Below are 65205 nucleotides of genomic sequence, written 5' to 3' on the forward strand. Positions count from 1 at the left end.
ACCCCCCCCCCTCCCCCCCCCTCCTTCCACGGTAAGGGAATGGATTGGAACGGTGGAAAATATAAGGCTAATGGAAGAAATCACCTTTTCTGTTTATAAAAGTTATTCTAGATATACACCGATCTTGGAACCCTGGCTTACCTTTCTCCAGAATAGGAACTTGGGTGTTTGAAAAAGAAATGATGCTTCTCGTGTTAACAATTCCCGCTGCCACGTAGACACTAGCAAGGACACACTCGAAGTCCGACTAGCTGTGGTGCAGGAATTAGCACATACCTACTCCCCTACTCCTACAGAATATAATACTAAATAACAAACACTATACACAACTCGGTTCTACTCGGATGCAGCCGCTACGCATTATGTATCAGTATTATTATTTCTTTCTGTGTTTATTTCTTCATTTATGCTTATTTATCACCCGGAACCATTGCAATATATGCCAGGTCTCGCGCAGTGTCTCTTTATGATATGTATCTCATAATGTACTGCATAATGTCACTGTAACTTGTAACAGAACATCTAATGTCAATGCTTGCAAAACCTCAATAAAAATGAAAAATAAATAAATAGTGCACTGGGTTACACTTTAGTCGTTGAAGGATTTATCGATATAAGCAAGTTTATTATTAGATGCAAGTTTCTTTCTCAGACAATTACTGAGGGCAAAGTTTCAAAATGTTTAATTCACTACGTATAGTTTTAATAGTATATTTTATTCCAAATCTAGTGATTAACCAATGAAATTAGAGCTACACAAAAAAACATCACATTATGATATTTGTTTAATCTGATTGATTGATTGATTGATTTTGTCTCTGCTTTATTTTTAATCATCATTGGATTCACATCTGGGAGTTTCAGATCGAAATGAAACCTGTGTATTCCAGAGTCCGTCTAATGACTGATATCTCCTAGAATCACAGCAACAGATTCCTTGAAAAAGAAAGAACAACAGTTTACTTAAATTAGCATTTTAGTTATATTAAACAGTTTAATTAGAACAAGTGACCTTAACTCCCTTGTGGCACTGGCATAATCAGTAATATAATATGAAGGACCACTCCAGAGAGAGGCACTTTTATATGAGAGCATTCATTGATTTATAAAAAAAAAAATCGGGGGGCGGGGCCGGGCGGCCATGCCAGGAGGCTGCATATCAACAGGGCTCCCGAGCAAACAACGGAAAACAGGGTATTTACCCACCTTACCTGGCTTATACTGACCCAGGGGTCCTTGGCACGAGGCTCTGGAGTGTCCCGGTGTAGCTGGGGCGCCCGCAGCAGGGTAGCCCTAGGTCCTGGTACGAGACTCTGGGGCTCGGAGATTGAGGCCTACACGGGAGGGGAGTGGGGCGGACGGCCGCTGCCTCGCTCTCCACCCCGACTACAATGAACCACCATCTACCTGGCAGCCTCCTGGTCCTGTTTCCCCCCCTGTGGGCCGGGGGGGTCATCCCGGTCCCCATAAGGCGGGCTACCGACTAAGCATCCCACCTAGATGGCCCGAAGCTGGAGGAGCGCGGCCTCCACGCGGTCACATCAAAATGGCCGACGGCTGCACAGCAACTGAACCGACTGAGACGGTGAGCTGAGCTGCTACCATGGGAGGTCCCTGAAGGAACATGAAACGATCCCAGACAATGCAAGCTGACAGGCGAGAACCACCACAGCCAGCACTTCCTCTACATGCCCATGCCAAAGCGGTAACCCCAGAAGCGCACTCTGGGCCACCTTGGACCGAGCAAGCTCCATTACTGACCAGGGCTGGAAGAACAAGCAGGACAATCAGCTTCTCCCACTGACCGCAAGGTGCTGCAGCCCTCGACAGCACAAGAGCCCTCGAGGACTGCGTCTGGCTACCAGTTGGGATTAGACCGGGGTGTGCCAGACACAGAGAGCTGCTGCTGGACTCTCTCACCAGGCTCCTCCATACGGGAACTGCTCCAATTACTACCTGACCGTAATGTTACAGTCTTTGGGCTGCATTTACCTCACTCCCTGCAGAGTTATTAACTGCCTACACGTATATATGTGTAGATACTCCAGCTTCATATTGTCTAGCCTAAAGCCTGCAAGATATCTAACTTAAGAACGAACCACTAGTTTAATCAACATTGTTTCGACTTACTCATGTAGTACCCACAAACGTGTTAGCTTAATCGATAAATATAAAATTTCATGCTGGTTTCCTAACTGATGCGAGTCTTAGCTCTAATAGCCCTCAAAGTAAGAATTGCATGACTATATAGTAAAGCGGTGTTACATAGGGTCATAAAAATGACTAACTCTTACCTAATGTTATGTTCTAAACGAGAAACATTAATCCATGAGCTATTATTAAATTAGCACTGTTAAGCGACGACGAGCTTAATAATACTCTATCGACCTCACTATATAGTCAAGCTTGCTAAAATCATATAATAACACTATGTTCTGAACGTAACTACCACAAAGCTTGTCTTATCTCTGTTGACCAAATGTTTATAACCTGTTCCCTTAAAAAAAAAAAATGTGCAACGTACCTCTTTTATGTCAATATAAGCTATGAATCGCCTGAGCTGTTATTGTGGTACCACAGGCTTGTCTGTTAACTCTATTGCACGAAAAATAAAGAATTTAAAAAAAAAAAAAAAAAAAAAAAAATCTGAAAAGCAATATCCCCCCTCCCCTCCGCTTGTCAATTTTGGGTATATTGAGGTCCCAATTTTATTTTATATTTTTTAAAGTTGTTTAAACTGAAACATATTGGTTCTGTTACATACACATTGGAGATATATTTATCAAATAATGAACAGAGTATGGAGAAACTATTTATTTGTACAGTCAATTGACACCTGGGTGCTATTCATCACCGGTATTCCCTCAAATACCAAAACAAATAGTAGTTAAATATAAAGAGAATGCACACCAGAAACCAAAATAAATCTCTATCCTGGTTTAATAAACCAACACATGGTTTAAACACATATATTACAACAACAAGTGATAATAAACAGACAAGAAATAGTTATCAACGGTAATAATTATTATCACTTGTTGTAATACATGTGTTTAAACCAAGTGTTGGTTTATTAAACCAGGATAGAGATTTATTTTGGCTTCTGGTGTGCATTCTCTTTCATATTTAGATATATTTATAAAAACATGGTCTTACTATCACATTTCTTAAATATTTTTTTACTACATATCTGGAGCCTTTCTACCTCAGCTCCGGAAGTTTTGTTCTTAGGTTTCTGAAGGATAATCGATGTTTGATTTCTGTATATTTATTTACTGTGTACATAAACTCTCAACAACAGAGAAATAATTAAAATGGCAGAGATACAAATTTTTTTAAAAAAAATTAAGACAATGCAAAAAAAAAAATAATAATAAAAAGGATACAGAAAATAGAAAGATAAAAAACGGAATATTGAGGGGGCGTGGCTTGCCGGTGCATGGAGTGAGACGTGTTTTTCGGAGCTCCGCGAACTCGACCCACATAGCCCCTATTATTAGCAGAACCACGCAGGCGAAATGGGGAGAACTAAGCGCCAGGGCACCCCTGGACCATCGGGCACTAGCCCATCGAGAAAACAGGCCGGCCCGATGGATGATTTTCTCTCCACGCCAGACGCTTACCGTGCCACGAGGCAGGCAGACAAAATGGCGGCTGCATCCCCTAGTACTGAGAGCGGAGCGGGCTCGGAGCCAAGCCCAGCCAGAGGGGAAACTTTGACACAAATCACGGCGGAACTGACAGCCATATCTGCTAATATGCTCACCAAGCAAGATAAGACTGCCATGGTAGCGGAACTGAGGGCGGCGATCCGTGAGGAGATTCTGGAGGTGCGCAGGGACCTCTCGGCCTTGGAAGAGCGTGTCACAGAGCTAGAGCATGAAAACTTGCAGGCGATTCAACACTCCCAGGCAGCTGACCATGCCACGGCCAGGCAGGGCTCAGTACTCCTAGACCTCCGCAGACAGGTGGAGGATCTGGACAACAGGGGCAGGCGGAATAATATCAGGATCAGGGGCATGCCCGAGGCTGAATCTGAGGACCTGGGTACTGCCCTCGCACAGCTTTTCACCCGTATACTGGGCGACGGTGCTCAAGATGACTACCACATTGAACGTGCACACAGGGCCCTGCGGCCCCCGAGAAGGGATGGCCTGCCCCGAGATGTGATCTGCTGCCTCCTCTCCTTTCAGCTCAAAGAAGCCATTATGAGGGCAGCCCGCACACAGACAGTCACCTATCTGGACGCCCCGATTTCCTTATACCAAGACCTCTCTGCCCTCACTTTAGATGCACGAAGAGCCCTACGACCCTTGACAGGCATCCTACAGGAAAAGCGCATCCCATACAAGTGGGGCTTCCCCTTTAGCCTGCAGGCTAAGAAGGGCAACACGTGGTGCTCCCTACGTTGGCCTAACGATATACCCGGCTTTCTGAGGGCCCTCGATCTACCGCCAGTCACGGTCCGCAACTGGATCTTGGACCAGCCTCCACCGCGACCAGCTCACCCCGAGGTCCCTGAGGCTCTCCGTAACCAACCTAGGAGAGATGCGCAACCCGCCCGCTGGGGGGGCCCGGAAGGCCCCGAAGAATAACACTCGGTCCCTAGATAAGCATATTGTCGTCTTGGTCCCGTGGCAGCAGGAGACGGCCTGAGGAGGCCTCCCCAGGCGACTTCACTAACAGATAAGTTGACTTGACTATTTTTACACTTGCACACTTAGCTTGTAATATGGGTGGGAACCGGGACTAACCGCCGGCAGGGCCCCCCTACACACTTGTTGCGATGTGAACAGTGGCGGTTTCCCCAAAGCCACATTTAGGCCCTTGCCGAATTTGGGTGGGGTATGGGTAAATGCCATCTCCTTCTTGTTTTTTGGGACATTTGGGACTCCATACACCCTGACACCCTATGCGGGCCGGCACAGCACGACTGATAATACTACTCCGCCTGGGGAGCGGCCAATTTACCCTATGGCAGCAGTTGCAGGACCAGTTTGAGAACCACCCCTATGCGCTGCCTACGGGGGCCGGCCAGCCTGAACTATTGGCACATATTTGGCAAAGGGGCATCCACGGGGCAGAAGAGTCTTGCTGTAAATGTACTTGGGCAATTTATGTATATTGTTGGAGGGCGGGGGGCTGGTACTGTACCATGATGTGTCACCTTATCTGACTTAGTAGCTCGTGCCGCCCCACGGCGGGCGGTAGGCCGCTAGGCCGGCGCCTGCAGTCTGGCGGTACGGAACGACAACCTGGATTGGTCTTGTGTTTATTACGGCTGGTGCGGCCCGGGGGCCGCGCTGAATCGCTCGCACCACGTGCTTTCCCCACAATTAAACTGTATGTGGTCTCCCTACCACGTCGTGGCGGGCGGTTTGGGGTGCGGCCCCGGGGTCGCTCCCCCCCCGACTCACAGGGCCCTTAGCGGTTAATGGCTGTCGACAGTTATGATGTATTCCAACAGTTATGTTTGGTTCCTTGTAGTTTTATTACGTTATAGATAACCTTGATGTAAGCAACCTGCATAGGGTTTTCGGGGTATGCTGATGACGCGAGGTGACACCGCTTTCACAACGGGTACCCAGACTCCCCACCAGGACGGTACCACACCCCCTGCCCGGTTCCCGGGTTGGCCCTGGCGCTCCGCCACGTGCTTCACACTCCCCCGACGACTAATAGCCGAGACATACGCCCCACAACGTGGGTCGAGGGAGAGCGGACACCGCTCTCTCTGAACGAACTTATCCTACCGGACTTTCTCACCCCCCTGCAACCGACCCACCTGTAGATCAGGTCACCCTTACACGACCTAGGGTCTTAGTTGCCTAACCCCCCGTAGCCCTAGACGGGCCCGAACCCACGGACAGGGACAGTACCCCTACCTTTCCCTCCCCTACTCCCTCCCTTCTCCCCACCCCGCCCCGAACAGCCATGGCGACCACTTTCACCCCCGCCTCCCTGACACTGTTCTCACATAATATTCGAGGACTTAATGCCCCCGAAAAACGGCGACAATTACTGAGAACTTTGTGGTCACATAGGGCCTCGATAGCGTTTCTGCAGGAAACGCACCTTAAAGGCAACGAGGCCCCCCAGATACGGGATAGACGGTACCCGCTGGGATTTTACGCTAACAACCCAGACGCCAAACGCGCAGGCGTGGCCATTGTTTTCGCTAATAATGTCCCGATCGAGGACACTACCTCACAAGCTGACCCCCAGGGGAGGTTTTTATTTGTGAAGGGGGCAATTGCAGCACATAGGTACACATTCGCCACGATCTATTGCCCCAATAAGGGACAGCATCGATTTCTGATGAAAACATTGGCACAACTGGAGAGGTTCCGAGAGGGAACCCTGATACTAGCCGGCGATCTTAATATTCCGCTGGACCCCCGGATGGATACGTCCGTGGGCACCAGTACCATTCCCGCACACTGCTTAAGGCAAGCCAAACAAGCTCTGGGTAAATCGGGCCTAGTCGACTGTTGGAGGGTGGCGCATCCCGACGCTAAAGATTACACATGCTACTCCGCAGTACACAATAGATATAGCCGGATAGACTATGTCTTCCTTGCCCAAGAATACCTCCCCTTCCTCCTCGCATCCGACATCGGAATACAACGAGACTCGGACCATGCCCCAGTTCTCATCACACTTAAATCCCCACTCTTCAAACCCAGGGAACGCTGTTGGAAACTCAATGAAAGTGTACTGGGAGACACTACCTTCACCACTCAAATAGCACAGACCTTGACACATTATTTTACTGACAACGACGACACCGACGTGGCCCCCCTCACGGTGTGGGAAGCACATAAATGTGTGATAAGGGGACAGCTTATCAAACTTTGCACCCAACGCAAGAAAGACCATGCCACACGGATACAGACACTGACACGAACAATAGCGGACTTGGAGACGCAACACAAACAAGACCACACGGACGATGCCTACCGCCTTCTCACCGACCAACGTAGACAACTCAGGGACTTGCTCTCACAGAATCTGTTACATACAATACGGAAGTCTAATAGACACTTTTACGAATTCTCCAACAAATGCGGGAAAATGTTGGCCCGCACCCTGACACAGAGGCATAGACAGCAGCATGTGCACCAGATAAGGGGCAGGGATGGGACGGTGAAACGGGCACCCCCGGACATCCTACAAGCATTTAGGCATTTTTACGCAGATCTGTACAATATCGACGCATCCTCACACCGCGCGGACACCTCCCTACATCAACATAGGATAGAGACGTTCCTCTCTGAGTACGTGGGGTGCAAGGTCCCGGCGGATGTAGCCGAGGACTTGGACCGCCCGATAACTGAGGAGGAACTAGCCGCAGCCCTTAAACAATCTAAGTCCAACAAAGCGCCAGGCCCTGATGGCCTACCGACCTCGTACCTACGCAAATTCAAAAATATACTGCTGCCTCATTTGCTGCAGGGTCTCAACTCCCTGATAGATGGTGGCAGGTTCCCTGTTGACACATTACACGCGACGGTGACGGTAATACCCAAGGACGGTAAGGACCCCTCTGACTGCGGGAGTTATAGACCGATATCGCTACTCAACGCGGATCTAAAATTATTTGCCAAGACCATGGCCCTGAGACTCTCCCGCATACTCCCCGCGCTGATACACCCGGACCAGGTGGGCTTTGTCCCCGGTAGGGAGGCGCGGGACAATACCATCCGAGCCCTCAATCTGATCCACTCCGCCCGGTCGACCGGCAAAAATTTGGTACTGGTCTCCACGGACGCAGAGAAGGCCTTTGACCGGGTGGATTGGAAGTACCTGGAAGCCACCCTGCGCCATATGCAGTTCGGGCCCAATATCCGCGCATGGGTCTTAGCTTTGTACACTAACCCCACGGCTCGAATCCGGATTAACGGAGCGCTCTCGGCCCCATTCAACATACGCAACGGCACCAGGCAAGGCTGTCCCCTGTCCCCCCTCCTGTTCGCCCTCACCCTGGAGCCCTTCCTGGAGGCGGTCAGACGGGACGGGGGTATTACGGGGTACAGCATGCATCGAGTGGAGCATAAGGTGGCGGCATACGCCGACGACATGCTGTTTTTCATAGACAACCCCATAGTGTCATTCCCCAACTTGCTTCGGGCCTTCAGGGAGTTTGGGGGCATCTCCAATCTCAAGCTAAACATGACTAAATCGGAGGCCCTGCCAATCTCACTCCCAGCGGCGGGGATCGCTCACCTGCACTCACAATTCCGCTTTTCATGGTGTCCCGACAAGCTCAAATACCTAGGGATCTGGCTACCTACTGATTTGACCCTATTGTACCAGTTAAACTTCCTCCCCATCCTTACGGCTTTACTGAACGACCTCCGCCGCTGGAGGGGCCTTTATGTCTCTTGGTTCGGCCGGATCAACGTGATTAAAATGAATGTGCTGCCCCGCCTGCTATTTTTGTTCCAAGCCATCCCCGTTTCGCTGCCAAGATCCTTTTTTCAAACGATCTCAGCGGCGGTGAGAGAATTTGTTTGGAACGGGAGAAAGAGTAGGGTCAGCAAGGCTATATTAGAACGCCCAAAAACGAGAGGAGGCGCAGGGCTCCCGTCATTCCTAAGATACTATCAAGCAGCCCATCTACTCAGGCTAGTGGACTGGCATGCCCGCCCAACCACCAAGCTGTGGGTCCCCATGGAACTCGAGCAGACGGGTGGCGTTCTTCCCTCACGCCTATGGTTAAGCACCCTAACTCTGGGAGCCTTGCGAACTGGCAACCCCCTGATTGACGCCACACTGCAAATCTGGTGCACATTGCGATACTCACACCAACTTACGACTACGGACAGTCCTCACACGCCCATAACGCACAACCCGGGAGTAGGTGGGGGACTAACGCCCGCAGACCTTAGCACATACACCGACACCGACTGGCTCAGCTTTCAGCATCTCACACTAGGGAACCGACTTAAACCCTTGGCTGACATTTTAGGGGACAAGGTACCCACGGGACTAGACACCTTCCATTACATGCAAATTCGAGCATATTACAAGACTTTCCCAGTCAAACAATGCCTACACAGAGCCCTCACACAATTTGAAACTCTCTGCTCAGCCAGGTCACACCCAGTTAAGGGGGTATCTAGGCTCTACGCCCATCTTCTAGCTAGCGAACACCAGTCACACCCGAGATATGTCACCAGGTGGGAAAGGGATACGGGGACCACACTCACTGACCAGGAGTGGGAAAAGATTTTCATACTGTCACATAAGTGCTCCATCAGCTCCAAATTCCAAGAGACGAACTTTAAGATCCTTACGCACTGGTACAGGACACCGGACACTCTGCACCGCATGGACGCAGAGATTTCCGGAGACTGTTGGAGGTGCGGAGCCTCAGACGGCTCCTACCTGCACATCTGGTGGAGCTGCCCCGAGATTATACCCTTTTGGTCAGCGGTCAGGGATTCCATTCAACAGATCACGGATATTACACTACCGCTCCAACCCCTCTCCATGCTCCTTCACCACACAGACATGACGCTTGCTGCCTATAAAAAATCCCTGATAAAACACTTGCTAACGGCAGCCACATCACTGATCCCCACAATGTGGAAGCAGCGGGATGCGCCTACACTCCGGCAGTGGATGGACAGGGTGGGGGATATATATACGATGGAGTCCCTTACGGCGGCCCTACAGGAGAGACAAGAAAAATGTACTCAAGTCTGGACGCCATGGCTGTGGCATTTATCGGCCGCCGGTGCGGGGAACGGGAGACAGGCATCCCGACCCTCCCTACCCTCACCCTCCCTCTCTCCATCCTCCCATCCCCTTAGCCCCGACAGTCAGACTCCTTAACTCCCCCGTAGAGACTAACCCCTTGATTGCCGCACCATATTGTACCATACTTGGTACGAACTATAAGCGCTCTCGACCGTCCCGAGGGACGGACTCACAGACACGTCAATGTGTAGACATCCTCACCCCCACAGACATGACTTACTACCACTTACTGTCATGTTTCAGCCCCCATGGACCGGATAAAGATACCATTCTGACGCTCATCTTCATGATGGCCCCATGTCACTGTGAAGCTGGCACGTAGATTGACTACAGATACACGGATAGTCCCACATGTTACTGGGGGGAACTACTGGTGTGAATTGTGACACCGAATCAAAGTGAAATAGGCTGAGAGCCGCATGCGGCTTCATAACGGTATAACATTGTATCATAAACCTTGCATAGAAACCCAGATAGCCTGAAATACTTCGCAGGGAATTCCGGCAAGAGCTCTACAAAAACCCAACCATCTTGACTGTACTAGGGGTCAGCAAGCTATGTATAAACAGCCGTGAATATATCGCGCACTCAATATCCTATGCTGTCCCCTATTAACTAAAACTTCCTACCCTTGGAATTTCCGACATACCCCTGTTCTAAGACTGGTGAAGTGTACTCATGTTCTGTTCTTGCTTGTTATAACTTTGTATCACTAACATTGCGCAGACACCCTAATAGCCTGGAATATCTCGCAGGGGACTCCGGCAAAAGCTCTACGAAAGCCCTACCACCTTGACTGTACTAGGGGTTAACAAGTTATGTATAAGCAGCAGTGCGTATATGGCACACGTAATATCTTATGAAGTCTCCCATTAACTAAATCTTCCTACCCTGGACTTTCTGATGTACACCCGTTATAAGTTTGGTGAACTGTACTCATGTCATGTTTTTACTTGCTATGGTTGTAATACCTCTTGCTATGCTATCCAAAACAAAATAAAAATAAAGATTGTCAAAAAAAAAAAAAAAAACGGAATATTGTTATTAAAATGTAATTTGAGGGCAGAAGGTTGGAATTATTTAGTTCGGACACAGTTATGTTTCTCCCCAGTGATTACTTACTTTGAAGCAGTTACTAAATAACCTGCTTAGGCCTTGATTTAATAATGTTGGATAAGCTTTTTTAAATGGTTTATTATTTTTGATAAATGTTTAAAATATATATTTTTTCCAAAATGCTAAAATATAAAAAATATATCATATATATAAAAAAATCAATATATTAAAAAAATATAAAAATATTAGAATATTTTTTCATAAAATTAAATAATTTAAAAATCGTATCCAAAAATATTAACTTGATGTCTTAAAGTATTTGGTAGTTTACTCCTTCTATAACTGAATTTGCTATAACTGACAGAAGATTTTTTCTATGCTCAGTGAATTTTTTTAGAATCTCAAATCTCTTTCAAGGATTTTCCATATTGGAGAGAGCAGAGATGCAGGTATTCTAACCCTCCCTGAATGCCACAATCAAGCGGTATACTTTGTGTATGATGCAATTAATAAGCAATCTCAGGTAGCTTCTGTAGCTATTTTGTAGAAGGGACCTACAAAGCAAAGTAGAATAGAGTTTAGCAGCTTATTTACATCTAGCAACTAAATAGTGTATGTCAGCAGAGGTGTAACTAGAGACCACTGGGCCACTGTGCAAAAATAGCACTTTGGCTCCCCCATGTGTTTCATCTTCCCCCAGCCACCCCATGTGTCTCATCCCACTCCCCCTGCAGCCCTCCATGCTTCTATATCCCCCCATGCCATTTCCTCTATTTGTCCCATTCGCCTTCAGTCCCTCCACATGTTTTATCCCCCCAGTCCCTACATGAGTCTCTCCATATGTCTCTCTGACCCCCTGCCCCTTTATGTGTCTCTCCCACTTACCCCATTCATGTGTCTCTCGCAGTCCCCACACACACACACACTCACTGACAGACACATACACTGACAGACACACACACACAGACAGACAGACAGACACACACTGACAAACACACACACAAAAAGACAAACACACACACACACTGACAAACACACACACAGGCACACACACACTTACAGACACACGCACACTGATAGACAGTCACACACACATACTATCAGACACAAACACACTCACAGGCACACTCACACATGAATTGTATTTATTTTTTAGGCCCATCTAGCCTCCCTACCTTTTGGAGAGCTGGTGTGGGTGCTCTCCCTGAAGTGTGATGTGGGTCTGTGCTGTAATCTGGCAGTTCCAGATGTAGTATGCCATCATAATCCGGCTCCCAGCATTACAGAGGGCACATGAGAGGGAGGAGAGATGAACTCCCAGATCAGCCTCCCTCGCTACTGCCGAATACCCCTGCCATCCAGGTAAGCAGGTAAGCATCCACTCTGCCTCACTGGATAAGCGCTGATTCAGGGGTGCCCTAAATTGGCCGTACCACCCTCTTAGGAACTGCAGGAACGTTGAAAGCAAAAAAATAAAAAAAGCTGTAGTACTTTGAGGAAGCCATTGCGGTGAAACGTGTCTCTGGGACCCAAATATTGGTTTTATTCATATTTCTTATATATGTTTAAATAAAGTGTACACCTTTTTATTAAGTACTACATCTTTATTGTATTTCCTTCAACGTTCCTGCAGTTCCTAAGAGGATGGTATGGTCCCCAACCATACTCTGCTGTTGCACTGAGTCAATCTATATATTGGAACATTTTCCTTTACGTTGTTACACCATCTCTATATCTCTGACCTATATTCCCAGAGCTGGGATATTGTCAGGATCGGGACAGGGATCCAACACGCAGAGTACAAAGAGTGGAAAGGTACGTATACCGGGCCTTAGAATGGCCGGACTAACGTACCGAGAGTAAAGAATAGTCAGAGGCAAGCCGAGGTCGAGGGAACGAGAAGACAGGTAAGCGAGAGACAAGCCGGGTCAAGGGATAACAGAGAAACAGGGTAGTACAACGAGCCGAGTCAAAACCAATAGAGCAAACTAGAATACCAGAGCACTGAGTGACTAGACAAGCTAGAACCACGACAGGGCAATGAGCTGAAGTAAGGAGTAAGCTTAAATACCCTGGCTCTGGATGGAAATCACGCCTCTGACAAGTACCGATTGGATATCGGACACTTGAGTGACAGATTGCTCGTGCTAGCGTCATGACGTCACGTATTGAGCGTCCTGCTAGAAAAGGACGTGGATTCCTCGCGGCCGGTGTTTAAGTGACTGGATGAACCGCGAGGAACGGAGGAAACAGCTCGCCTGGACGGATACACCACCAAGTCTCTACCTCCCTTAGAGGTAGAGGCCTCAGGTACCCTGACAGTACCCCCCCTCTCAGATACGCCCACCGGGCGGAATGAACCGGGGCGAGATGGGAAGCGAAGGTGAAATGCTCTGCGAAGGCGAGAAGCATGGACGTCCTCCTGAGGTACCCAACTCCTCTCCTCAGGACCATATCCCCTCCAGTTGACCAGATATTGCAATTTTCCCCTTGAAATTCTGGAGTCAATGATGGAGCTGACCTCGTACTCCTCCCGACCCTCCACCTGAACAGGACGAGGCGAGGAGACCTTAGAGGAGAATTTGTTGCAAATGAGGGGTTTCAACAAGGAGACATGAAAAGAGTTAGGGATGCGTAAGGCAGGTGGCAGAGCAAGGCGATACGCAACCGGATTGATACGAGTGAGAACCCTGTAAGGGCCTATGTAGCGAGGAGCAAATTTCATGGACGGAACTTTCAGGCGAATATTCTTAGTACTCAACCATACCCTATCCCCAGGAACAAAAACAGGAGCCGCTCTTCTATGTTTGTCAGCGTGTTTCTTGAACAGCGAGGAACTATGTAATAGAATTTGTCGAGTCTGATCCCATAGTTTCTTCAGGTTGGCGACATGATCATCAACCGACGGTATCCCCTGAGAAGAGGAAACCGAAGGAAAAATCGAAGGATGAAAGCCATAGTTCATGAAGAAAGGGCTAGAGCGAGTTGAATCGCAAACAAGGTTATTGTGTGCGAACTCCGCCCAAGGAATCAGACCGACCCAATCGTCCTGGTGTTCGGAAACAAAGCAACGCAGATACTGTTCGATCTTTTGATTAGTACGTTCAGCAGCTCCGTTAGACTGAGGGTGATAGGCAGAGGAAAAGTTCAATTTGATGCCCATTTGAGAACAAAAGGATCTCCAGAAACGTGAGACAAATTGAGAGCCTCTATCAGAAACAATCTCTGAAGGAATCCCATGTAGGCGAAAAACTTCTCTCGCAAAAATCTCCGCCAATTCAGGAGAAGTCGGAAGTTTAGGTAAAGGCACGAAATGGGCCATCTTAGTAAATCTATCCACCACCGTGAGGATAACAGTCTGTCTTTTGGAAGCAGGCAAATCAACGATAAAGTCAATGGACAAACAGGACCAAGGTTTCTCAGGAATGTCCAAGGGATGTAACAGGCCACATGGGGATGCATGAGATAGTTTAGTCTTGGCACAAGTCTCACAAGCTGCGACGAACTCCTCAATATCCTTACGAAGTGAAGGCCACCAGAAATCCTTGGATATCAGAGAGTACGTCTTGCGAATACCAGGATGACCAGCTATTTTACTTTCATGAAAACACTGTAAGAGCTCCAGTTGAAGTTCAGGAGGAACAAAGTTTCTTCCCTCAGGAGTGTTTCCGGGAGCTAGATGTTGTGACTTCAAGATCTGGTCAAGTAGCGGGGAATGAATCTTGAGACTGGTATTAGCAATAATATTGCATTTGGGTACAATGGAAGACAAAAGTGGTTCAACTGAAGCAGAGGGTTCATATTGGCGAGATAGCGCATCGGCTTTAGAATTCTTTGACCCAGGTCTGTAAGTCAGAACGTAATTGAAATGGGTAAGAAACAACGACCAACGAGCCTGCCTGGAGGACAGACGCTTGGCCTCTCCGATATAGGACAAGTTTTTGTGGTCTGTCAGGATGGTAACAGGATGTAATGTACCTTCCAATAAATGTCTCCATTCTTTCAAAGCCTTGATAACCGCTAGTAATTCTCTGTCACCAATGTCATACCTGCTTTCAGTACCGGTCAATTTTTTAGAGAAAAATCCACATGGATGTAATGGCTTATCAACACCCAACCTTTGAGATAGAACAGCACCTAAACCAGTCTCTGATGCGTCTACCTCGAGCAAAAATGGCAGAGAAGTGTCAGGGTGAACTAAAATTGGAGCGGAAGCGAAAAGCTCCTTGAGAGTCTTGAACGCAAGGAGAGCTTCAGTAGTCCAATTCTTAGTGTCAGCCCCCTGTTTGGTCATGTTAGTGATAGGTGCAATAATGGAAGAATAGCCCTTAATAAAGCGCCTATAATAATTGGAAAAACCAATAAATCTCTGTATGGCTTTAAGACCTGTGGGTAAAGGCCACTCTAGAATGGATTGGAGCTTATCCGGATCCATTTTAAATCCCTCCCCAGAGATCACATAGCCGAGAAAGGTTACCTGAGTTTGATCAAAGCTACATTTCTCCAACTTGCAGTACAAGCCATGCTGGAGAAGCTTGTGCAAAACCCTCCTGACTTGTTTGTGATGAATCTCAATGTCACTAGAATGAATGAGTATATCATCTAGGTATACAATGACGCACTCTTGCTGAAATTCCCTAAGAACCTCAATAATCAGATCTTGGAATACTGCTGGTGCATTGCATAACCCAAAAGGCATGACAGTATATTCATAGTGGCCATATCGAGTATTGAATGCCGTCATCCACTCATGTCCCTGCTGGATTCTCACCAAGTTATATGCCCCTCTGAGGTCTAACTTGGTGAAAATAGTAGAGCCCTTCAAACGATCGAAGAGTTCGGTGATCAAGGGAATCGGGTAGGCATTTTTAATGGTTATCTTATTCAAGCCTCGATAATCAATACAAGGTCTCAAAGAACCATCTTTCTTTTTAACAAAAAAAAATCCAGCCCCGGCAGGGGAGGAGGACCTCCTGATGAATCCCTTGTCTAAATTCTCGTGAATATATTCCTCTAGGACTGAGTTCTCCTTTATAGATAATGGGTATACATGACCTCTGGGAGGCATGGTACCAGGGAGTAGGTTAATTTTGCAATCAAAGGACCTGTGTGGGGGTAAGGTATCGGCTTTCTTTTTGTCAAATACTGCCTTTAAATCTAGATACTGAGGCGGGATTTGTGTCTCAGTAGGATTGTCAGAGGTATTCGATGTATTAGTTAATCCAAGAGGTAAGACCTTCCGCAAGCATTTCTCTTGACAATTCTCTCCCCATGAAACTATCTCCCCTGATTCCCAATTAATAATAGGGTTGTGTCTCCTCAGCCAGGAGTACCCCAGAACTATGGGAATAGACGGAGAAGAAATGAGCATCAAGGATATATCCTCTTTATGCAGGATGCCAACAGTCAAGTTAATCGGTATGGTCTCATGAAAAATAACAGGCTCAAGTAACGGTCTACCATCGATGGCCTCAACAGCCAGAGGTGTCTCTTTTAACTGGAATGGAATAGCATGCTTGGCAGCAAAACCCTGATCTATAAAGCTCTCAGCAGCTCCAGAATCGATTAGTGCCATAGTCTTAACTACTCCCTTCTCCCACTTTAAAGAAACGGGTAACACAAGCCTGAGCTCCTTGTAGTTGTGAATAGAGGACAAAGTAGAAACACCCAAGGCCTGTCCTCTAGAGGAACTTAGGTGCGAGCGTTTCCCGAACGATTGGGACAATTTAGGCGTAAATGACCCCTGACTCCACAATACATACATAAACCCTCCCTTCTCCTGTACTGTCTCTCCCTTTCAGTGAGATGAGTACTGCCTATCTGCATAGGTTCAGGAATACGTAAGTCTTCGAACTCAGAGATTTGAAAGGTAGGCGCTAGTTTAAAGGAGGGTCTACGGGTCCTATCTCGAGTGTTCTGCCTCTCTCTTAAGCGTTCATCAATACGAGATATAAAAGAAATTAAATCCTCCAAATTTTCAGGGAGTTCTCTAGTAGCGACCTCGTCAAGAATTACATCTGATAACCCATTCAGAAACACATCTATATAAGCCTGTTCGTTCCACTTAACTTCTGCCGCCAAGGATCTGAACTCTAGTGCATAATCCACAAGTGTTCGATTATCCTGTTTAAGGCGCAACATTAATCTAGCTGCATTGACCTTTCTGCCAGGAGGGTCAAAAGTTCTTCTAAACGCAGCTACAAAGGCATTATAATTATAGACGAGTGGATTATCATTCTCCCATAATGGATTGGCCCATCTCAAAGCTTTTTCAATGAGCAGAGTAATAATAAATCCAACCTTTGCTCTATCTGTAGGATAAGAGCGGGGTTGTAGTTCGAAATGGATGCTAATTTGGTTTAGAAAGCCACGACACTTCTCCGGTGACCCGCCATAACGTACTGGTGGGGTAATACGGGAAGAAGCACCTACAGTGGCTACCTCTAGACCTGAGACTGCAGGAGAGATAGAAGGAGTACGTGTCTCCTCAGGTGGATTACTAGCACGAGACAAAAGTGCCTGTAGTGCCAAAGCCATCTGATCCATCCTATGTTCCATGGCGTCAAACCTGGGATCCGAAGAACCAAGCTGACTGTTTGTACCTGCAGGATCCATTGGCCCTGTCGTAATGTCAGGATCGGGACAGGGATCCAACACGCAGAGTACAAAGAGTGGAAAGGTACGTATACCGGGCCTTAGAATGGCCGGACTAACGTACCGAGAGTAAAGAATAGTCAGAGGCAAGCCGAGGTCGAGGGAACGAGAAGACAGGTAAGCGAGAGACAAGCCGGGTCAAGGGATAACAGAGAAACAGGGTAGTACAACGAGCCGAGTCAAAACCAATAGAGCAAACTAGAATACCAGAGCACTGAGTGACTAGACAAGCTAGAACCACGACAGGGCAATGAGCTGAAGTAAGGAGTAAGCTTAAATACCCTGGCTCTGGATGGAAATCACGCCTCTGACAAGTACCTATTGGATATCGGACACTTGAGTGACAGATTGCTCGTGCTAGCGTCATGACGTCACGTATTGAGCGTCCTGCTAGAAAAGGACGTGGATTCCTCGCGGCCGGTGTTTAAGTGACTGGATGAACCGCGAGGAACGGAGGAAACAGCTCGCCTGGACGGATACACCACCAAGTCTCTACCTCCCTTAGAGGTAGAGGCCTCAGGTACCCTGACAGATATGGCTCTGGAACATGTGAGTGCCCCATTATTTTGTATATTACATTTGTATACCCAAGGGTACTACACTATTTGCTGTTTTTTATGTTTTTATGTAGAGGTTATACGTCAATGGACTATTTTGAGAAAATTTAAAGTGAATCATTTAAAAACTTTTTTTTTCTCTATTCACACTAGGTTTATAAGTTGTTTATTCTCACTATTTAAGCGCTCCACTGTATTTGGTTAAATAAACTTTTATAATGATTTAATATTCTTTCTGCGTTATTCTTTCCTACTTTCCTCCTGCAGTAATCTGCTAAAATGTATCCAACACATCTCCAGTTGCTTTTATTTGGCTGAAGAGTAGTACTTTGAGACCACAGTCCATAGTTCTTGTATCTCAGTGGTTCACGACAAATGCCCTTCTTGCAAACCTCCGCTGTCTGTTCTCGGGACCTAGAACTGTAATAACCACCATTTGCAACCACATTCCGAGGCTTTTTTTTTTTTGTATTACACCGTTATAAGTAGGTGTAGCAACACAATGCAAAATAATAAAACAAAAAATGAAATAAGATACAAATAACAGCAATACATGTATTACAGTTTATATTTTAATTAGAATACATAAAGAAAAGACTTACCTGTTCAACTACAACATATGAAGAATAATTGCTTTTCACAGGTATGTTTGGAAGTGGGATGTTCATCTGTAAATCTTTAGATAGCACAAATATAAGCAGTTTGTCAAAATATATCCACATTTATATCATTATACAGAGTCATCTTTCAATAAATCACTTTGCTACCCAGATTTGTTTAGGTAGGGCTAGATTAGTTTTTTATTAGATTGCTCTTCAGGGATACCTAAAAAAATGTACTTTATGGTAGGAGGGGGCAACAGGAAGAAAAGAACAGAAATGTGTTCTCTGAAGGATGAAAACCAGTGCTGGGTAACAAGACAAATTAAACTCGTTGTGATCTACTAAATTAGTTCAGAAACAAGAGGACAAACAAAATAAATTACCATTCATCACTGGCAATAGCTTTTCCCCTACGCATGTTTTTGTGAAAACCACCAGACTATTATACTGTAAAAAAAAAAAATAACAGGTTTAGAAACAAAATAAATGGTAACATACTAAAATAAAAAAAATATATTTTTTTTTACAAAATATTCATTGATTTAAAGATTATAAATAAAGTAATGTATATTTGCAATTATTTATAAATATAAAGGTGACATTTTGTCCAGAGATACACAATTATAAGTAATAATAATAATAATAATAATAATAATATTAATACCTAACATGCTATTCCTCTTCTATTTCTCTGTTGAAATAATCCTCAGATACGAGATATGATCAATAACATATACATAACATTATAGTAAAGAATCTATTACATAAAACTGACCAAATAATATAAAGTAGAACATTTTTGTTTCTATTTTTTGTTGTTGTCAAGACAGGAAAGGGTTAAAGATAAACTCAGAGTAAGGAACAAAGCCAAGGTCAATACCAGAATAAACAGAATAGATCAAGGAACGCACTAAAGGATACCGAAACAGAAACCATGATAGGGCAAAGTGGATAGAGCTAGGGGAGTTTAAATAGCCCAAGTCGAGTTTAATTGGCCCAAGTCATGCCTATGCCCCCAAAATGTGCATGTGTGTGGGCGCCGGCATGATATGTGCCAATGGAAGCCTGAACTAACTTGTGGCTCCCACTGGCCCTTTAAGAGTGGGCTCCTGATGCGAGCCGTGCTCGTAGTGCAAAACGGGCCGCGTGACCGCTCACTGTCACAAGTCAGTGTACGCGGAAGTAGAGGAGATCAAGATGTGTGCGGCTCGTGTGGAGGCAGGTATGCTCGAGCCACACACGTCTCAAGCTGAAGACCCCGGCCGGCCCCCGTATGAGGTAAATACTGTCACAGTAAGAATGTTTTCATTTTTTTTTGGGGGGGGGGTGGTGTTTTTTTTTTCTACATATTTATTTTAATCCATCACATCTTTTTATACTCACAAACAATGATCAAGACCAGATGTTCACAATATTATGTACACATCACTTACATCCATGTCCTCAGTTTTTCCTATGTTGCTCGACCAAGACCAAATGGCTGGGTCACTGCAAGGAAAGTTAAGTATAAATGTTAGCTTCACTTATCGCACTAATTAAATTCATCTATATCATATTCATTCCCTCTGGAGGGGTGCCATACAGCGCCACCTATAGTGCCCATATACCCGGGTCACTGCTCTTACTAAGTGAGGTTCTTACAATCCCACCCTAGTACCCAAACATGTTATTTATTTGTATGTTTTAGTTAATACTGTGAGCAATGAAACGTTCTCTGATTATTGGAGAGATGCATTGTATATGGTATGCACACATAAGTGCTTGTGGAGTTTTATTTTATTTTTATTAAAGAAACACTTACTCTGCCAGTGTCACCGTGAAGTAAAGCTTACTTCCTTTGACGTAAGATGTAGCTTCCACCTTCGTGTCCTGCAATACAATATCTTAGCAATGACATTGGAGAATCACCTTCAGCTATTCAATATATATCCCTTAGAACTTGACCAACTCTAGCCAGGAAATATAATATATATAGATACAGATACAATATCCACCATGATTTCTGGGACACTTCTCATTTTATACAAATTGATGGGCAACATAAAATAAGTGTATTTCTGTGTGATGACAATCAACATAGTAAAATTACGTGTGTCCCAGAAATCATGGTGGATATGGCATATATACAACCAAAACATATTTCTGGCTAAGAAAAGAAAAAGCAAATAAAACACAGACAGATACAATGTACAATATCTAAGTGTTTTTTTTTAAATGTTGTTAAATATATCCTAATATATATATAATTTAAAAACACAGTTTTAAATTTTATATGGCTACATGTGAATGGGTTAATAAACTAGACAGGAAGAACCTGCAGGACATTTGTAATTGAGAACAATGGAATTTAAACGAGATCGGCAGTTGGCATCCACAGACTTTGAGAAAGCCCACCCAGGGTGAAACGCGTAAGCCACGTGGTGCCGATTTCACGTCCCCAGCGTTCAGGGGAGAGGAGAAACAAGCGACAAAATTGGCGGACGGTGGACCTGCATAAAAACTGTAACTACCCCAAGAACAGTGCGCTGGTTAATTTTTTTTTTTTATATATTTTTATATTTTATTTATTTTAGAAACGGAAATAAAGCTGATAAATCTTTGAAAGATCTCCAGAGTAATCCATTTTCATATTGTGGGTTATATAAAGTGGATACAAGTGTAATTGAATAAGATAACAGTTTAACCCTTGGAGTGCTGGAAAAAAGAAAAAAGTGGTTATCGCTTGAGATTTGGACTGCTCATTTCTGGGACTCTCTGTGCTGAAAGTTGTCTAGATATAATGAAAAAGCATTTTTCTGTGTGAATACATACTCTGTGCAAATTGCATCTAGAAGGTGAATAGGTTATAATTATAATTTCTTATTTTTTTTGTACTCTCTAATTGGAGAGCTTCCAAAAAGATTGTGCGCTAATTCATTTGTAAGTGTGTGTTACACACAGGGGAAATTAGAGGATAGCAGCACATATTATAATAAAACATTAAAGGCATAATAACTTGGATATATAAAAATGAAAGGTATAATACCTTCAATATATAACATTTAAAGGAAAGCGCCTCAGATTAGCATCTATCGAGCTTAGTAAAGTTTCCCTGTCTGTTAACAGTAGATAATACTCTTTCAAATCACAGCGATCTTAAATATATCTTAACCTACATTTATACAGATACTCCTCACTTTCCGACCTACTTGAACAACAACCGTTCGGAGATACGATAGTCATACGGCACAAATTTTCAATTTCGGCGGGACGAAATTCTCATTCACATCACAACAATGATGTGAGGAACTGCAGCACAATACCCTACAGAAAAATGAATGCAAGATTCAGTCCCGGGGGGTGAAATTCAAATTTGTTTCTGTGTAGAGTATTGTGCAGCTGTCCCTCGTATAATTGTCACGATGCGAATGAGAATTTTTGGCCCAGCGAATGTAGCCATGGTCAGAGGGATCCAATATCTTTTTTTACTTACTGTGCAGGTATGGTACTGTTTACATGCCTGTACAGTAAGTAAAAAAGATTTGGTATCCCTCTGACCGCGGTGAAATTCAGTGGGGCAAAATAGCTTAATTCAGTAAAGTATACAGAAACAAATGTGAATTTCACACTGGCAAAGTTAACCCTGGCGAATGACACCCCGGTCAGACGGCGGTCCTCGGTTATTGACCAATTCGCCTAAATACCATATTGTAGGAATGGAACTAGGTCGTTAAGTGAGGAGTACCTGTAATTGTAATTTTATCTTTATCACAGTATAAATTTGTTATAAGAAAAATGACCACAAGATGGCACCAATGCAAAAAATAAGTTTTAAAATAAGCCTCGTCAAATTAATGGGTATGTAAAGTAAAATAAATAAAATATATATGATTAAAATAGGGATTAAGAAAATATCTCCAACTCCTCATACCGACTCCTGAATCAAACCAACCCCAACAACACAATGCCATGACACTGAGCCTCACACTCCCCCCTAACATGTATCTTTGCCTGGTGATCCAGTTATACAGCTGCTATTTGGAAGCTGATCTAGGTGCACTGACCCAGTGTCGGCCACCCCAGCTTGCAAGCCCTCGTGGGGCCACTCTAGCTGCACCAACGGTAGCTGTGATGCTGGCATAGCACCAGAACCTCATTATAAAACTTGCAGGTGATCTTTGAACAACTCAAAAATTCACAGTTTCCACAGAATATGGGGTATAATGGGATAACCAGTTTAAAAAAAACAACAACAATTCATCAACCATTAGAATAAAATCTGAAACAAAGCTTACAAATTCTACGTTGAAGATGGATTCATCTGCCTTGGGATAATAGCCACCAACGCTTCCTGAGATCAGCATGATGGCTACCCCACTCTCATCAGTCAGTATTGGAGACTGTTTAATGTGTATTTTCAGCTTTACAGATTCTGTTTCATTTGCCTACAGTATAAACAGTAGGGTAAAAGTTAAACAAATATGTTTCGCAATTCGTTCAGTAACACAGAAGAATGTGGCCAGTCATTGTCCTCTCAATGTATTGTCATTCATCTACTTATCAACAATGTCAAGTAAATGATCAAATACAATGGGGGTTACAGAAAATGTGTTGCATTCACATATTTTTGTACAATTGTGTCATTATCTTTTGTATAAAACTGATACTCCACTCTTTAACCCCCTGAGGACACATGACATGTGTGACATGTCATGATTCCCTTTTATTCCAGAAGTTTGGTCCTTAAGGGGTTCAACATTGGTAACTGTTTGATGACCTCTTTAATTCAGAGCAGATATGGATATACCTCAGGGGTTGGCAGGACCTATTTAATCAGAAATGTGCATAAAAAGGTATCAAGAATGCATTAGATGAAGTGGACAAATGGCATGTATTCAGAATTTTAGGTTAAAAACTATGAAGGGGGTATGTCCCAAAATCAGGTTTGTTGGGAATTGAGCAAGGAAATTACAATTTTGGACAAGAATTTCTGAGCACAAAAAGTTGCATTGGAACGTTTATCAATTTCAGTTATTTTGACCTGAAATATGAGTCGTCACAGTAAATTCTGAACCCAGCTCCTTTAGTGAATAATCCTAAATGTGGTAAATCTTAGTAAAACATTGTTCTCACATGATTATCTTCTCAGTAAATTCAGCAGAACCACCTACAGGTAATACAGGTAATTTAAGCATTTCATTAAATGCCGGGTAATAGTCAGAATAATATCTGTCATATATCAACAGCTGCAAAATCTGTGAAATAACAACTGCTATGACAACAAACACATTTCAAGTTAAATTGGAAATCGAGACACCAATACGGTATTTACGAAAACACAACTTACATCATGAATTACTAACTGAAGTTCTTCAGGTGTGAGTGTAAAGTCCTTTGAAGCCTATATACAAAAAGGAAACAGAATGAGTTTTCTTCCTGTTTGCAGTTACCACTACTGCCCCCATTTAACAAAACAAAGGAGGCAAATAAACAGAATTACAAATTTCTTCCAAAGTGTATTTAACAATTTTTTATTTGCTTCTCGATGTGTGATAGTGCAGCAAAGTATTTTTTTTCTGCCAGAAAGTGCATCACTTCTCTTTATTTCCACCACTTTTTTTAAAAAGGAATTTTTCCGCAAAAAAATGTGCAATTTAGGCATAGAAAAGTAGAAATTTTTTTAGATAACTTTTAAAACAATTTGATAAATATGAACAGATTAGAGACAAAATATAAAATACACTTTTCAGATCCCCCTTATGAGTTATCATTCCTGACATATCATTTAGAGAAGTGCATGGGAAGAATTTTTTTGTTTGTTTTGTTTCGATCAAAAAGTTTCGATTTTTGGTATGGATACATTTCAGTCAAATATCAATTTGCTTTGAATCATAAATCAACAACAATTATTGTTAATTCATTTCAGTCCCAACCATTAATCTATGGAAAATCAATACATCCAAGAGGTGGCAGTCTCAACAACATATTTAAGTTTGAAGGTTAAAATATTGTTAGTAAATATAAGAATGAGTTTCAGTAGATGTTGAATTTGGTCATTCATCAATTTATTTTTTAAATATTTGTTTTTTTGGAATAAATTAACAAAGCCCAACCTTTTCTTTACATTTTCCATTCATCTGATTGCCTCCATCCATTTTACAATCTTCTCATAGTCCGATAAGTAATCATGACCCTTTAACCTTTCTTAAAATTATTTTGTGGTATTGGCACATTGAGAATCCAAAACAGTAACAGCAACACGTTGTGTTCTTGGCTGGAATTGCCAGTAGACAAAGTAGGAATAGGAAATTACCAATAGGCCCCTGTCTACTAGGTTCACCACACCACTCTGCAAATGTGCATTTGTTTTCCTTTTCAAATACATTTTTGTACATTTTCATTTTGGTACACAGTAACCTTTTTCTTATATGTGTCGGAAGGGAGTGATGTGTACTATAGACTGTAAGGTAATTTGAGCAGGGTCCTCTTCAACCTATCGTTCCTGTAAGTTTTCTTGTAATTGTCTTATTTATAGTTACATCCCCCCTCTAATAATAATAATAATAATAATTAATAATAATACTCTTCTCAAATACTTGCACACCCTCCAAATCATGGAGAAAGTAACTGGGAATGAGGCTTTTATCGGGACCTAGGGGTGCATCAAATAAATGTAATTCCTGCCCGGATTGTGTGAAAGAGAGGAGGGATAGATTGGCCACCTCATCTAAAGTATGGCAGGTACACACATAATGCTACACTGCTCTCCATATTCAAACTGTGCACACACTCACATCCCCACTCACACTGTTATACACACGCATTATTACCCACACTGTTTTACACACTACAACATACTCAAATAAACCACACTGCTACACATACCCATGCATGTTGCTACCCACACCTGTGTCATAACACAGACTCTATATGTGTGTTTCTACAACATTTTTTATCATTTAAACAGATTTTTGTCAACGCTTTTTCTGTTTAGTTTTTAGGGGGTTTTGGAGCACTTTAGAGTTCTGTCCCAACAGCTGCGTGTGATGTAAGTCCACCCGGTCCCTTCAATAAATGTAGCAATTATCCCTTAATTCTGCAACGTGGACTGGAGCTCCATGAAAATAATGTTCTAACAGATTTTATCAAACACAGTTATTTACTAACCAAAATCTTGTTCAGCATCTCGGCATGGGCATTCACAGACAGCATATAATTAGTGTAACCTTTCAGAAGACTTATTGCATTGCCAAGCATATAACCATGTTCCCCCTCCGATATCCTCTCAACATTGTTCACCACAAGCTGTAAAAAACATAGCTTTATTAGAATTTTAGTGCATATTTGTATATCAAATATAAAGTGACCATGGGGACAGAGAACACAGAATAATTAACTAATAATAATGATAAGATAATTGTGAACAACGATTTACTTCATACTCATGATCAACATGGTAATGAAAATTTCAAGACATTTGATGTTCCAAGGCTTGACATCACTGTCATAGTGGTCTTACATCAAAGCAGAGTCTTAGAAATACACAGTCTCAAAATTACTATAGATAAGTAGAAAGAAGAATTGCACTGACTTCCTTAATGATATTAAAGGAACACTATAGTCACCAGAACTTTTACAGCTTGATGAAGTTGTTTTGGTGTCTAGAGCCTGTCCCTGCAGACTTTTCAATGTAACCGCTGCCTTTTCAGAGAAAAGGCAGTGTTTACATTACTGCACCTCTAGTGTCAGTCACTGAGACGGCCAACAGAGGTGCTTCCTGGGTCAGTGCTGCACTGTGCAGCACTGACGTTCACCAACTCCACACTCTACATGGAGATGTATATTGACACAGTGCAGAGTTTTGTCACACATGCACAATAGCCTTCCAATGCTTTCCTATTTGAAAGGATTAGATTGGCTTAGTTGATCAAATTTGATGATATCAGTATAGGAGGTGAAGTGGGGTGGAGCAACTGTATATACTATATACTGACATTATGTTCATAATAATTTCCCATTCTACAAACTTACATTTAAATCTAATTCCAGGCATATTGCGCTTGATTGTTTGATTGATTTAACTATTAGTTTGTTGAAACCCGTAGGATCGATATTCAGTATATCTGTACAAAAAAAAAAAAAAAAACGATGTAGAAATATTATTTTATGTGTAGAATAATGATACATTGCAATATACATTTGTAGTGATATCTCTCCCCTCACGTCTGATTGTTCCTGTCTACCTCACAGTAGTGTTGCGTAATAGGTGAAGTTATTACACATCAGTCACTATGATTTAATATGCTGTATTAACATAATAGATGCAATCACCCAATACGCTGTAATAATACAATTAGAGTTGATACGGTTTGGTGTCTCTTTAAAGGAACACTATAGTCACCTAAATTACTTTAGGTAAATAAAGCAGTTTTAGTGTATAGATCATTCCCCTGCAATTTCACTGCTCAATTGTTTCTGTCATTTGTTTCTGTTTATGCAGCCCTAGCCACACCTCCCCTGGCTATGATTGACAGAGCCTGCATGAAAAAAAAAACTGGTTTCACTTTCAAACAGATGTAATTTACCTTAAATAATTGTATCTCAATCTCTAAATTGAACTTTAATCACATACAGGAGGCTCTTGCAGGGTCTAGCAAGCTATTAACATAGCAGGGGATAAGAAAATCTTAATTAAACAGAACTTGCAATAAAGAAAGCCTAAATAGGGCTCTCTTTACAGGAAGTGTTTATGGAAGGCTGTGCAAGTCACATGCAGGGAGGTGTGACTAGGGTTCATAAACAAAGGGATTTAACTCCTAAATGGCAGAGGATTGAGCAGTGAGGCTGCAGGGGCATGTTCTATACACCAAAACTGCTTCATTAAGCTAAAGTTGTTCAGGTGACTATAGTGTCCCTTTAAATAAAGGCTGACTACAGTATCCTAATTTTGGAAAAGTATTGCCCACCAGAGGTTATTCTAGCATTGGCTGGACACTTAAACTCATTTACAGGTAAGACAAACTAAGTGTCATTTTTAAGTGTACTTTAAGAGTACGCATTTTTAATTCTGTACTCATTTTTCAAAGTCTTTAAATGTTAATATAGGCTTATTTGTACTCACTCATAAATAACCGGTTCATGTTATCAGCCAAAAGGGGTAAAAGGCTGCACACCTAGTAAAAACAAATATTTTTTATCATAAATATAATTAAAGCCATACAAGGAAATTATTTATTTTTTCATCGGCATATCTTATGTTTATTATTTTATTGCATTTGATATTATGATGTTATCACTGATGTAGATGTGTTGCACACAGTTTTATAAATTTGCACGTGAGTTAGATTTCCTGTTTTTGAATTAAATGTACACAATAAATTATGCTGTGTTTAGAAAGGCTTTTTTTTTTTTTTTAGTCAGAACATTTCTGTACTTCTTACAATACATCTGCCTTGGACTTTACTCCAGTGCCCAGTCCTAATTTTTTGTTCTGTTTTAATCATTTTTGTTCTAGACCCTCGTCCTCCAAACATCAAAGAGTCTTGGCAACCGCCAGTCTGTTACCTACCCATCGTCGTAAACTTTCCCTAATTATGGGCATTTTCTGCATCGATAATGCAGACCCTGTCCGATAACACCTAATTCAAAGACTATATTAATGGAAATTGTGAGATATGTTCATATTCCTACAACCTTCATTGTTCACAGGTTTGCTTTGATGGGAAAGTTTCAGCTGGATAAATGGGGTATTGATATTTCTACTGTTTTTTTTTTATTTGTAACAAACAAATGATTTTTGAGTATGGATTAATAATATTAGAGGTTACTTACAGTTTGTTTGTGAACAAAAGAAACTATAATTTAACATCGGGCAAATGACCCACCAGACATATCACCTTGAGTCTGTTAAAATTTTTCTTTTTCTTTTTAATAATGTGGCAAAAACAAAACGTCAGATCATAAAATCCACCTATCATTGATACTGGCTGAATCTGGGCATTAACCCATTAAGGACACATGACGGAAATATGCCATCATGATTCCCTTTGATTCCAGAAGTTGTGCCCTTAAGGGGTTAATCTTTCCTGGGAAGTCATTTTTTTGTTCTTTATTTAAAAAAAAAAAAAAAAAATCTACATTTTGAAAAAGTTGTATGGCAAATAAAGGAGGTAAGGTTGAAAAGTTATACAATCACGGCAGCGTCAAGGTATTATCCTTGTGGTCGTGTACCTTAAAACCCAATAAGTAGGAAGGAAAATTGCATCAGTACCACATCCTGGGGATATGTGGGGGGAGAGAGACTGCCAAGGATTTCAGAGAGGCACCACAACAAAAAGAGAAGATTCGAGGAAAGAGGCACTGGGGGATATTTATAAATGTTTTCAGAATAGTGGCTGTTGCATCTTATCGTTATTTTCATAATATTTATTAACCCCTCAAGGACCAAACTTCTGGAATAAAAGGGAATCATGACATGTCACACATGTCATGTGTCCTTAAGGGGTTAAAGTGTTCGAAAAAGTTACAGTTTTCTTCATTGTAATTTTCACAGTTTTTTGCAGAAATTTCCAATTCAGAAGACCGGCAAATGTAGTCGTTGAAAAATTCTGACATTTTACTTCTGGAAAGTGATGGAGAAAATACTAAATCTGTTTTGTCAGTAAAAAAAAAATGGTCCATATTCGGAAATGATTGTTACGGCACCAAAAAAGTTGATGTTCCTGGAGGAATAAGCCGAATGGCACATGATTTAGGTAAACTAGAAAAATGGTCAGAGCTGTGGAAGCTGACATTTAATGTGGATAAGTGCAAGATAATGCATCTTGGACGTAAAAACCCAAGGGCAGAGTACAGAATATTTGATAGAGTCCTGACCTCAACATCTGAGGAAAGGGATTTAGGGGTGATTATTTCTGATGACTTAAAGGTAGGCAGACAATGTAATAGAGCATCAGGAAATACTAGCAGAATGCTTTGTTGTATAGGGAGAGGTATTAGCAGTAGAAAGAGGGACGTGCTCATGCCATTGTACAGAACACTGGTGAGACCTCACTTGGAGTATTGTACGTAGTACTGGAGACCGTATCTCCAGAAGGATATTGATACCTTAGAGAGAGTTCAGAGAAGGGCTACTAAACTGGTTCATGGATTGCAGGATAAAACTTTCCAGGAAAGGTTAAAGGATCTTAACATGTATAGCTTGGAGGAAAGACGAGACCGGGGGGATATGATAGAAACATTTAAATACATAAAGGGAATCAACACAGTAAAGGAGGAGACCATATTTAAAAGAAGAAAAACTACCACAACAAGAGGACATAGTCTTAAACTAGAGGGGCAAAGGTTTAAAAATAATATCAGGAAGTATTACTTTACTGAGAGGGTAGTGGATGCATGGAATAGCCCTCCAGCTGAAGTGGTAGTGGTTAACACAGTGAAGGCGTTTAAGCATGTGTGGGATAGGCATAAGGCTATCCTAGACTTACAATTAGGCCAGGGACTAATGAAATTATTTAGAGAATTAGGCAGACTAGAATAGTTCTTATCTGCCGTCACATTCTATGTTTCTATGTAAAAAAAAACAAAAAACTGATGAAAATAATTTGACAGATTTATTAAATTCTGCTAAAAGTGGAGGTAACACTTTGATAAATGTCACTCCCAATGTGTATTCTTAAGTCAGTGCATGGGTCTGTGGTAGGGAGATGAAATATAGTCAAATACATTTCAAAAGTTCCATCAATCAACAACAACATGCAGTAACAAAGCTAATTCAGGAACTGAGATTCAATGATATAATGGCAATGGGATAGATTTATAAAAGTGTCCTGTTCTAGAAATTGGTCTAAAGTACTAAAAGTGGCAAGATCTCCATGGAAACCAGTGTAACCAGTAGGCTATATTTTCTTGGTGACTGCTCCACTTTTCCATGTATGTACCACTTTACTAGATGTGAAAACTTTGATTAATATACCCACAGTTAAAAAAAAAACGAGAAGGTAGGCTACAGGAAACAGGGTGATCTCTTGGACTTACTAATACATCTTATTAATTCATCTATTGTCTTTACACCCACTGTCTGGAGGTGCAAAGATAAGACAGGTAAATGAATTACCTTTCCATGTTTCAATAAGAAGGTGTATAAAACTGAAATGGAGCTGGGGACGACCTGGAGAAGCCAGACACACATTTATCATGTTTGTTGTCTGTTTGGTTTTTAAAGGTCAAATGTAGTTTGGCCCAGACTTCTTGGAACCCAGGAAAGATCATGGTTCACTGAGGACAACCACATCTTGTTGGCACAAGAATAGTTTGGAAAAGAAGATGAGTGTTTGGCAGTTTGACAAGTCTTTAGTTTGTGCTTTTTATTTTTTTTTCTTGCATGAGTTAATACTACTGTTCCGGGGGCACACAAATGGTGCTCAACCTGAGGAAAAGTGGAGTCACATGGCAAATTAGGTAATATTATTATTATTTTTTTTTTTTTTTTATAAAAAATATTTTACCAGGAAAGATACATTGAGATTTCTCTCATTTTCAAGTATGTACTGGGTCCACAAATCATTGCATTGTTACAGTTAGGGTACAATAAAATACAAAAACAATATTGATACACAATAAATACAAAATCTAGCATAGAACAGGTAGGAAATATATAATCAACCATGACAGGTGCATTCTGTTTTTGAGGTATGTATGCATCTCTTATGCTGTAGGGGTAAATCATTGTCACCATAAGTTGTGTCTTATTAAAAGGGACACTCCAGATCCCTAAAACACCTTAGCTTGCTGAAAAGCTTTATGTGTTAAGAGTGTGTTCTCTCTCTCTCTCTCTCTCTCTTTTTTTTTTTGCAAAAAGTGCAGATTTCAATAGAGAGGTTCACTGAGAAGCCATTGATTGGACAACCACAGAAAGTCTGGGCAGGGTTACAAGGGAAGACTTGCAAAGGCAGCAGAATAGAGATTTGCCATTTTTGCAAGCTGTTTTTAGATGGAACTCCAATGAAGAAATGCATAATTAGATGCATGCAAGTTTTTAGTTTGGGGTATATCTACTAAACATTTTATTCTATTTATTTTGTATTTAGGCTATGTAATGTCTCTTAAAACGTGCTTTCAGAAAAGTTCCTGTGGAACTCCCTTCACTTCTCCGTTAGACTTTCATCCAGTCTCCACTCCTTCAAAAAATCTTTGAAAATACACTTCTTCAGGAAAGCGTATCATTTAAACTGTTAGTGGGTTTTCAACTCCGCTCCTCCCCCATCCCCCATCCTCCCCATTACTCCTTCCCTGCAACTGTCAAAAATAACCTACTAACTTTTCAGTGGATATGTCTCTAGCAACCAATTTCATTGCCCCTACTTATACCCTTTGTGTCACTATACCCACTGCCTCTAGCATGTAAGCTCACTGAGCAGGGCCCTCAATCCCTCTGTTACTGTGTGACTATACCCCACCCCATCTAACATGTAAGCTCACTGAGCAGGGCCCTCAATCCCTCTGTTACTGTGTCACTATACCCCACTTCCTCTAACATGTAAGCACACTGAGCAGGGCCCTCAATCCCTCTGTTACTGTGTCACTATACCCCACCCCATCTAACATGTAAGCTCACTGAGCAGGGCCCTCAATCCCTCTGTTACTGTGTCACTATACCCCACTTCCTCTAACATATAAGCACACTGAGCAGGGCCCTCAATCCCTCTGTTACTGTGTCACTATACCCCACCCCATCTAACATGTAAGCTCACTGAGCAGGGCCCTCAATCCCTCTGTTACTGTGTCAATCTACCCCACTTCCTCTAACATGTAAGCTCACTGAGCAAACCCTCAATCCCTCTGTTACTGTGTCACTATACTCCACTTCCTCTAACATGTAAGCACACTGAGCAGGGCCTTCAATCCCTCTGTTACTGTGTCACTATACCCCACTCCCTCTAGCATGTAAACTCACCGAGCAGGGCCTCAATCCCTCTGTTACTGTGTCACTATACCCCACTACCTCTAACATGTAAACTCACTGAGCAGGGCCCTCAATCCCTCTGTTACTGTGTCACTATACCCCACCCCATCTAACATGTAAGCTCACTGAGCAGGGCACTCAATCCCTCTGTTACTGTGTCAATATACCCCCACTTCCTCTAACATGTAAGCTCACTGAGCAGGCCCTCAATCCATCTGTTACTGTGTCACTATACACTTCCTCTAACATGGAAGCAAACTGAGCAGGGCCCTCAATCCCTCTGTTACTGTGTAACTATACCCCACTCCCTCTAGCATGTAAACTCACTGAGCAGGGCCTCAATCCCTCTGTTACTGTGTCACTATACCCCACTCCCTCTAACATGTAAACTCACTGAGCAGGGCCTCAATCCCTCTGTTACTGTGTCACTATACCCCACTCCCTCTAACATGTAAACTCACTGAGAAGGGCCTCAATCCCTCTGTTACTGTGTAACTATATCCCACTCCCTCTAACATGTAAGCTCACTGAGCAGGCCCTCAATCCCTCTGTTACTGTGTCAATATATTCCACTCCCTCTAACATGTTCGCTCACTGAGCAGGGCCCTCAATCCCTCTGTTACTGTGTCACTATACCCCACTCCCTCTAGCATGTAAACTCACTGAGCAGGGCCTAAATCCCTCTTTTACTGTCCCTATACTCCACTGCCTCTAGCATGTAAGCTCACTGAGCAGGGCCTTCAACCCCTCTGTTACTGTGTCATTATACCCCACTGCCTCTAGCATGTAAACTCACTGAGCAGGGCCCTCAATCCCTCTGTTACTGTGTCACTATACCCCACTCCCTCTAGCATGTAAACTCACTGAGCAGGGCCCTCAAGCCCTCTGTTACTGTCACTATGCCCCACTCCCTCTAACATGTAAACTCACTGAGCAGGGCCCTCAATCCCTCTGTTACTGTGTCACTATACCCCACTCCCTCTAACATGTAAACTCACTGAGCAGGGCCCTCAATCCCTCTGTTACTGTGTCACTATACCCCACTCCCTCTAACATGTAAACTCACTAAGCAGGGCCCTCAATCCCTCTGTTACTGTGTCACTATACCCCACTCCCTCTAACATGTAAACTCACTGATCAGGGCTTCAATCCCTCTGTTACTGTGTCACTATACCCCACTCCCTCTAACATGCAAACTCACTGAGCAGGGCCCTCAATCCCTCTGTTACTGTGTCACTATACCCCACTCCCTCTAACATGTAAACTCACTGAGCAGTTCCCTCAATCCCTCTGTTACTGTGCCACTATACCCCACTCCCTCTAACGTGTAAACTCACTGAGCAGGCCCTCAATCCCTGTGTTACTGTGTCACTATACCCCACTCCCTCTAACATGTAAACTCACTGAGCAGGGCCCTCAATCCCTCTGTTACTGTGTCACTATACCCCACTCCCTCTAACATGTAACCTCACTGAGCAGGGCCCTCAATCCCTCTGTTACTGTGTCACTATACCCCACTCCCTCTAACATGTAAACTCACTGAGCAGGGCCCTCACTCCCTCTGTTACTGTGTCACTATACCCCACTCCCTCTAACATGTAACTTCACTGAGCAGGGCCCTCAATCCCTCTGTTACTGTGTCACTATACCCCACTCCCTCTAACATGTAAACTCACTGAGCAGGGCCCTCAATCCCTTTGTTACTGTGTCACTATACCCCACTCCCTCTAACATGTAAACTCACTGAGCAGGGCCCTCAATCCCTCTGTTACTGTGTCACTATACCCCACTCCCTCTAACATGTAACCTCACTGAGCAGGGCCCTCAATCCCTCTGTTACTGTGTCACTATACCCCACTCCCTCTAACATGTAAACTCACTGAGCAGGGCTTCAATCCCTCTGTTACTGTGTCACTATACCCCACTCCCTCTAACATGCAAACTCACTGAGCAGGGCCCTCAATCCCTCTGTTACTGTGTCACTATACCCCACTCCCTCTAACATGTAAACTCACTGAGCAGGGCCCTCAATCCCTCTGTTACTGTGCCACTATACCCCACTCCCTCTAACATGTAAACTCACTGAGCAGGCCCTATATCCATGTGTTACTGTGTCACTATACCCCACTCCCTCTAACATGTAAACTCACTGAGCAGGGCCCTCAATCCCTCTGTTACTGTGTCACTATACCCCACTCCCTCTAACATGTAACCTCACTTAGCAGGGCCCTCAATCCCTCTGATACTGTGTCACTATACCCCACTCCCTCTAACATGTAAATTCACTGAGCAGGGCCCTCACTCCCTCTGTTACTGTGTCACTATACCCCACTCCCTCTAACATGTAAACTCACTGAGAAGGGCCCTCAATCCCTCTGTTACTGTGTCACTATACCCAAATCCCTCTAACATGTAAACTCACTGAGCAGGGCCCTCAATCCCTCTGTTACTGTGTCACTATACCCCACTCCCTCTAACATGTAACCTCACTGAGCAGGGCCCTCAATCCCTCTGTTACTGTGTCACTATACCCCACTCCCTCTAACATGTAAACTCACTAAGCAGGGCCCTTAATCCCTCTGTTACTGTGTCACTATACCCCACTCCCTCTAACATGTAAACTCACTGAGCAGGGCTTCAATCCCTCTGTTACTGTGTCACTATACCCCACTCCCTCTAACATGCAAACTCACTGAGCAGGGCCCTCAATCCCTCTGTTACTGTGTCACTATACCCCACTCCCTCTAACATGTAAACTCACTGAGCAGGGCCCTCAATCCCTCTGTTACTGTGCCACTATACCCCACTCCCTCTAACATGTAAACTCACTGAGAAGGGCCCTCAATCCCTGTGTTACTGTGTCACTATACCCCACTCCCTCTAACATGTAACCTCACTGAGCAGGGCCCTCAATCCCTCTGTTACTGTGTCACTATACCCCACTCCCTCTAACATGTAAACTCACTGAGCAGGGCCCTCAATCCCTCTGTTACTGTGTCACTATACCCCACTCCCTCTAACATGCTAAATCACTGAGCAGGGCCCTCAATCCCTCTGTTACTGTGTCACTATACCCCACTCCCTCTAACATGTAAACTCACTGAGCAGGCACTCAATCCCTCTGTTACTGTGTCACTATACCCCACTCCCTCTAGCATGTAAACTCACTGAGCATTGCCCTCAATCCCTCTGTTACTGTGTCACTATACCCCACTCCCTCTAACATGTAAACTCACTGAGCAGGGCCCTCAATCCCTCTGTTACTGTGTCACTATACCCCACTCCCTCTAACATGTAAACTCACTAAGCAGGGCCCTCAATCCCTCTGTTACTGTGTCACTATACCCCATTCCCTCTAACATGTAAACTCACTGAGCAGGGCTTCAATCCCTCTGTTACTGTGTCACTATACCCCACTCCCTCTAACATGCAAACTCATTGAGCAGGGCCCTCAATCCATCTGTTACTGTGTCACTATACCCCACTCCCTCTAACATGTAACTTCACTGAGCAGGGCCCTCAATCCCTCTGTTACTGTGTCACTATACCCCACTCCCTCTAACATGTAAACTCACTGAGCAGTTCCCTCAATCCCTCTGTTACTGTGCCACTATACCCCACTCCCTCTAATGTGTAAACTCACTGAGCAGGCCCTCAATCCCTGTGTTACTGTGTCACTATACCCCACTCCCTCTAACATGTAAACTCACTGAGCAGGGCCCTCAATCCCTCTGTTACTGTGTCACTATACCCCACTCCCTCTAACATGTAACCTTACTGAGCAGGGCCCTCAATCCCTCTGTTACTGTGTCACTATACCCCACTCCCTCTAACATGTAAACTCACTGAGCAGGGCCCTCACTCCCTCTGTTACTGTGTCACTATACCCCACTCCCTCTAACATGCAAACTCACTGAGCAGGGCCCTCAATCCCTCTGTTACTGTGTCACTATACCCCACTCCCTCTAATATGTAAACTCACTGAGCAGGGCCCTCAATCCCTCTGTTACTGAGTCACTATACCCCACTCCCTCTAACATGTAACCTCACTGAGCAGGGCCCTCAATCCCTCTGTTACTGTGTCACTATACCCCACTCCCTCTAACATGTAAACTCACTGAGCAGGGCCCGCAATCCCTCTTTTACTGTGTCACTATACCCCACTCCCTCTAACAAGCAAACTCACTGAGCAGGGCCCTCAATCCCTCTGTTACTGTGTCACTATACCCCACTCCCTCTAACATGTAACCTCACTGAGCAGGGCCCTCAATCCCTCTGTTACTGTGTCACTATACCCCACTCCCTCTAACTCACTGAGCAGGGCCCTCAATCCCTCTGTTACTGTCACTATACCCCACTCCCTCTAGCATGTAAACTCACTGAGCAGGGCCCTCAATCCCTCTGTTACTGTGTCACTATATCCCACTCCCTCTAACATGTAAGCTCACTGAGCAGGCCCTCAATCCCTCTGTTACTGTGTCAATATATTCCACTCCCTCTAACATGTTCGCTCACTGAGCAGGGCCCTCAATCCCTCTGTTACTGTGTCACTATACCCCACTCCCTCTAGCATGTAAACTCACTGAGCAGGGCCTAAATCCCTCTTTTACTGTCCCTATACTCCACTGCCTCTAGCATGTAAGCTCACTGAGCAGGGCCTTCAACCCCTCTGTTACTGTGTCATTATACCCCACTGCCTCTAGCATGTAAACTCACTGAGCAGGGCCCTCAAGCCCTCTGTTACTGTCACTATGCCCCACTCCCTCTAACATGTAAACTCACTGAGCAGGGCCCTCAATCCCTCTGTTACTATACCCTACTCCCTCTAGCATGTAAGCTCACTGCGCAGGGCCTTCAACCCCTCTGTTACTGTGTCACTATACCCCACTCCCTCTAGCATGTAAACTCACCAAGTAGGGCCTTTAACCCCTCTGTTACTGTGTCATTATAACCCACTGCCTCTAGCATGTAAATTCACTGAGCAGGGCCCTCAATCCCTCTGTTACTTTGTCACTATACCCCACTCCCTCTAGCATGTAAACTCACTGAGCAGGCCCTAAATCCCTCTGTTACTGTGTCACTATACCCCACTCCCTCTAGCATGTAAACTCACTGATCAGGGCCCTCAATCCCTCTGTTACTGTGTCACTATACCCCACTCCCTCTAGCATGTAAGCTCACTGAGCAGGCCCTCAATCCCTCTGTTACTGTGTCACTATACCCCACTCCCTCTAACATGTAAACTCACTGAGCAGGGCCCTCAATCCCTCTGTTACTGTGTCACTATACCCCACTCCCTCTAACATGTAAAATCACTGATCAGGGCCCTCAATCCCTCTGTTACTGTGTCACTATACCCCACTCCCTCTAGCATGTAAACTCACTGAGCAGGCCCTCAATCCCTCTGTTACTGTGTCACTATACCCCACTCCCTCTAACATGTAACTTCACTGAGCAGGGCCCTCAATCCCTCTGTTACTGTGTCACTATACCCCACTCCCTCTAACATGTAAACTCACTGAGCAGGGCCCTCAATCCCTCTGTTACTGTGTCACTATACCCCACTCCCTCTAACATGTAAACTCACTGAGCAGGGCCCTCAATCCCTCTGTTACTGTGTCACTATACCCCACTCCCTCTAACATGTAACCTCACTGAGCAGGGCCCTCAATCCCTCTGTTACTGTGTCACTATACCCCACTCCCTCTAACATGTAAACTCACTAAGCAGGGCCCTCAATCCCTCTGTTACTGTGTCACTATACCCCACTCCCTCTAACATGTAAACTCACTGAGCAGGGCTTCAATCCCTCTGTTACTGTGTCACTATACCCCACTCCCTCTAACATGCAAACTCACTGAGCAGGGCCCTCAATCCCTCTGTTACTGTGTCACTATACCCCACTCCCTCTAACATGTAAATTCACTGAGCAGGGCCCTCAATCCCTCTGTTACTGTGCCACTATACCCCACTCCCTCTAACATGTAAACTCACTGAGCAGGCCCTCAATCCCTGTGTTACTGTGTCACTATACCCCACTCCCTCTAACATGTAAACTCACTGAGCAGGGCCCTCAATCCCTCTGTTACTGTGTCACTATACCCCACTCCCTCTAACATGTAACCTCACTGAGCAGGGCCCTCAATCCCTCTGTTACTGTGTCACTATACCCCACTCCCTCTAACATGTAAACTCACTGAGCAGGGCCCTCACTCCCTCTGTTACTGTGTCACTATACCCCACTCCCTCTAACATGTAAACTCACTGAGAACGGCCCTCAATCCCTCTGTTACTGTGTCACTATACCCCACTCCCTCTAACATGTAACCTCACTGAGCAGGGCCCTCAATCCCTCTGTTACTGTGTCACTATACCCCACTCCCTCTAACATGTAAACTCACTGAGCATTGCCCTCAATCCCTCTGTTACTGTGTCACTATACCCCACTCCCTCTAACATGTAAACTCACTGAGCAGGGCCCTCAATCCCTCTGTTACTGTGTCACTATACCCCACTCCCTCTAACATGTAAACTCACTAAGCAGGGCCCTCAATCCCTCTGTTACTGTGTCACTATACCCCACTCCCTCTAACATGTAAACTCACTGATCAGGGCTTCAATCCCTCTGTTACTGTGTCACTATACCCCACTCCCTCTAACATGCAAACTCACTGAGCAGGGCCCTCAATCCCTCTGTTACTGTGTCACTATACCCCACTCCCTCTAACATGTAACTTCACTGAGCAGGGCCCTCAATCCCTCTGTTACTGTGTCACTATACCCCACTCCCTCTAACATGTAAACTCACTGAGCAGTTCCCTCAATCCCTCTGTTACTGTGCCACTATACCCCACTCCCTCTAACATGTAACCTCACTGAGCAGGGCCCTCAATCCCTCTGTTACTGTGTCACTATACCCCACTCCCTCTAACATGTAAACTCACTGAGCAGGGCCCTCACTCCCTCTGTTACTGTGTCACTATACCCCACTCCCTCTAACATGTAACTTCACTGAGCAGGGCCCTCAATCCCTCTGTTACTGTGTCACTATACCCCACTCCCTCTAACATGTAAACTCACTGAGCAGGGCCCTCAATCCCTTTGTTACTGTGTCACTATACCCCACTCCCTCTAACATGTAAACTCACTGAGCAGGGCCCTCAATCCCTCTGTTACTGTGTCACTATACCCCACTCCCTCTAACATGTAACCTCACTGAGCAGGGCCCTCAATCCCTCTGTTACTGTGTCACTATACCCCACTCCCTCTAACATGTAAACTCACTGAGCAGGGCTTCAATCCCTCTGTTACTGTGTCACTATACCCCACTCCCTCTAACATGCAAACTCACTGAGCAGGGCCCTCAATCCCTCTGTTACTGTGTCACTATACCCCACTCCCTCTAACATGTAAACTCACTGAGCAGGGCCCTCAATCCCTCTGTTACTGTGCCACTATACCCCACTCCCTCTAACATGTAAACTCACTGAGCAGGCCCTATATCCATGTGTTACTGTGTCACTATACCCCACTCCCTCTAACATGTAAACTCACTGAGCAGGGCCCTCAATCCCTCTGTTACTGTGTCACTATACCCCACTCCCTCTAACATGTAACCTCACTTAGCAGGGCCCTCAATCCCTCTGATACTGTGTCACTATACCCCACTCCCTCTAACATGTAACCTCACTGAGCAGGGCCCTCAATCCCTCTGTTACTGTGTCACTATACCCCACTCCCTCTAACATGTAAACTCACTAAGCAGGGCCCTTAATCCCTCTGTTACTGTGTCACTATACCCCACTCCCTCTAACATGTAAACTCACTGAGCAGGGCTTCAATCCCTCTGTTACTGTGTCACTATACCCCACTCCCTCTAACATGCAAACTCACTGAGCAGGGCCCTCAATCCCTCTGTTACTGTGTCACTATACCCCACTCCCTCTAACATGTAAACTCACTGAGCAGGGCCCTCAATCCCTCTGTTACTGTGCCACTATACCCCACTCCCTCTAACATGTAAACTCACTGAGAAGGGCCCTCAATCCCTGTGTTACTGTGTCACTATACCCCACTCCCTCTAACATGTAACCTCACTGAGCAGGGCCCTCAATCCCTCTGTTACTGTGTCACTATACCCCACTCCCTCTAACATGTAAACTCACTGAGCAGGGCCCTCAATCCCTCTGTTACTGTGTCACTATACCCCACTCCCTCTAACATGCTAAATCACTGAGCAGGGCCCTCAATCCCTCTGTTACTGTGTCACTATACCCCACTCCCTCTAACATGTAAACTCACTGAGCAGGCACTCAATCCCTCTGTTACTGTGTCACTATACCCCACTCCCTCTAGCATGTAAACTCACTGAGCATTGCCCTCAATCCCTCTGTTACTGTGTCACTATACCCCACTCCCTCTAACATGTAAACTCACTGAGCAGGGCCCTCAATCCCTCTGTTACTGTGTCACTATACCCCACTCCCTCTAACATGTAAACTCACTAAGCAGGGCCCTCAATCCCTCTGTTACTGTGTCACTATACCCCACTCCCTCTAACATGTAAACTCACTGAGCAGGGCTTCAATCCCTCTGTTACTGTGTCACTATACCCCACTCCCTCTAACATGCAAACTCATTGAGCAGGGCCCTCAATCCATCTGTTACTGTGTCACTATACCCCACTCCCTCTAACATGTAACTTCACTGAGCAGGGCCCTCAATCCCTCTGTTACTGTGTCACTATACCCCACTCCCTCTAACATGTAAACTCACTGAGCAGTTCCCTCAATCCCTCTGTTACTGTGCCACTATACCCCACTCCCTCTAATGTGTAAACTCACTGAGCAGGCCCTCAATCCCTGTGTTACTGTGTCACTATACCCCACTCCCTCTAACATGTAAACTCACTGAGCAGGGCCCTCAATCCCTCTGTTACTGTGTCACTATACCCCACTCCCTCTAACATGTAACCTTACTGAGCAGGGCCCTCAATCCCTCTGTTACTGTGTCACTATACCCCACTCCCTCTAACATGTAAACTCACTGAGCAGGGCCCTCACTCCCTCTGTTACTGTGTCACTATACCCCACTCCCTCTAACATGCAAACTCACTGAGCAGGGCCCTCAATCCCTCTGTTACTGTGTCACTATACCCCACTCCCTCTAATATGTAAACTCACTGAGCAGGGCCCTCAATCCCTCTGTTACTGAGTCACTATACCCCACTCCCTCTAACATGTAACCTCACTGAGCAGGGCCCTCAATCCCTCTGTTACTGTGTCACTATACCCCACTCCCTCTAACATGTAAACTCACTGAGCAGGGCCCGCAATCCCTCTTTTACTGTGTCACTATACCCCACTCCCTCTAACAAGCAAACTCACTGAGCAGGGCCCTCAATCCCTCTGTTACTGTGTCACTATACCCCACTCCCTCTAACATGTAACCTCACTGAGCAGGGCCCTCAATCCCTCTGTTACTGTGTCACTATACCCCACTCCCTCTAACTCACTGAGCAGGGCCCTCAATCCCTCTGTTACTGTCACTATACCCCACTCCCTCTAGCATGTAAACTCACTGAGCAGGGCCCTCAATCCCTCTGTTACTGTGTCACTATATCCCACTCCCTCTAACATGTAAGCTCACTGAGCAGGCCCTCAATCCCTCTGTTACTGTGTCAATATATTCCACTCCCTCTAACATGTTCGCTCACTGAGCAGGGCCCTCAATCCCTCTGTTACTGTGTCACTATACCCCACTCCCTCTAGCATGTAAACTCACTGAGCAGGGCCTAAATCCCTCTTTTACTGTCCCTATACTCCACTGCCTCTAGCATGTAAGCTCACTGAGCAGGGCCTTCAACCCCTCTGTTACTGTGTCATTATACCCCACTGCCTCTAGCATGTAAACTCACTGAGCAGGGCCCTCAAGCCCTCTGTTACTGTCACTATGCCCCACTCCCTCTAACATGTAAACTCACTGAGCAGGGCCCTCAATCCCTCTGTTACTATACCCTACTCCCTCTAGCATGTAAGCTCACTGCGCAGGGCCTTCAACCCCTCTGTTACTGTGTCACTATACCCCACTCCCTCTAGCATGTAAACTCACCAAGTAGGGCCTTTAACCCCTCTGTTACTGTGTCATTATAACCCACTGCCTCTAGCATGTAAATTCACTGAGCAGGGCCCTCAATCCCTCTGTTACTTTGTCACTATACCCCACTCCCTCTAGCATGTAAACTCACTGAGCAGGCCCTAAATCCCTCTGTTACTGTGTCACTATACCCCACTCCCTCTAGCATGTAAACTCACTGATCAGGGCCCTCAATCCCTCTGTTACTGTGTCACTATACCCCACTCCCTCTAGCATGTAAGCTCACTGAGCAGGCCCTCAATCCCTCTGTTACTGTGTCACTATACCCCACTCCCTCTAACATGTAAACTCACTGAGCAGGGCCCTCAATCCCTCTGTTACTGTGTCACTATACCCCACTCCCTCTAACATGTAAAATCACTGATCAGGGCCCTCAATCCCTCTGTTACTGTGTCACTATACCCCACTCCCTCTAGCATGTAAACTCACTGAGCAGGCCCTCAATCCCTCTGTTACTGTGTCACTATACCCCACTCCCTCTAACATGTAACTTCACTGAGCAGGGCCCTCAATCCCTCTGTTACTGTGTCACTATACCCCACTCCCTCTAACATGTAAACTCACTGAGCAGGGCCCTCAATCCCTCTGTTACTGTGTCACTATACCCCACTCCCTCTAACATGTAAACTCACTGAGCAGGGCCCTCAATCCCTCTGTTACTGTGTCACTATACCCCACTCCCTCTAACATGTAACCTCACTGAGCAGGGCCCTCAATCCCTCTGTTACTGTGTCACTATACCCCACTCCCTCTAACATGTAAACTCACTAAGCAGGGCCCTCAATCCCTCTGTTACTGTGTCACTATACCCCACTCCCTCTAACATGTAAACTCACTGAGCAGGGCTTCAATCCCTCTGTTACTGTGTCACTATACCCCACTCCCTCTAACATGCAAACTCACTGAGCAGGGCCCTCAATCCCTCTGTTACTGTGTCACTATACCCCACTCCCTCTAACATGTAAATTCACTGAGCAGGGCCCTCAATCCCTCTGTTACTGTGCCACTATACCCCACTCCCTCTAACATGTAAACTCACTGAGCAGGCCCTCAATCCCTGTGTTACTGTGTCACTATACCCCACTCCCTCTAACATGTAAACTCACTGAGCAGGGCCCTCAATCCCTCTGTTACTGTGTCACTATACCCCACTCCCTCTAACATGTAACCTCACTGAGCAGGGCCCTCAATCCCTCTGTTACTGTGTCACTATACCCCACTCCCTCTAACATGTAAACTCACTGAGCAGGGCCCTCACTCCCTCTGTTACTGTGTCACTATACCCCACTCCCTCTAACATGTAAACTCACTGAGAACGGCCCTCAATCCCTCTGTTACTGTGTCACTATACCCCACTCCCTCTAACATGTAACCTCACTGAGCAGGGCCCTCAATCCCTCTGTTACTGTGTCACTATACCCCACTCCCTCTAACATGTAAACTCACTGAGCATTGCCCTCAATCCCTCTGTTACTGTGTCACTATACCCCACTCCCTCTAACATGTAAACTCACTGAGCAGGGCCCTCAATCCCTCTGTTACTGTGTCACTATACCCCACTCCCTCTAACATGTAAACTCACTAAGCAGGGCCCTCAATCCCTCTGTTACTGTGTCACTATACCCCACTCCCTCTAACATGTAAACTCACTGATCAGGGCTTCAATCCCTCTGTTACTGTGTCACTATACCCCACTCCCTCTAACATGCAAACTCACTGAGCAGGGCCCTCAATCCCTCTGTTACTGTGTCACTATACCCCACTCCCTCTAACATGTAACTTCACTGAGCAGGGCCCTCAATCCCTCTGTTACTGTGTCACTATACCCCACTCCCTCTAACATGTAAACTCACTGAGCAGTTCCCTCAATCCCTCTGTTACTGTGCCACTATACCCCACTCCCTCTAACATGTAACCTCACTGAGCAGGGCCCTCAATCCCTCTGTTACTGTGTCACTATACCCCACTCCCTCTAACATGTAAACTCACTGAGCAGGGCCCTCACTCCCTCTGTTACTGTGTCACTATACCCCACTCCCTCTAACATGTAAACTCACTGAGCAGGGCCCTCAATCCCTCTGTTACTGTGTCACTATACCCCACTCCCTCTAACATGTAAACTCACTGAGCAGGGACCTCAATCCCTCTGTTACTGTGTCACTATACCCCACTCCCTCTAACATGTAAACTCACTGAGCAGGGCCCTCAATCCCTCTGTTACTGTGTCACTATACCCCACTCCCTCTAACATGTAACCTCACTGAGCAGGGCCCTCAATCCCTCTGTTACTGTGTCACTATACCCCACTCCCTCTAACATGTAAACTCACTGAGCAGGGCCCTCAATCCCTCTGTTACTGTGTCACTATACCCCACTCCCTCTAACATGCAAACTCACTGAGCAGGGCCCTCAATCCCTCTGTTACTGTGTCACTATACTCCACTCCCTCTAACATGCAAACTCACTGAGCAGGGCCCTCAATCCCTCTGTTACTGTGTCACTATACCCCACTCCCTCTAACATGTAAACTCACTGAGCAGGGCCCTCAATCCCTCTGTTACTGAGTCACTATACCCCACTCCCTCTAACATGTAACCTCACTGAGCAGGGCCCTCAATCCCTCTGTTACTGTGTCACTATACCCCACTCCCTCTAACATGTAAACTCACTGAGCAGGGCCCTCAATCCCTCTTTTACTGTGTCACTATACCCCACTCCCTCTAACAAGCAAACTCACTGAGCAGGGCCCTCAATCCCTCTGTTACTGTGTCACTATACCCCACTCCCTCTAACATGTAAACTCACTGAGCAGGGCCCTCAATCCCTCTGTTACTGTGTCACTATACCCCACTCCCTCTAACTCACTGAGCAGGGCCCTCAATCCCTCTGTTACTGTCACTATACCCCACTCCCTCTAGCATGTAAACTCACTGAGCAGGGCCCTCAATCCCTCTGTTACTGTGTCACTATACCCCACTCCCTCTAGCATGTAAACTCACTGAGCAGGGCCCTCAATCCCTCTGTTACTGTGTCACTATACCCCACTCCCTCTAACATGTAAACTCACTGAGCAGGGCCCTCAATCCCTCTGTTACTGTGTCACTATACCCCACTCCCTCTAACATGTAAACTCACTGAGCAGTCCATTTGTCTGGTTATAGTTACGTGTCTGTTAGTCCACCTATTGTACAGCACTACGGAATTTGCTGGCGCTATATAAATAATAAAATAATAATAATAACAATATGTTTTTTTCTTTTTGAAATTATTTAATAGTTTAGACAATATTAAGATTATTTAGGGACTACATTCCTGTTGCAAAACAGAATTGAATACTTGTTTGTGCCTTTCATTTCAAAATAATGTATGAGCATTATTTTATGTATCTTGAGACTATCTCCCTGCTTCTAATTTCTACTTCTGAGGCTACAGAGATATACCAAGATATACCAAGATATGCCAAGATATACCAGGATATACAAAGATATACCAAGATATACCAAGATATACCAAGATATACCAAGATATGCCAAGATATACCAAGATGTACCAAGATGTACCAAGATGTACCAAGATGTACCAAGATGTACCAAGATATACCAAGATATACCAGGATATACCAGGATATACCAAGATACACCAAGATATGCCAAGATATGCCAAGATATACCAAGATATACCACGATATGCCAGGATATACCAAGATATACCAAGATATACCAGGATATACCAGGATATACCAAGATATACCAAGATATACCAAGATATGCCAAGATATACCAGGATATACCAAGATATACCAAGATATACCAAGATATACCAAGATATACCAAGATATACCAAGATATACCAAGGTATACCAAGATATACCAAGATATGCCAAGATATACCAGGATATACCAAGATATACCAAGATATACCAGCTCTGTCAGATTGGTTGAAAATCAGATGAACAGCGTCAAAGTGGATGTGTATGTAGAGCAAGAGCATATGAAGGGTAAATGCATACTTTAAAATCTACCATATACCTCATAAAGTAACAGGTTACTTTTTAGTCATAGTTAAAATCTCAGGTTCCTTTAATACACTTATATTACCCGACATTTCTAACTGAAAAATGAATTAGTAGTGCAACACAACATTTCTAAAAATGATCACAAAGATGAACTTACTTTCATTTCCAATAACTTTTCTAGATTATCAGTCTCAAAGTCATCTTCCTCTGACCTTTTTTTAAACAGAAAATAGAAATAAATATTTCAGATTTTTATAAAATAAAATAAAATATATCTATAAAAATGCAAATACTGAAAGCAAAATCTTCCCTGTTTCTGGAAAACTGAACTGTTCAACTATCAGCTCAATCCAAGAGTTCTTTATTTTATTTTTCATCTGTTATTAAGAGAGTTTACCGAATACAATGGTTTAGCTTAACTGCACAGGGCATGAACATGTTTTCATAGTGTATCACAATTAACAAAGCGATCAATAAATCCACGATTTCATGTAAAGGGTTTATAATGCACAGGTGGCCTTTCTAGAATTGCTTCTTATATTTTATTTGTGGCTGAGTTTGATAAAGACAACAATGGTCATCTAACTTACTAGAGCAGGGGTTCCCAATCCAAGCCTTGAGTACCCCCTAACAGTCCAGGATTTAGGGATTACCCTGTTGTGTCTACTGTGTTTTTAGAAGAAAAAAAACACTTTAGACACAACAGGGTAATCCCTAAATCCTGAACTGTTAGAGGGTACTTGAGGACTGGGTTGGGAACCCTTGTACAAGAGCAATGTTCTTCATTCATTTATATCCCAAGTTCTACAAAGAGTCTTAATGAAACTCATTGAACCAGTGTTGAATCATGGCCAATATCATCGGGCCCAGCTGGTTCTAAGGGCAAGTATGAAGATTAGAAAAGAAAGAAAGCACTAGAGTGCTGAGTTCCCAACCGGGTGGGAACAGGAGTGTGGCTGCAGAACTCAAAGGGGATAACCCTTGCGTATGTACATAAACTGAACAAAAAGATGAACCGTGATCCCAAGCTGGATTTGGCTAAGGGAGCACAGAAAAAAATGGTTCTGCAGATATAGTTCTGCTTAAAGTAACAAACTTAAAATAATTTACTTTAATGTGGGCATCATAAAAATATAAAAATATGATCCCAAAACAAGAAAAAAAGCTTAATGCACCATCACCACTAAGGGTAAAACAGGGTGGGGGGAATGCAAAAGTCTGTATATAACCTATCCTAGGTGTGACCTAGGATAAACCGTCCCGCTAATAGAAAGGCAGGGATGTAGCTACATGGAGAGCCTTGGAGTGCATGTAATTGGGCAAGCTAATTGCCAGATTGTAAGGAGAAACTAATCTCGCAATGACCAGGATAACAAAGTGTAAATGAGTCAAACGGGAAAACGAAGTGTCCCTGCTACTTTGTTACATCAACAAGTTGCAAATAATGCAGAGATTCTGTCTGAATAGATCCTGCTGTTATGCAAAACTTGAAGACAATTGTATCTTTGCTGGGATATTGCTGTGGAGAAAAAAGATTCTGCTCTGTAGGAAAAACTCCTATCTGGAGCTTGCATCTAGATACACAGGCTTCTTCCTAATGTAAGCTTCGGTTAGACTCTTATCGCCCCCATCCACCCAAACCTAGTGTCACATCAAACGCGCTGGTCTAAAAACAAAAGGACCTAACGTACGTTTCGGCGCTACCACAAGCGCCTTTGTCAAAGTTTTGCATAACAGCAGCATCTATTCAGACAGGATCTCTGCATTATTTGCAACTTGTTGATGTAACAAAGTAGCAGGGACACTTCCTTTTCCCGTTTGACTCATTTACATTTTGTTATCCTGGTCATTGCGAGATTAGTTTCTCCTTACAATCTGGCAATTAGCTTGCCCAATTACATGCACTCCAAGGCTCTCCATGTAGCTACATCCCTGCCTTTCTATTAGCGGGACGGTTTATCCTAGGTCACACCTAGGATAGGTTATATACAGACTTTTGCATTCCCCCCACCCTGTTTTACCCTTAGTGGTGATGGTGCATTAAGCTTTTTTTCTTGTTTTGGGATCATATTTTTATATTTTTATGATGCCCACATTAAAGTATATTATTTTAAGTTTGTTACTTTAAGCAGAACTATATCTGCAGAACCATTTTTTTCTGTGCTCCCGTAGCCAAATCCAGCTTGGGATCACGGTTCATCTTTTTGTTCAAGTATGAAGATTACTGGTCAATATTAACTTTACAAATTGGTGAAAAATCAATGAATGCTTCCTGGTCAAACTTTTAAAAAAAAAAAAAAAAATGGTGGCTATCTGATCTGTAAACCGTTTTTTTTTTTTTTTCATATAATCTGTGGCACCATGTTTATGCCAACTGTGATATTTTAAGGTGCGGGAAAGATAAACATTGTGAATCAATATAAAAAGAGCTTAAATCCTAGGGCAAGTCGATCAGCAGTATCAGATTTAGTGTGGAACCATGTCATTATGAGCAGAACATTTGGGTGATGTTATCTGCTATTTAAAACACCTTGAAACAGAACTAAATTATTCTAATTGTAATATCATACATTTTTATGATAATTGCTTTTATGAACCCGAGCAAGATGTCCTTTTGAAAATATATATGAATGAATACATGAGGGGATGCTTGAATATATGCATGGTGCAATTCTAATTTAATTTATCCTTTATCCAATATCTGCATAATATGTAGATCATATTCCTTTTTAAGTGGTCACATTTATATTGGATTACATGTATTTTTAATGCAGGAAAGACTTTTTTTCTAAAACTGATTTTATTTATACACAATCTCTACCTGTTGTTGAGATTCAAGAAGGCAAGCAACATGTTGGACATGCACCTAGAACCTAGAATATCTGGTAATAGTTCTATGCAGCCGCCGAACGACTAATAAAAACAAGTTAAAAGGGGCATATCGGAAGTGAGGATAAGTGAAAGACAGGCCAGTTCTGGTTTAAACTACTGACAATAAAATAAAATGTTTAAAAGAAAAGGATACCATACACAAATATATGTAAAATGAGTCAGTTCACCATTGAAATTAAATAATTTATCAAAAGCATCTCTCAGTGAATAGATTGAATTGTAGACTCATTACATGAAAACATTCAGAAGCTATCAGCGCACTAAGTATACCTACCCAATAAGTTCAATGTCGTTTATAGAGACTTCACATTTTTTCATAGTAAACTTGAAGCCATTCTTGTCTTTTTCTAGGTTGAATGTAGATGTCATTTGTACATTTACGCTAAGAATGGGTGGCTGGTTCTTTGATTGTCCATTGAATGATGAAGATCTAGGAAACAGACCAGTTAAGAAAGACCCCTCTAAACAAAGGACACCATTACATTAAATAGCTGAACTAATTCAAACCCATGTTGCCTCCTCCCTGTACATTTTTGAATTGCCAAGGAATACGAACAGACTGCAAATGTTTTTGAGAAGAATACAAGATACACAAGAACATGCAAATTCTGTTTCATTTCTCTAAGTCATGATATCCCTAGACAGCTAAATGATCTAGACTAGTGGTTCCCAAACCAGTCCTCAAAGCCCACCAATAATCCAGATTTTGTCAGTATCTCAATTGGAATAAAAATGGAATATACATAAAGCCTTGGTTGTTGGTGGTCCATGAGGATTGTTTTGGGAACCCCTGATCTAGACAATAGCCTTTCTTTTCCACAGCTCCACTTTTATTAATGCTGACTCCTATGAATGCTGCACAACCCCGCAAAGAAACAAAAATTCAAATCAGTTAAGGAATTGTAAGGGAATATAAATTTACGTACGTCTTTTCTTCAAATTCTATGTTGATTTTAAATGTTACGATGATGCTCTTGTTGGATACGATTTGACTGCTTACATCTTCGAAGGAAACAGAGCTGGCTGTGATCCTACAAGAAATATTTAATTGTTACTAATTGAATATGACTAAAAAGGATTTACAGGGGTATCACTTTAAACTCCAACACAACTTTGAATAATTGCCAAAGATGATGGTATAGGGAACACCCTTACGCACAGCTCTATGAGTTACTTCAAACTCTAAGACAGACCATTAGAGCTTTCAGTAAGACAGCACAGAACAAGTGTCTGCACTCCGCATGCCCATCTTGGATTGAGCACAGTAGTCCTCCCAGGAAAGCTGAGCCTGGACTATGCATGAGTAAACTGCAGTTCAGCTAATAACAGCATGTGGTCCAGTTCATTAAACAGTGAACTAGGCTATTGGTAAACTGAAAACTGCAATATGGGTTACATCAGGTTAAATGGATGTTTCGCTCTGCTCTTTGGGATAATCCCTCTTTGCAAGGAGTCATTTGTAGCCAATAATTTATTTCTAAAAGAACTCGGAGAAGGGAGAAAAATGTAATTGTGGACCCTAAATTCATTAGCTGGCTTTTACTTTTCTTTACATTAATTGTCTTAAAATGGTTTCTCAGAAATATGAATATCAGTTCCATTTAAACAAGCTAAAATATGTTTAATTATTGCTGCTTGTGTATCAGGTGGCTGCAGAGAGCATGTGACGTCAGCAGGTAAACAGAATCTGTGAGTTACAGAATAGGTCACCTTCCTTGAGAAAAAAATTATTTGAAATCTAGAAAGTTACTGAATTACCACTTTGTCATGGTTCACAGACATTTTTGTAAAAAAATAAAAATAAACTGAGCAAACTGAGCAAAACAAGTTTTCTTTGTGAAAAATAAATCTAAAACAAGTATTGATTCGTAGTGATTTTCCAATAGCCAAAGAGGGTCCACACAATTGTGCACCCCTTAAAGTGGAACTGCCACTGTCTGGAGACTTTGCATAATTGCAAAGGCCCTTGACGTTGACGTCGCCACTCTGGGGTCCAGTGGCCAGGGGACAGGCAAAGGTGAGTTCTACTTACCTGAACCTGTCCCTTGTGGGCGCCACCGTCCTCTTCTGGCTGGTCCTTTTCTGCTCCCAGTGCTTCAACTGCCGAGACTGCGGGATCCTAAATAGATAGATCTAATTTTACAGCTTCCATCACTGGTGCTTGCTAGGGTAGATGATATTGCTTAACAGTGGTAGCTCTACCCAGTGTTAAACAGTGTTAGGTGAAGGGGAAATATGGAGACAAAGTAGTTCCTATAGCTTATAACTAGATTTGAATTTTAGTAAAATTCCAACACAGTCAATATGAGTATTCTCTCCTATCTAAACCTCATAAAAAATAAACTATCTACACTTTATCAAAATTGACTCGAGAGACCCTCTATCTCCCAAAATAGGAATTGTTTTTGAATAAGATAGAAGTGTTATTTACTTCAGAAACATTGTATCGATTGTACTAAACTGTCATTTTGTAGAGTTAACATTTTCAGATGAAGTGACTACCATGAAACTGAGAGAAACGTTTTATGAACCGGCTTATGGACCACATGATCTCTTTCACTTAAACACTTTGCTGTGACACTATATACAGGTTAGTCACTGGATTGTATATATAGTTGTCGGTTTTTGTTTTAACAATAAAAGTGTGTCATGTTTTAGTTTAATAAGTGACTTAAACACAAATGGTAAACAACTGACAGTTAAACGTTTTGTGTTTCTCTCTTACCTACCACAAAGAGAAAATTATTATAATTATTATTATCATTATTATTATTATTAAGTTATTTATAGAGCGCCATCATATTTCGCAGCACTTTACAATGGGTGGACGAACAGACATGTCGTTGTAACCAGACAAGTTGGACACACAGGAACAGAGGGGTTGAATATATTGTTTTGTATGGAGATTTATAATTAGTTATGGGTTTTAAGATTAACAATACCTACAATTAATTTTACATTGGTTTTATCACAAACTATCTGATAACTCCAAAATCTGAAAATCTTAGAACCACTTGAGAAGAAGCATCAATTTTGAAAAATATATAAGTTCATGGATGAGTCTGATCCTTTCCCGCTGTCAATCATCTCAGGGAGCATTAGATGTGGAACCAATCATTGCATTACCTGTGATCATTTGTTGCATGGCCATGATACTTTCTCTTCCTCTGTCAATCATACTGTAACCCACAGAATCACGTACAATATTGCCTCAATGGTTTATTTGTTGGTTTGTCCCTGTGGGTTGCAGTATATTAGACAGACCTCTAGATGACTCAAAGTTAGGTTTAGGGAGCACAAAAACTCTATTCTCTTCATTTTCAGAGAATTTGTGTGGCACAGGTAAAGTGTCATGGACATTGAAAAAATTATTTCATGTACAGATATGCAGACAAGACTTGGAAGGCTCATGAGAGCAGAAACACAACCAATGAATAAATTGAATACTAAGAATATGCATATAATCAGGTATTTTTGTGTGCGTATATTGTGCAGTAGTGTGTGTGTTATTATGTATCTATATCAGTGTGTGTGTGTGTGTGTGTGTGTGTAAGTAGTTGTGTATATATATGTGACAGTGGGTATGAGTCAGTCTAATAAGGAACCAAAGCCCATTCTTCCCATGTGAAAACGTCCTTCCTTCCATGGTGTCCAAGGAAACCCAACCCCCTCCCACATACAGCACTGGGTCTTGGGCACCACCGCTGTGCCTTTTCCTGATCTGTAATAAAATCATATAAAACTTCTACATTCTAACGTACTATATAAATACACAGATCAGCCACAAACTTAAAATCATCTGCCTAATATCATGTAAGTTCCTCTTGTGATGCCAGAACAGCTCTGATTAGAAGAGGCATGGACTCCACAAGACCTCTGAATGTATCCTGTGGTATCTGGCACCAAGACATTTGCATCAGATCCTTGAAGTCTGGCAAGTTGCAAGGCGAGGTCTCCTTGGATTAGATTTGTTGTTCCAGCACATCTCATAGATGCTCAAATTGATTGATTTCTGGAGAATTTGGAGGCCAAGGCAACACCTTGAACTCTTTGTCATGTCCCTAAAACAATTCCTGATCAATTGTTGCAGTGTGGCAGAGTGAATTTTCCTGCTGAAAGAGGCCACTGCCATCTAGGAACATCATTACCACAAAGTGGTGAATTGTCTGCAACAATCTCTGGGTAGGTGGAATTTGTCAAAGTGACATCCCATGAATGCCAAGATCCAAGGTTTCCCAGCAGAGCATAACACTGCCTCAACCAGCCTGCCTACTACCCCTTGTGCATCCTGCTGACATCTCTTCCCATGGTAAATGACAAACGCAGCCAGCCATCCACTTGATCAGGCAACCTTTTTCCAATTCTGATGCTCACATCCTCATTGAAGGCACTTTCAGCGGTGGACAGGGGTCATCATCGGCACTCTGACCATACACAGCAAACTACAATGCACAGTGTGTTCTGACACCTTTCTATCATGGCCAGCATTACGTTTTTCAGCTATGGTCGCTCTTCTCTGTGATCAGGCCAGACAGGCAAGCATTGTGCATTAATGAGTTTTGGGTGCCCATTACTTTTGAAAGGTACTAACAAATGCATACCAGGAAAACCCACAAGACTTCCCATTGTGGAGATGCTCTGACATAGTCGTCTATTCACCACTATTTGGCCCTTGTCAAAGTCGCTAAAAAATTTTTGCTTGCCCATTTCTGTATATAAGCTCTATACTCTATGTTCTAAAACCAGACAGACCAATCTGTGCACAGCATGGCTTGACTACAAGAAAGCCTATGACACACACATGGATACTAGAATTCTTGACTCTATACAAGGTCAACAAGACAATGCATGCCTTCATCAAGAACTTAATGAGCAAGGGGAAAACAACTCTAATTCCAGGAAAGTGAACATCAAATGTGGCATATATCAAGGTGACGCTCTATCCTGGATGCTGTTCTGCATTCGGGATTGCTGTTCTGGGCTCAACCTCCTTAGCCAGATCATCATAATGAATGCATATGGATACTCATTCAAGAGTGGAGCTAACATCAGCCCCCTACTCTATATGGACAACATCAAATTGTATGCCAAGAATGAGCTGAACATTGACTCACTGATTCACCTAACTAGGATATACAGCAAGTATATCGGAATGTCATTCAGACTAGATAAGTGTGAACCTGTCTATGTTCTCATGGGAGATACCAGAAAGGGTAGTTGGGAATGCAAGTGCTAAGATCCTTTGGAAAGTTCAGAATGAGACAGACAAGCAAGAAGTGGCCAACCAACCTGACATTGTGGAGGTAGACAAGGAACGGAAAACTGCAGTGGTGGTGGATGCGGCAATACCCAGTAACCATATCAGGAAGAAGGAACATGAGAAGGTAGTCAAATACAAAGAACTGAAAGAGGAGCTAGAAAGCTGGTGGAAAGTGAAGACAGTAGTAGTCCCAGTTGCAATAGGAGCACTCGGGGCTGTGGCCTCCAAGCTGTGGCACATCTGAGATCACTGTCTAGAAGAGTGCAGTTCTAAGAATAGCTAAAATACTGTGCAGAATCCTCACACTCCCAGGCCTCTGGTAGAGGACCTAAGAATGAGGAATAAATATACCACACAGGAGGAGTGAGGAAAAAATATACCACAGGAGGGGTGAGAAAATCAACTTTTATACATGATAAGATGGCTGCTCTCTATTACATAAATAAAATAATTTAAAAACAAATACTAACCATACAGATTGTTGTTTCTGACGCCATTTATTCATTATCTTCTCCCTGTTAAACAAGACACAAAATAAAAAAATAACCAAGAAAAACACACTTTGCAAGTATTATTAAACAAAATGGCCACTTGAAAAAAGAAAATTGAGCACATAATGTATCCTAACCCAGTGGCATGATGAGTTGAGAGTTGAGCGAACACCTGGATGTTCTGGTTTGCCGGGTCCGGACGAACTTCGGCAAAAAGTTCGAGTTCGGGACTCGAACTTGACCCGAGCTTGACCCCGAACCCGAACCCCATTGAAGTCAATGGGGGCCCGAACTTTTGGACACTAAAATGGCTCTAAAAAAGTCCTGGAAAGGGGCACATGGCTGCAAAAGGAAGTAAAATGGGGGTAAGAGTAGGACAAGTGCCCTGCAAACAAATGTGGATAGGGAAATAACTTAAAATAACATAAAATACATAAAAATTAAAAATAATAATCTTGAACTAGGAGGAGGAGGTGGATGTGGAGTAGGAGGTGGAGGAGGCGGTGACCGTGGCAGTGTAGGTAGAAGCGGCGGTGGAGGAGGAGGTAACCAACACTGTTTTTTATTTGTTTTGTTATTTTGTTTTGTTTTTTTAATTGGGGTAGCCCCCAAAATATTGGGACATATAAAAAAAGAAAACAAAGAATAAGTGCACTTGAGTATAACAATGGCTGGGTGAGGCCGGTATAAATGTCTATTCTGCACAAGGTACAGACAAGTCTGGTGGGATCCATGCCTAGTTCATTTTAATAAACGTGAGCTTGTCCACATTGGCTGTGGACAGGCGGCTGCGCTTGTCTGTGATAACGCCCCCTGCCGTGCTAAACACACGTTCAGACAATACACTGGCTGCAGGGCAGGCCAGCACCTCCAAGGCATAAAGGGCAAGCTCAGGCCATGTGCCCAATTTGTAAACCCAGAAGTTGAATGGGGCAGACCCATCAGTCAGTACGTGTAGGACGTTCCATATCAGATGGTGGTGCTGGTTGTTGTGGTATGCTGACAAAGCTTTTCCACATTTCGGCCATGCTAACCCTGCCTTCTGAGGTGCTGGAGGTGCCCCAGCTGCATTGGCAACCTCTTCCTCCTCCTCTGATCACGCTCCAGTGAGGGAATTAAGGACGGCACGTTGTCCCTGTAACAGGGATTCAGCAGGGTGGCCACCCAGTAATCAGCACAAGTTAGAATGTGGGAAACTCGGCAGTCATTGCGCAGGCACTGCAGCATGTAGTTGCTCATGTATGCCATGCTGCCCAGAGGCAAGGACAAGCTGTCCTCTGTGGTAGGTGTATCGTCTGTGTCCTCCGTATCCCCCCAGTCACGCTCCAGTGATGCCCACGAGCTGCGTTGGGTGCTACCCTGCTGTGAATATGGTTCCTCCTCCTCATCCTCCTCCTCCTCATCATCCAGAACTGTGCCCTGGCTGGACAATTGTGTACCTGGCCTATGCTGGTGCAGGAACCCACCCTCTGAGACACTTGTGAATGACTGGCCTGATAACCGTGGAAATGACCCCTCTTCCTCCTCCTCTTTCTCCTGTGCCACATCCTCTTCCATCATCACCCAAAGCGTTTTTCAAGAAGACATAGAAGCGGGATAGTAAGGCTGAGAACGGCATCATCGGCACTGGCCATGTTGGTGGAGTACTCGAAACAGCGCAACATAGCACACAGGTCTCGCATGGAGGCTCACTCATTGGTGGTGAAGTGGTGCTGTTCCGCAGAGTGAGTGACCCGTGCGTGCTGCAGCTGAAACTCCACTATCGCCTGCTGCTACTTCACAGTCTCTCCAGCATGTGCAAAGTGGAGTTCCACCTTGTGGACACGTCGCATATGAGGAGAGCTTTCAAGATTGCAAAATAATTTGCACATGGCACAAATCTAAGTGACTCACCGATGCCAACACCTCTTGTTTTCAAGCCAGCCAATCACAGTGCATCAGGGATACTGACGTCATACTGTCACACACATTTCCCTGTGATGCCTCTAATGACGTCAATAGTATTATCCCCATGGGTGCATAAGGTGCAACTTTTTCTTTCCAAAAAATAACAGATAGCATTGAATGTAGGAAGTATTTGAACGATGAACAGTTAAACTTAAACAATAAAGATATTTTTCTAAATATTTGCTCTGTTGTGAGAGAACTTTACATTAACTTATATATGCTCTCTCATCAAATGTCATCAGAACTTCCTTTATCTAGATTCAACGCATGTTTTCTTTGAGGCATTCACATTAATACATACAGGGTTATTCGATACAATGTGAATTGTCAGGAATTCAATGTTAATGCAAGGTGAATTTAAATTTAAAAATGCCACAAAAAAAAGCCAAAAGAATAAACATTCTCAAAATTCTCAAAATCAGCAATGTTTTCAGTTTGGGTATTTTTTTGAAATTCACTTTGAATTCACTACGAATTCCCAACAATTCCCAGTTTAGTGAATAACCCAGTCTGCGATTGTCGGTGATTTCTTGAAGTTACTCACAGAAAATTTTTTACTTTGCTGCGTCCTCTCTTCTTCTCTCGGCCATTATTGGTGTTTTGTGGCTGCAGTGAAAAATCTCCTATCATTTTCCTCAGTTCGGATGACGCAATTATTTTTAGAGAATTATCGAATGCTTCAAAGACAAATATATATATTTACAGAGATATTGTGAATTCACAAAGCAGGCAATTTACCTAGTTGCATTGAGATCATTGTAGTTATTATTGAAATGCCTAATGTGTGTCAAGAGGATACAATAAATATAAATATTGTTCGGTGATACCCAAAAAGGTGATACCCAATGTGTAGCACATTCTACCACAGCCCCACAAACACATTTTTTTGTTTGTTTACTTGAAAGAAATTGGACAGAAAAAATATACAATCAATGCAATGTGCTCTCCTACCATCTAGTGAGACAAAAAAAAAATATATATATATATAAAAACCTCCATATGTTAAGTGCTTGATTTGAAGCTGTCTACATCTGATCAGTAATTCATCTGTCTGAGAAAAATACAAACATGTATTCCTAATGCTATAGTGCTGAAGTACCTATTTAGATTGAAGGCCACCCTCCCAACAAGAATCTAGTAAGAAGATTAATTATACGAGTGGGCATGCACGGCAAAATGCTGTGCTACACCAATTAAATGATCTCAGTGAGAGTAATTTGATCTATAATGAGTTTGACTGGGTTATAGTAGCAGTAGCACCTCTAGTGGCCATGAGAAAGATTGCCACTAGAGGCAAGTTAACGCTGCAATAAAATCCTTGAGGTTCTTGACAGGGGCACTGCACTCAGACAACTTCAGTGAGATCAAGTGATCTGGGTGCCTTTATTGTCCTTTTAACTAAATTCTTACTATTTTTACTGCTTTTCATAGAAACATAGAAACATACAATGTGACGGCGGATAAGAACCGGCTCATCTAGTCTGCCCAATTTTCTAAATACTTTCATTAGTCCTTGGCCTTATCTTATAGTTAAGATAGCCTTATGCCTATCCCACGCATGCTTAAACTCCTTTACTGTGTTAACCTCTACCACTTCAGCTGGAAGGCTATTCCATGCATCCACTACCCTCTCAGCAAAGTAATACTTCCTGATATTATTTTTAAACCTTTGCCCCTCTAATTTAAGACTATGTCCTCTGGTTGTGGTAGTTTTTCTTCTTTTAAATATAGTCTCCTCCTTTACTGTGTTGATTCCCTTTATGTATTTAAATGTTTCTATCTTACGGGTATCCACATAAAGAGAAACTTGACATGATATGCAGTTTCAATTACTTTCACATTTTGTTAAGCAATATAGTATAATGAACATAAGCATTATGTGCAAAGGTGTTTCTATATACACTTTTGGGGAGTTGTATTGTCACGGCACAGCCCGAACACTGCAGACATCCCTTTAAGAAACTTGGCTGGGTTTGAGCTCACAGCTCCAGCATCCCAGTCAGGTTCTCTGTCATGCTGTCCACCAGGGGGCTTCAGTTTCTGTTTGCATTATTCTGCTTCCTGACCCCCTTGCCTGGATTGAGCAGTACTGATCCACCTGCAACCCTTTTCCTATTAGGGTCAGCTGCATCTAATTAGCAGGCTGTAAAAGCCAGCCCTGCCTGAAACCTAGGATCTGGTCACTTTGCCTGTTTGGTTTTTCCTGCCAGATCTTTAATACTCTCCTGACTGATTACCTGGACTCTGACCTCTGCCTGCTTTACCGACTATGTTACTCCGCTGCCAGCCCTGACTTCTGCTTCTCGTCTGACCCTGCCTTTGGATTTCCCCTTAATCTGTACTGCGCTTCTGGTTTTTGCTTCCTCCCTGTGCCATTTCCTGCAACTGGGCTCCAACTCATGTGAAACTGTTCCATGTATACATTTTAATTCATGATTTTTCAACCATGCATTTAATTGATTTTTGTTATACGTATATGCATTTCCCATACCTATATCCAAGAGGTCAGAGCAAAGTTTCATTTTCACCATGGGCTCACAGGAGACATGGTTGGACTTCAGCAATCCACCCAATAACAGGAGAAGTCCAGTTGCCAGTATCATTATATTATTATCTGATAAAGATTAGAAAATAATTGTAAGGAAAGGTGTGAAATCCAGTGACAGGGGGTACAAGGCCACCCAGTGTTTTCGACCTATTACAGATGCATTATGTAATAGATTTGTGCATTTCAGGTCTTACAAACGAATCAGGTTGTTCTTAATCTATGCCAAATAAATCCAACTGTCTGGAATTTACCTGTGGAATCTTAATTAAATAATAATACTACACAGGCAAATTCCAAAAGGATCTATTATATAATCTTCTCATGATTAATGGTCTTAGATATTTTAGAAATATCACAATGTTTGACACACTGGAACTTCAAACATACCATTTAACAGATGTGTTTAGTCACATACTAAGAGGGATTTGCTAAATATACATTAGTGGTAAGTTATGTGAAAGCTTGCTAATCTAAACACAAATAGTCGAGTTAGAAAAAAATAAAATATTACGAGTAGATGCACACCATTTATGGAAAACATATATTGCAAGTCATGCATATAATCTTATAATCACACGGAATCAAAGAGTATTTTGGATTGTACTGCGGGATATTTTCTGTTACATTTACGGACTGGTACTTTTCGCATACATGTCTTTAGGAGAACTGCTAGTCAGTTACCAAAGTTGGAATACAAAAATATCATGTTGCGTCCTACGGTGCGGTCAAAGGCAGTCCATCTAATTCTGGAGTAAGATCTAAGAGTGAATAATTAATCCGGGATTGCTGTGCCAAAACACACCTGTTTAATATCTGGAGCTAGCTCATTGCTCACTAACTAACCTTATTAACAAGAATAAATCAGTTGTTTTAGAATAGCCCATAAAGTAGGCACATAAATTGAATTTTCCGTGTAAAAACCTAGCTTCAAATTTTAGTTGCATCTTACTACATCTTGTGGCCTTAACTGGTACTACAGGTGTGAAATTAATTGACTTTAAAACAAGCATGTTGACTTCCAGTTTTAGTGAATAACTTTGATTTAGTCAATAATATTTTTTATTAGGGGATAATTCCACTTTAAGAGCCGCTAGACTTCAATGTTGTGATTGGAAAAAAACTCAATGCAGAATATATTTTTTCCCGTTACTAGCACATTATACAATTATTGCAGCCTTTATTTTTAATGTATGATTTTACTTAATAAATAAAATAACAAGAGAATAAAAGGATGCATAAAAAAATACACATAAAAAGCATAGGAAAAGTCAAAATAATCACATAAAATGATATAAACAATTATGATCACCTGCATAAAGAAATATGTTTATAAATATATTTGCAAACACTCAACATTATTGAGTGTCGCATAAATAGTGAATTATGATCAGTGAACATTGACCTTGCAAAATCTAGATAAAAACAGCTGAAATGGGGAAAAAAAAAGTTCAACTTGACTAAGTTAGAAATCTTTTCAAACTCGTAAGAGGTTCATTCAGTATGGTGTGAATTGTTGCATATCGAAATCCAACAATATTTAGTCGTCAATAGTTCAAACTCAGTTATAGTCACAACTTCAATATTTTAACTTCGATTTTGCCATCCACATTTGATGCTATTTGACTTTAAATCGAAAGACATGAAAAAATGTTTTAACTAACGTATACATTGTTCGGAATTCAAAGTGAATTACACATTTTAAGCCAATATACTAGCAGGAAATAATTTATTTCAAGAATTGTATAATGTGACTTTTTTGACCCAAAATTTAAAATTCACTTTTAATTCACAACAATTTACAATTTAGTGTGAATCCAGTCACTTTATCCTAAATTTGGCAAGTTACTTGTCCACTGACCTCCATTCATTGTGTAGTAAATATACCAATGTACTTTGTAATCTAAAGTAGCCAATTCAATATTAAATACTCACGTTCACCACCCCTCACTGTGTTGAGATATACCTCTTTCAGTACGAATAAAATAAAACAAGCAATCTTGAACCTTATATAGCAAGGATACAGAAGGGGAAATTGTGGCTTAGTGAAATGATACGGAAATTAACCACAAGGATCTCTGGATAATCCACTCATTGTATTATTTGATGAGTAAATGTCATATTTACTTTTTCTAATTGCGTGCAGTGTTCATACTTTACTCTTGAATTACCTGATTTTCAAATAAACCAATGGAAAACAATATGAAATATACCATTCAGGCAGCATGAACCTCAGTGCAGCCTTGGGGAGACGTTTTTATAAAAATCTCTGATTAGAAAGAGCTATGAACAATTTGCGTCTGATTGTAATACGGCACTAGATGCAACACATTACACATCAACATTCTCCCCCCCTCCCCCCCCCACACACACACAGGGAAACATATTAGTATAGAGAGGAAAGTAAACATTTATCAAAGGACACTTCTAGATTATATTGAACAACTGACTGGTTTTGACAGATGAATATCAGTGAATTGTGCTGTTTATTTTTTGGTTTGTTATTTTTTTATAGTTGTACGTGTCCCCTCTGTACAGTATGTATCATTGGCAAAGACACCTAATGATATAGTAGCGCTAAATCAATAATAAATAGCCATGTATGTATTGATTGTGTGCACACATGCACACTTGTATGTGTGTGTTCATACATTTACTGTATATGCATGAATCTGAATTCTGTTCTATTAATTTATATTATCGGATTGTTTGGCTTCCCTAAAAAGAAACATGGTAATGTTACTTGTCATCAGCACATAAAGGAGTATCCTGGCTGCGTTTTACAAGATTGCACTTCTGTCAATGGAAAGTTGCACAGAATTGACATTAGTCAGCTTCTACCTCTGGGGTTTGTTGATGACACCCCAGTGATACCGGAGATGGAGTTACACCTTTGGCAACAGCGTGGTTAATCTCTCTATGTGCCATGTTTCACCATGCAGACTCCAAGCACCATGACTGAAGTGGTCATAGTGTTTGGAGTAACCGTTTATATCTTTTTATCAGTCTTCCAAGTCATTGACATAAATAGGAACAGTGGTTCCATCAGAAGCTATAATGATTGTGCTGGAGGCAAATTGATGTAGACACATCCCACTTACTGCCTTGGAAGTCACTGTACCAGTGATGCAGAGGAAGCAGGGAAGACTGAGGAAGCAGTGATAGCAGCGGAAGCAGTGAAGGTGGAGGAAGCATTGATAGCAGAGGAAGCATTGAAGGTGGAGGAAGCAGTAAAGGCTGAGGAAGCAGTGAAGGCAGAGGAAGCAGTGATAGTAGTGGACGCAGTGATAGCAGAGGAAGCAGTGATGGCTGAGCAAGCAGTGAAGGCTGTGGAAGCAGTGATAGCAGAGGAAGCAATGATAGCAGTGGAAGCAGTGATAGCAGAGGAAGCATTGATGGCTGAGGAAGCAGTGATGGCTGAGAAAGCAGTGAAGTCTGAGTAAGCAGTGAAGGCAGAGGAAGCAGTGATAGCAGAGGAAGCAGTGAAGGCTGAGGAGGCAGTAATAGCAGATGAAGCAGTGAAGGCAGTGGAAGCAGTGATAGCAGAGGAATCATTGATAGCAGAGGAAGCAGTGATGGCTGAGGAAGCAGTGAAGGCCGAGCAAGCAGTAATGGCTGTGGAAGCAGTAATAGCAGAGTAAGCAGTGATAGCAGTGGAAGCAGTGAAGGTTGAGGAGGAAGTAACAGCATATGAAGCAGTGATAGCCGAGGAAGCAGTGAAGGCTGTGGAAGCAGTGATAGCAGAGGAATCAGTGAAGGCTGTGGAAGCAGTGAAGGCTAAGGAAGCAGTGAAGGCTGAGGAAGCAGTGATAGCAGAGGAAGCAGTTATGGTAGTGGAAGCAGTGATAGCAGAGGAAGCAGTGAAGGCTGTGGAAGCAGTGATAGCAGAGGAAGCAGTGAAGGCTGTGGAAGCAGTGAAGGCTAAGGAAGCAGTGAAGGCTGCGGAAGCAGTGATAGCAGAGGAAGCAGTTATAGTAGTGGAAGCAGTGATAGCAGAGAAAGCAGTGAAGGCTGTGGAAGCAGTGGAGGCTGAGGAAGCAGTGATAGCAGAGGAAGCAGTGATAGCAGAGGAAGCAGTGATAGCAGTGGAAGCAGTGATAGCAGAGTAAGCAGTGAAGGCTGTGGAAGCAGTGATAGCAGAGGAAGCAGTGAAGGCTGTGGGAGCAGTGAAGGCTGAGGAAGCAGTGAAAACAGAGGAAGCAGTGATAGCAGAGGAAGCAGTTATAGCAGTGGAAGCAGTGATAGCAGAGGAAGCAGTTATAGTAGTGGAAGCAGTGATAGCAAAGGAAGCAGTGATAGCAGGGGAAGCAGTGAAGGCTGTGGAAGCAGTGATAGCAGAGGAAGCAGTGAAGGCTGTGGAAGCAGTGTTAGCAGAGGAAGCAGTGAAGGTTGTGGAAGCAGTGAAGGCTGTGGAAGCAGTGTTAGCAGAGAAAGCAGTGAAGGCTGTGGAAGCAGTGCAGGCTGAGGAAGCAGTGAGGGCTGAGGAAGCAGTGATAGCAGAGGAAGCAGTGATAGTAGTGGAAGCAGTGATAGCAGAGGAAGCAGTGAAGGCTGTGGAAGCATTGATAGCAGAGGAAGCAGTGATAGCAGAGGAAGCAGTGAAGGCTGTGGAAGCAGTGAAGGCTGAGGAAGCAGTGAAGTCTGAGCAAGCAGTGAAGGCTGAGGAAGCAGTTAAGGCTGATGAAGCACTGTTGCTAGAGGAAGCAGTGATAGCAGAGGAAGCAGTGAATGCTGAGGAAGCACTGTTGCTAGAGGAAGCAGTGATCGCAGTGGAAGAAGAAATACTCAATGAAACAATATTAGCAACACATGCTAGAATGGAAAGGATTAGATTAATTAATAATGTTAGACATCCAGCATACAGGATTTGAAGTAACCTGCTTCCATTTTTAGGAATGGAGCTTCACTTCTCAACCTGTAATAATACCAATGAATGGGCAGTGTTAAGTACACAGTAAGTACAGTTGCCTTATTGAAATCAGGCATCTATACTTGACAGTGCATTTGAGGTTGCTGTTGCAGACAAAATTCTCTATAGAGTTCTGGAGTTCTGGAGTTCTGTGTCCAACCCAGTCCAAGCTGATGAAAGGAAGACCTGCACATTGACATGGAAAGCCTCCTGTACAGTGTGAGAGTAAAATACTGCATATAAAGTCCCTAATGGATGAAGAATCTGACTGGATATCAAAGTGCTAGGTTTCATTCTGCAATGCAAACCTAAATTTAGCCAGTGTACAGTGGAAAGAAATATGTAATTAGGTGAAAAAATATATATTTCTTCATTCCGTGGACGGTTTTACATGTTATTTGTCCTCCCACAAAGT

At 43.1% G+C, this 65205-nt stretch overlaps 1 protein-coding gene across 1 annotated transcript; it reads right to left on the reverse strand.

The window, feature by feature from the left end:
• Positions 1 to 23742: 23742 nt before the first annotated feature.
• Positions 23743 to 60590, reverse strand: LOC134612298 (uncharacterized). The gene is made up of 12 exons (XM_063456636.1): positions 60566 to 60590; positions 59828 to 59950; positions 57881 to 58013; positions 55369 to 55413; positions 50565 to 50669; positions 49913 to 50068; positions 46904 to 46958; positions 27735 to 27786; positions 26645 to 26736; positions 25781 to 25918; positions 23961 to 24014; positions 23743 to 23868 (listed from the first exon to the last, which is right to left on the reverse strand). The coding sequence occupies exons 1-12, from the start codon at positions 60588 to 60590 to the stop codon at positions 23743 to 23745; spliced, it is 1104 nt and encodes a 367-aa protein (XP_063312706.1).
• Positions 60591 to 65205: the final 4615 nt, after the last annotated feature.

Source organism: Pelobates fuscus, chromosome 5 (genome assembly GCF_036172605.1).
Source record: "Pelobates fuscus isolate aPelFus1 chromosome 5, aPelFus1.pri, whole genome shotgun sequence".
In the NCBI taxonomy this organism is placed as follows: Eukaryota; Metazoa; Chordata; class Amphibia; order Anura; family Pelobatidae; genus Pelobates; species Pelobates fuscus.

Bases quoted from the DNA above. Each gene is read 5' to 3' on its own strand.
- LOC134612298 (XM_063456636.1), bottom strand. From the start codon at position 60,590: ATGATATTTTTGTATTCCAACTTTG. The intron at 50,670-55,368 runs GTTAGTATTTGT...TATTTCTTGTAG, and splicing joins CAGAAACAACAATCTGTATG to GATCACAGCCAGCTCTGTTT. The intron at 23,869-23,960 runs GTAAGTTGTGTT...GTTATTTCACAG, and splicing joins TTCAGTTAGTAATTCATGAT to ATTTTGCAGCTGTTGATATA.